Source organism: Periplaneta americana, chromosome 1, assembly GCF_040183065.1.
Source record: "Periplaneta americana isolate PAMFEO1 chromosome 1, P.americana_PAMFEO1_priV1, whole genome shotgun sequence".
NCBI classification, from domain to species: domain Eukaryota; kingdom Metazoa; phylum Arthropoda; class Insecta; order Blattodea; family Blattidae; genus Periplaneta; species Periplaneta americana.
Genome location: NC_091117.1, coordinates 204715102 through 204787190, shown reverse-complemented (window position 1 = coordinate 204787190; position 72089 = coordinate 204715102). Strand labels below are relative to the sequence as shown.

General features: G+C 32.7%; 2 protein-coding genes across 2 annotated transcripts; both read left to right on the top strand.

Moving 5' to 3' along the window:
- The first annotated feature begins 25312 nt into the window (after positions 1-25312).
- On the top strand, positions 25313-38151 carry LOC138706619 (uncharacterized). The gene is made up of 5 exons (XM_069836138.1): positions 25313-25370; positions 30073-30139; positions 30839-30872; positions 37114-37263; positions 37823-38151. The coding sequence occupies exons 2-5, from the start codon at positions 30089-30091 to the stop codon at positions 37978-37980; spliced, it is 393 nt and encodes a 130-aa protein (XP_069692239.1). The 5' UTR covers positions 25313-25370; positions 30073-30088; the 3' UTR covers positions 37981-38151.
- Positions 38152-54737: 16586 nt separating this feature from the next.
- Positions 54738-65135, top strand: LOC138709505 (uncharacterized). Its single transcript, XM_069840325.1, has 5 exons — positions 54738-54812; positions 57219-57285; positions 59986-60019; positions 64147-64296; positions 64744-65135. The coding sequence occupies exons 2-5, from the start codon at positions 57235-57237 to the stop codon at positions 64899-64901; spliced, it is 393 nt and encodes a 130-aa protein (XP_069696426.1). The 5' UTR covers positions 54738-54812; positions 57219-57234; the 3' UTR covers positions 64902-65135.
- The last annotated feature ends 6954 nt before the right edge of the window (positions 65136-72089 follow it).

The window sequence follows — 72089 nt, the reverse complement described above, 5'->3', positions numbered from 1 at the left end:
TACTTTATGCAAATTCTACACCATTTTCTCAGAAAATGTTACCCTACATCCAATAGAGGATATCCAACATATTATTTGCTCTAAAAGGTTTAGGAGATATATCGAGAGAAAGTTGCGAGATTCTTTTTGTATCAGTTATACAGTGAATTACTTACATAAAGATGATTTATTAAAATTGATCGGTTATATAATGTACATGCTATTGAGTAGTAAATAACATGATTTTCACAATATCTATAGGCCTACATTAGTTCTGAATACATTTATAGATTTACAAGATGCATATTATGATGTGTAGAGATTTCTATCACTTTAATAATATTAAATTACATGGTTTTGTCCGTAGAAATGTATTAATAGTGTATTTAAATATGACTTAATAGAAGAATAAACATGTTTACAGTTATATGGTACACGTTATTTTTGTATTATATCTTAATTAAACTTAAATACATCTTGATTATTCAACTTTTAACACTGTATCACTTCGGAATATGTATTAAATGACTTTCTTGTGTTAAATTCTATCGTACCAGGTTTACATGTTTCGATATTTCATGGGTCGTCCTCAGAACTCTGAGAGCTTCTATTATTATTTATGGATAACATTTTTATGCACATCCTCAACTGAAAATTCTTTAAAATTAAACGAATTGAGAGAAACATTTATATTACTTAAATCTAAAAAAGTACTAAAATAATTTACGCTGGGTTCAATACCATTAATAATATTACAACACTTATTGATAAAAGAAATCGTTAAAGACTGAGTAGATAAATTCTTAACACATGCAGAAGATTTGTTATTTGAACTCGTTAAATTTTTTATTACAGATCATATTGTCTTAGTTCCTTGAAAAATGAATTCTGAATTAAATTTTCTCTTAGCCAAATGTAGGCCTACTTACATTTATAATCCAAATAAGCATTCTTTGCAATAATGCTTTTACTCATTTTATAAATATCCTGTAATTTTAAGCACTGATACTTCATCATACGTAAATTATCATTATACCAGGGTTTACTTACAACAACGTTATTAATACGAAATTTGAAAGGTAAAGATTTATCTAGTGCATTAATTATGAAATCGACAAAACCAGAAAACATACCAATACTAGCTAAAGTATAAAGAGGAAGTCAAGTAATTAGAGACAGTAAAAAGGTAAAATACAACTTACCTCAGTTGTTAATGAACCTGTAAGGAGTACTAGATATGTAGTAATTACTCTTTTCATTCTTAGTATGATCAACTTTCAATGTAAGCAAAATAGCATCATGATCAGATCGAACAGTATGAACATCAGATGCAGAAATCCTATCCTCGTGAATTGACGTTGCCATATTATCAATGCAAGTATCTAACACAACTTGACTTGGTCTGGTTATTTCATCAACAACAGTTCTAAGACCAAAGCTAGTTAACATATTGCACAATTTATATTTAGGCTGACTGGCATTATTTTCTAAAAAATCAGCATTAAAATCTGCACATAAAATGATAGAATATTTATCTTTCATATTATAAATAAATGCTAATACATTATATAAAATATCTAAAAAAATTATTAAAATTGTTGTAATTGGGTGACCTATATACAACTAACATATGATTATGTCTCGTGACGAGAATATTGTACGAAATGGAAATATAAAAATTGGAAATTTATCTTTTGAAGAGGTCGAGAAGTTCAAATATATGGGAGCAACAGTAACAAATATAAATGATACTCGGGAGGAAATTAAACACAGAATAAATATGGGAAATACCTGTTATTATTCGGTTGAGAAACTTTTATCATCCAGTCTGCTGTCGAAACGTATGAAAGTTAGAATTTATAAAACAGTTATATTACCGGTTGTTCTGTATGGTTGTGAAACTTGGACCCTCACTTTGAGAGAGGAACAGAGATTAAGGGTGTTTGAGAATAAGGTGCTTAGGAAAATATTTGGGGTTAAGAGGGATAAAGTTACAGGAGAATGGAGAAAGTTACACAATGCAGAACTGCACACATTGTATTCTTCACCTGACATAATTAGGAACATTAAATCCAAACGTTTGAGATGGGCAGGGCATGTAGCACGTATTGGTGAATCCAGAAATGTATATAGAGTGTTAGTTGGGAGGCCGGAGGGAAAAAGACCTTTAGGGAGGCCGAGACTTAGATGGGAAGATAATATAAAAATGGATTTGAGGGAAGTGGGATATGATGATAGAGACTGGATTAATCTTGCTCTGGATAGGGACCGATGGCGGGCTTATGTGAGGGCGGCAATGAACCTCCGGGTTCCTTAAAAGCCAGTAAGTAAGTAAGTATACACAACTAAAACGATAGTATTACAATTTTCAATTAACACGCCAGTAATTTCACAAACAGATTCCACTGAAAACTTACTACACATTTCAAGTGGTTTAAATGTAATATCTTGTAAAAAATAGCCACACCACCCCGTTTTAGCACTGATCTGCAATATGAATTTGCTAAACAAAAATCCTAGAATACATACATTCTGAAATTCAGTCACTCCAATCCAATGCTCAGTGACACATATTAAATCCATATTGAACATATCTATTAAAGAGTCAATTTCATCTCGCTTATTTAATTAGCATTGGACGGTCCAATAAAATACTTTCAAACAATTATCACAATCATTGCTGTTCGAAACCATCAAATTTGCACCAATCACTACCCGTTTAGAATCCTTTGACGTGGTTGAAAAAACGTTTTACACAAGCAGACAAATGAAATGAAAGTAGACTCTAATAAAAAAAAGTTCTGGTTCCTCTCCAGGAGCCACTGTTCAAATTCCTGTTCCTGATGTCAACAAGGGGTGTGGTGACTCTCGCGTCTTGCTATGAAGGTGGCAAAAGACGGATTCTATCAACTTGCTACCACAGTCTAGTATATACAGTCGCGAAGCTCAATACGTAGTAAATATGCAAACATTAGACAGTTGCTCACCACTAGGATCGCTAATATCGCCTCATTACAGGCAATGCAAAATAGTACAGTCACAGTCTATTGTTTCCAGCACCCTCAAAACTCAAGCTTCGTGACTGTATATAGTAGACTGTGTTGGTACTGTGAATGGAATATTGAAAACGCTTTATGTGCGATCGCAGTTCAAGATGTGTAGAAAGAACTCGATGCAATTTGAAAGTGTCTGGAACCATGAAATTGCTCTCCGATAAACTGCTATTTTTCAGTCAATTGGAATCGGTCAAGGTTTCGTGAAGTACAATGTGCAAGAGATATGACGTGTCTGTGCTTAAAAATGAAATTCAATGTAATTGGAAGTGTCACTTTAGTCTTCTTTATTGTGGCATGTGCATTAATATACATTTTGAAAATGTATTTTTACAACCATAAATCTAAATTTGTAAGTAACTTATAAATTAATAAAAATATATTAAGATATTATTCACTCAACAGCCTTTCTTGCTGTAACAATTGAGGGGCTCGGGCGTAAAACATGGTAACTGACTTTTGGTCAAAAATGAGATATGTAGCGTATATTATGGTATCTTACACTCTGCGTCTAATGCAGTAGTTAGTTTTGCAACATCTCAACAGATGGCAGAAGTATACAGATTTTACTTTCCTGGTATCTATACAAACTGTTGCATGTGTAAATGTTTACCTACCTAATAACTTGAATACACTAAAACGTCACTTACCATGCTTTACTCCCGAACACCTCAATTAGATCAATACCATTTTTAAAATATGTTTTCTGATTTAAAATATTTATCGAACTTAAATCATAGTTTTTCAGCATTAGCTTTTTTGTTTAGAATAAATATAAGTTTTGTGAAAAGTATTTTATACTCTACCCGGGGATGTTTAAGCACTACAAATGTACAATACCTGGGTAATATATGGAGTGACTAGTTAAAGTGCGAAATAAATTAAAATAACATTTTATACATTGTCATTTTGTACAGTACCTAATTAACTTATATAATAATATCATAATAATGGCTTTCTTTAACCTGACAGAGTTAAGGCCGTAGGACTTTCTCTTACACTCAACCAGGATTAAAACTTACTTACATAGTTCAATATACACTGAATCGAATTTAAGCAATTGCATACAGATACGATTTACATAATGAGATCAGAAGAGGCAGTTAAATAAAAATTTACCTAATAAAATAAAAATAAACGCAGTGAAATAAATGCATATTAATGTTGTTACAGTGAAATACATTAAATTAGAAGCCAATAATTAAATAAAATATACACAATAGAACAATAATGAAGGCATTGTAATACATATTGGTATTAAATTACAAGCAAGTAGAATCCACATAATTAAACCAGAAACCGACAATTGCATTAAATGTATACAATAATAATAATAATAATAATAATAATAATAATAATAATAATAATAATAATAATAATAATAATAATAATAATAATAATAATAATAATAATAGGTGAAATGAACACGATTTACATAATAAAGTCATAAACAGAGATTTTTGGGTTTGCCCTGCGACACAGAATAGCCCACAATAAAATTTAAAATGAAAAATTATATAAACAGGTTTCAAACAAAAATGAATAAGACATCAGAAAAAAACTAGAACCAAGTGTAATTTAAATTGAATGTACACCATAAAGATGCTGACGAAATATCGTTACAGAAAATTTTATTATGGCGGTGACGATGGCATCTTGAAGATCTCTCCCCAGCTTGTATTTTTCCCTCCACTTTACAAAGGCTTTCGGGATGGTGCCTCTCGCACCGAAGAAGAGACCGGTAACTGTGATTTTGTCTATGTTGTATTTCGCCGATAGGTACTGAATCGTGGGCTCGTAGATTTTCTTTTTCTCTTCGTTCACTTCAGATGGTTGAGTGGCTGAGATTTCAAATCTGATTGTAGGATCAATTATTTCGGCTGTCTGTTTATTCCTATTTATAGCTATGATATCGATCCTACGATTGCTTCCACCATCAGCAATACAATGAACTTCCTCGTGAACGTCTAGATTTTTGGATCGAAGTGCATCTGCGATCATAGAACGTATGGTGTTGTGACGTTTTATTCTAAGTACTTCTCCCTGTGGGCAAATACTTTTTACATAATGACATTAAACATACGATTGAATTAAGTGTACACAATAAATATATAAGAAATAAAAAATAAACACAGTGGAATATATTGCATTAAATATTTGCAACGCATTAGGTTGGCAGCCCTTAACTTCAGGTGGCAGAGAATTCCAGTGACGAGAAGTAGCAACAGTGAAAGATGAGGAATACAGAGATGATATGTGAAATGGAATTTCTACCGTGTTATTGTGCCTGGATTTCATACATTTCACGCAACATATAGGCCTACATGATAAAGAGGAAGAAAAACACATACATAAAGCTCGTATTTGTTGACTAAGAATCGTCTTTCACTTCGTTTTGACCTTTGAGAATAGAGTAGTAACCATACACGACGTTTGCAATCTGAAAAAAATTACGAAATATTCAATTAACGAAATGGATTATTATGCACAAGAATTGCACTGCGTAACATATTTGAATTTCTTTATTTTATAAGATTCTTACCTCTGCAAACGTTTGAAGCGATACTCCATAGAATTTCCCCACGCTTAGTACAACTGGTTTCTGGGCTCTCATGATTACCATTTGAAGATGCTTCTTATACCAGAACGATCTGTTATACCACCCACATCCATAGGCTGCAGTACCAACAGCCAGACTCTAGTACAGATAAATAGAAGTGTCAGTTGAGTAGGACTATCTTAAATGGAGCATTCTTCCAAGAATTTTCTCAATTTGTAATTTAGAATCCTACTACCGCTTCAGTGAGATCATCTCCGTACCAACACATGATCAGAGGCCATATGGACACATTGAAAACGCTTACAATAATCTTGAAGATATCATCCGTCATTCCCTGTAACATATCACACAAAAATCTATTAAAATTTTATATTTATAGGTAGTACAGAGTGGACCAAGGAAACGAGAAGTTTTTTTTTGAACAGTGAAATGAAACGTTAGATATTACAGGCCTATTAAATTGAGAATACTTTTTTACAAACATGTCTAACTTGTGTATTCTAGTTTAGATTTGAGTCGATAAAACAAAGGTTTTTCTTATCATTCTAATGAATGGAACAATAGTATTGTTAAGTCACTGGTAATATCGTGACCTTGTTCATAAAAATATTTTTTTCCTTCTTATTATAGTAAAAATTATATAAATAAAAAATTTATAAATATCTTAGTTTTATAATATATGTACATACGTAACTAATGTTCTGTCAATGTTATCTATGACACGTAAATATTGTGTAGAGCATACATTTCGTGGCAGCGAAATGATATTTTGTCGAGATAAGACTGAGAATTCGCTACCACGTTAGTTTGCTTTCCCTTGCAGTGGGCATGATGTTGAGAAAATCCAACCAATAATATCAGCCCAAGTGGGATTGAATCCCACGCATTAGCAGTCTCAGAACACGAGTTAAATTTTTCACTCTAGAGCTATGATGAATATGAAGCTGAAGGAGCTTAGTATAGAGCGTTGCTTACGGGATTACACAAGCTGGCGCATAGCATGATCGAGAGTAGGTCTCTGTGAGTCATGACAATTTCTGCCGCTAGGTTCGCCTCTCTGCCCTATGAAATGATGAATAGTACCATTACAAAGCATTGTGCATCGTGAAAATAGTTCGATTAATTGTGCATTACTGATTGAGTACGAATATTATAAATATGCCAAGCATATTACAATGTTATTTGAAGTTTGTTCAGCTAAGTTATATTCGAAAATTGTCTGTGTTTTGCTATGTGAAGAACTCTGTACCAACAGGTCGTATCTTTATAGGTTAAGGTAAATGTCAAAGTTCTCTCATATAACAAGCAATGCTATGTTAAAAGTGGCGAATTGCATTTTCCGATTCTCGAATGATGTGACCCGAAATGTAAAATAATTTCATGCATTGTTTCACTTACCAAGCATTACTGATATAGGCCTAATGAAAATGTGAATGACGTGATGTAAACATTGAAGATAATGTTGTTACTGTTTTCCCTTTCTCTTTTAGAAAATACCGACAAAAGTAATGAATTATCTTCATGCTGTACTTATTAGGTAATTAATGTGTATTTGTCTGTATTTTAGACCTGTGTATTGTTACGTAATTATCAGTGAATCAGGTTAGAGAACTTAACAAGGTTAGTATGAGATTAGGTAATGCACCTCAAACTGTAACTAATTTAATGGCTGCTGCCGAAATAGGCTGAGGTGGTTATCGTGTGAAACAAATTATATTTGGAATATCTAGTTTTATTATATACGGATACGTAAAGATAATGCAGTACCTTAATTAGTTGCAATATCTTATTTAATAACAATATTAATAATATTAGGTGAAAAGGGTAGGCTATAGTGCGTATATATAAGATGTCAAGTTAATTTATTTCCGGAAATGTTTGGTGTATGAACTGAAGTACAGAGCAGACAGTCCCTCAGATTATATGTAATATGTTTTAATATGAAGAATGACAGCCTTTTATTGTAATATAATTGAGGAGTAGAAGTTTGCAAATTACGTCTATTGTCCATAAAATATTGTACGAAGCATTTAATAAGCAATGATGAGTCCTTTAAATGTCCCAAATGTCAATGTCTTTTAAGTGTTCTGCTATGAATATATAGGGCAGAACAGCGCTCCGAGCGGCGGAATTGGCATTACGAGGGAACCACTTCAGACTCGTTTTTCAAGCTCTATGCGCCAGCTTGTATAATCTCGTAAGCAACGGTATAGAGTGAAAAAGTTGTCGTTTTATATATATATATATATATATATATATATATATATATATATATATATATATATATATATATATAGTAACTTTTTATACTGAACAACAATGTAATTTTATTATCTCAACAATAACTCTTCACTTTCTACAATTTAATTTCACTCCCGTCAACAATGGGATTTGCTCTCCGCACAGCAACACAGCGTTCGTTATTGCACTCCACAAACGACAATGACAATTTACTTGGACTGTTACGAACAACAATGAACTGTTAATCTTAACTAATATTCACAAAGCACTATTTACAACACAGAACTGTCAGTTCTCAGTTCACAGCTCGTTTGTCTTGGCTAGTTCTTCTAGCTCAGTCACTCGCGTTCACAGAATCTCGAACCCCAGACCTTCAGAGACGATCCGCTGAACTTCGAATTCAGGTCCCCCAACTGCGGTCCACTGCACTCGAACTCCGGGCTTCAGGCTCCACAGTTACAGACACAACTCAAGTCGCGCTCTGGTCTCGAAGCTGGCTTCACTGCTACACAAGACTGTCTGGCTTGCTCTCCACTGACTTTAACAACACTGCCTTATTGACTGACTACTACTGCTCTAACTACGCCTCAAGTTCACTCGCGTCTCTCCTTTATAACCAAACCATAGTTTCTGGAGAGTTCGCGATCTCGCGAACAATCGACAGACGCCCAGACTTCACTGGATTTCTCCGCTAGTCACCAGCTGCTACTTCCCCTCTCTCCCGCGGCCCAGAATGCCGCCGTTTCTCCTCTCCTCTCCATGCCGCGCGCCGCCCCCTCAGTGCACCGTGGAGCCCGTGTCGACTCTTGCGGGACGCGTGTTCGAGTCTCGAGGTGGCTGTCACAATATATATATATATATATATATATATATATATATATATATATATATATATATATATATATATATAGTGTACAAAACGAAATATACTGTTTTATTGAGCAAATGAACTTTGTGATGAAAAATACTATAAAGATGACCTATAAGCAAACATAATTAATTGCTGAATCTTTGAGTTGTGTACAAATTCAAAGTCTTACTACTTTACTTTGTGTTTACTGTACTGTGTAAGGCAGACGTCTCAACAGGGCCTCCTCGGAGCAATTCCTCCTCTCTCTTTTTAATGTAAAAGTGGAACAAGATGCGGGAGCAGTTCGTGTATCTCCGGATGACGTCATTGACCGCAACGTTTGAATAGACATGTCCAACCACTACGATGTAACGGTCAGTCTTTGTGTTCATCTTCGAGGAAGGAACGCCCTTATTACCGCAGATATATGAAGAAATAAAAGATTTCATAGGGAAAGTGAAATTGTGGGAGTCGCAAGTTTCAGTGGGTAACTGTTACCACTTCATTAATCTAAAATTTTTACCTAATTTGAATCAAGACCAGTGTAACAAATAATTACGTAACATGTATGGTTCTTCATGTTTCAGATTTCTTCGTTTTACTCGTTGATATATTCGAAAATAAAATTATTATTATTATTATTATTATTATTATTATTATTATTATTATTATTATTATTATTATTATAGTGAAGTACTGGAGACCTTGAGAAAAGAATTCGAGACCAGATTTAAAATTTGAATAGTTCTAATTTAAAATAATTGTCTGTGAATTCCTAAGATGTTTTGGTTATTTTTAATTATTGAAATCTTTATGAATAATATTATTTAACTATTATTGTAATGAATATGTTAATATTGGCATATCATAATAATACGTACTTTAACAACCAACAAGTTTAATAATTTAATTGTTATTGTTATTTAACTGAATTTAATTGTATTAAATATAGTATAAACTTAAAAGAAAAGAGATACCGGTACCAAAAAAATTTACTAGAAATGAAGTATTGTTGTTTTTTGTTTAGTCAACTGTCCGAAGACAGGTCTCAACCTCTCAAATGATACCAAGAAGGAATCACTTATGAGGCAACTAGGCCAGAGATAATTGATAGGGTAGCCAGTTATAATAATAATAATAATAATAATAATAATAATAATAATAATAATAATAATAATAATAATAATGATTATTATTATTATTATTATTATTATTATTATTATTATTTAAAAAAATTAGTTCGAAGATATGCTGACTAGAGGCTAGTGAAAATAGCGTTTCTATCACTAATCTTTTCCTGGGGATGGCTGATAACCAACCCAGAGGACATTTTATTAGCTCTACTCGAAATAACATAACGAAAGAAAACCGGATAGAATCTACTGATCCGAGAAAATTACAAGTTTCTTGTATAATCACAAAAATTCAATATTTTCAACAGTGGAAGAACCGTGTTGTCGGTTTACAAGCAAAATACATAAGTAAAAAATATTACTTCTAACAGAAAGGCGTATATAACGTATATAATGTATGTGTACAAACTTATGATTCGAAAATTAAATACACACAAAGAAAAAGAACTTACTAAAAATAATATTATGGGGATTCAGTTTTGTTAAGATCTTTCAAAATGCCTTTTTCTCAGAGGTAGTATTTTTGACTTAATGTATTTTTCTTATAAGTCGACGATATACAAAGATTGGGGAAGGAGAGACTTCCAAAATTAATTTTCTCATATAGACCAATATTATGCAGAGATCAGGGAAGACCGAGATATCGGTGGAGGGATCACAGATTTCATAGTCTGAACCAGGGGTGCCGAACTGAGGCTTTTTCGGTGCTCGAGACTAAGACAATCAGATTCGAGGCTCTCCCGGAAGACGCGTACCGAAAGGTGTGATGTCTTCGGTTCTTTTAGCGAACAGAGCGCGGTCCAAGTAAATGCGAGACATTGTCGACATTTTCGGTCTTAAGAGAAGAAATTTAAATATTTTTAAATGAGAAAAAATTCGACGTACATATCTGAATTCGAAGATGACGTTTGGTGGAAAGAGCTTGGATTCCTGTTCGTATGTCTACCAAATTAAATGACCTTAACGTAAATCTTCAGGGAAACGTTTCGCTGGTACCACATTTACGCGACAAAGTCAAAGCGTCTAGTCTTAAACTGTCCTTGTGTCGTATGCAGCTGAGTGCAAATACATATTTAGAGAATTTGCCGACACTTCAATTATTTTGTTCGTCTTTGGATCCAGCTAGAAAGGAAAATTTTATTAGTCACTAGCCGTACCCGTGCGCTCCGCTGCACCCGTTAGAAATAAATATAAAGTAATTACATAATTAAAATAGGACATTTGATCAAGGGAACATTCGTGTTTGATAGAAGGATAAATCGTTTAATATGTTACTTAATTTAAATTGTATTTAAAATATTAAAATGCGATCATTTTGATCCAGAGACCACTCATTTGGTGCAATGACAATTCCTTTAACATGTTTCTTAATTGTTATTACCAATTATTTTTGGAAAAGCGAAAATTAACAGAAAAATTTTGGCTACAGATTTAGGCCTATTATTATGTTTATATTGTATTATATTATGAAAAAGTGTGTTGATAACGGATGTACTCGTATTATAAAGTTTTTAATTTGTTGTGGGAGCTCTTGAATCTCAGGAGGAACAACTTTTACAACAGCGCAACATAATCTGCTTGGCTCATTACCCGATTTTTTTGCATTGCATTTATTGCATATATATTTTATGTATTTTAACACGATTCAATTGTGCATAGTTAAAATTTGAATTATAAAATAATGGATTGTTAAGCTAACGTACTATTACTGCATACTAAATCAATACACTCTCGTTGTTCGTTAATTCTCTGAGATAAAAATGAATATGTTCATAAACATTATTTTAAGAAATACAGGAAATGAATATACAGAATAACCTATCAAGTTTTCTGTGCATAAGAAGCTATTTTAATCTTACCTGTCCTCAATTCACTCACAAGTTACTGTAATAACATTATAGCATTATGTCCATCCAGAGAAACTTCACTTTCCAATGATGAAATAATAATTAATTATACAAATCGGTTAATTTAGCTTCCGATTTTACTTCATACAAACACAGAAACATTGTCTGTAGGCTATGTTTCATAGCTTTCGATTGTTGTGTCCAAGGCCCCTTATAGACGAAGTCATTTGTTTTTTATTTCAATACACCGCCTTAGATGGCAGTTATTTTAATTTTAAAACTCATTTATCTCATTAAATATCAGTGCTATAAAATTTTTTCAGAGAATAAAACTTATCAGAAATCATTTTGAAAGAAACGTTTATTATGTAACATTTTTCCCAAAAATCAATAATAAGCGAGATATTTCGATTTATTTAATTCAGGCCCCCTTATAACGCCCCTTTTAAATAATGTATTTTAAATGCCATATAGCCTAAAATCTAAGTTACAACAAACTTAATTTATATTCCAATTTTCATCGAAATCGGTTCAGCCATTATCGCGTGAAAAGGTAACAAACATACAGACAGACAGATAGACAGACAGGCAAAAATTTCAAAAAAGCGATTTTCGGTTTCAGGGTGGTTAATTATATATGTTAGGACTAATTATTTTTGGAAAATCGAACATTACCAGAAAAATTTCGGCTACAGATTTATTATTAGTATAGATTTACACAGCGTGGAATTTAAGCAGCGTTTCTCTGATTTTGAACGAGCGCTTGCTGATACAGAGCTGACTAGTCTTCCGACTCGCGTGTTCGCAGGCTTCCCCTACCCTCGCGCTGGTGACAATCCTTCGGCTACCTTCGGTCAACGCGGCTACGTCCTTGACAGCAACTACAACACTAGCGGCTTTGCCGCGCCTCAGCTCGGCACTAAAAGACGAAGTTCATGAAGGTGTTGAGTTCGAAAATCGCAATCTTCATATCAATAGTGTAACTAAAGCATATTATGTATGCTTAGTACATATGAGTAGTACATTAGCCAACGTTCATATTATTATCATGACTCCTGTACAAAACTATTTTCAGTATTAAGAGAGACACATCTATCTATCTATCTATCTATCTATCTATCTATCTATCTATCTATCTATCTATCTATCTATCTATCTATCTATCTATCTATCTATCTATCTATCTATCTATCTATCTATCTATCTATCTATCTATCTATCTATCTACCCACCTACCTACCTACCTACCTACCTACCTACCTACCTACCTACCTATCTATCTATCTACCTACCTACCTACCTACCTACCTACCTATCTATCTATCTATCTGTTTATTTATTTACACTGAACAACAAGAATTTTGCTCCGAATTAAAACAATGTATCCCTTATGGTTTGGTGTGCGCTGAATCCGAAAATGAATCTCTTTTCCTCTATCTATCTATCTATCTATCTATCTATCTATCTATCTATCTATCTATCTATCTATCTATCTATCTATCTATCTATCTATCTATCTATCTATCTATCTATCTATCTATCTATCTATCTATCTATCTATCTATCTATCTATCTATCTATCTATCTATCTATCTATCTATCTATCTATCTATCTATCTATCTATCTATCTATCTATCTATCTATCTATCTATCTATCTATCTATCTATCTATCTATCTATCTATCTATCTATCTATCTATCTATCTATCTATCTATCTATCTATCTATCTATCTATCTATCTATCTATCTATCTATCTATCTATCTATCTATCTATCTATCTATCTATCTATCTATCTATCTATCTATCTATCTATCTATCTATCTATCTATCTATCTATCTATCTATCTATCTATCTATCTATCTATCTATCTATCTATCTATCTATCTATCTATCTATCTATCTATCTATCTATCTATCTATCTATCTATCTATCTATCTATCTATCTATCTATCTATCTATCTATCTATCTATCTATCTATCTATCTATCTATCTATCTATCTATCTATCTATCTATCTATCTATCTATCTATCTATCTATCTATCTATCTATCTATCTATCTATCTATCTATATATCTACCTATCTACCTATCTACCTACCTACCTACCTACCTACCTACCTACCTATCTATCTATATATCTATCTATCTATCTATCTATCTATCTATCTATCTATCTATCTATCTATCTATCTATCTATCTATCTATCTATCTATCTATCTATCTATCTATCTATCTATCTATCTATCTATCTATCTATCTATCTACCTACCTACCTACCTACCTACCTATCTATCTATCTATCTGTTTATTTATTTACACTGAACAACAAGAATTTTGCTCCGAATTAAAACAATGTATCCCTTATGGTTTGGTGTGCGCTGAATCCGAAAATGAATCTCTTTTCCTCGTATCACGTAAGGTTTTTAAGGTATGCTATGATTTCACTTTTCGATAAGCGTTCCCCCTGGAAACATCTGACGCGGGTTAGGGGTTGTAAACCAAAACAAAAGCTAATGCGTTTTATGAGTTTATGGCTTATTTCCACTTTCTTATGGTTGTTGGCATGTTCTTTTGTACTTATAATAAATAAGCAGATATTGGTCCCTTCTATTCAGTAAATTTCGTAACAGTTCAAAGTGAAGTCTACGCAATGAACAAACAAGGGTGTGGTTTTCAGTATTTAAAAGAAAAGTTTACCATTTTGAGTGAAGGCAGATTGAGTGATGGCTGACTTTTTGTTTGAGGAATAAGTTTCCGTTACAGAAAAAATGGAATGGCTCGATTTCAAAGATGTTTGCTCAAATTTCCTTGGAAATTCAACGGCAGACAATTACATAGAACTTGTTGTGAAACAATGTCAAGTAAGTGCAATGAGAAAATGGGGCGTAATATATCTCTCAAAATGCACTTTTTGCATTCTCATTTGGATTTCTTTTCTCCTAACCTTTGAGCGGTAAGCGACGAGCATGAGGAAGGATTTCATCAAGAAAAAATGTCTGACATGGAAAGGTGATATAAAGGAAAATCATCACCCAGCATGCTTGCAGACTATTGTTGGTTCCTTGTAAAAGACAGTCCCGAATCTAGTTATAAACAGAAGTCATCCAGAAAATTATTTTAATTCCAAGTTCAAATTCCGAGATTTCTTTCATTACACGCATGAAATATTTTTATTGTTGTGTTTTAAACTATGTAACATCATTTTTGTATCCAGTACACATTTTTCAAGTATTATCAGGCATTTTGAATCCTTAGTGTGTTGTAATTTTACCAGTAGCTGTGAAAAATTAATAAAAGGGAGTTTTTTCATAATAGTACATTATGCAACGAGCCTATAATGATAGTAATTAAGACGCAAGTATGTTTGTTTATGAAACGAGCGCAAACAAGTTTCATAATTTTCATACGAGCGTCTTAATTACCATTATAGGCAAGTTTCATACGACTTTTTATGCTCGACCATGTTTCTAACTTGAAATTATTCAGAAATATTCATTTTATTTGTATCGGACAGAAGATCGGAAGTTACCTTGTTCATAGCTCGTGAATTGTGAGATGTGCGCAGAAGCGAAAGTATTGATTTTTTCCGAGGAACAATAATGTCATTGACCTTGATGTAATGCAGAGAATGTATAACCTGGAAATTCATTTATAATTGAAAAACGAGATGACAAATTGAATTTATTTGAATATTATTTACAATTAACGCTAATTATTTAAGTAGCAGAACATAACCTTCTGCGACAGTATTGGATTTCCAGCCTGCGTGACGTTTTGCTAGTTGTCTTTCGATTGCATATCCGAGAATAATCGAAAACCTGAACTTTAATGAATAGGTGTACTTTAATGACATGCATTAAGGACTGCTACCAGGTGTATAATTACTACATTTCGGCATGGCCGAACAAAAAAAATTCAATTCATTTTCCTCAGAAAATGGTACCTGATGGAGTAATTTGGATTTTAAATTTAGATTTAGGACATATATTATTAATATTCACCTATTTTTATTTCGGAGCAAGACAAAAAGTAAAAATTTGTTATTCAGTGTTATTTTTATGTACTTGTTTGCTTATTTTTATCTACTCTATTTATTTATTTATTTATTTATTTATTTATTTATTTATTTATTTATTTATTTATTTACTTATTTATTTATTTATTTATTTATTTGCTTATTTACTTAATTATTTATTAGTTATTTACTTATTTATTTATTTATTTATTTATTTAATCTAGACCAAAGTGACCTTACCATTAAGACACATAAGAATTTTATCGAATTGAGATAACAATAGGACATAGAATAATTTACGAAGTTTGTTTTTTTTTTATTAATACAAATAAATTATGGAATACATAATAAATATCTCCTGTTAAGCTTCGCCTCGGAACCTCGATTGTCATTCATATGTTATTTTTTAAGATAACAGCTGTCCCCCTTTTTCTGAGGAAATGCACGATTTGCACCGAATTACGACATAAATATTCATAAATAAATAACTAAGAAGATATTTAATAACATATTATGCAATATCCCTTTACGAAACCACATGTAGCTAACATAACAATAAAATAATTGTGCAAGTTGGTTACTTCTACAGTGTGAATCAAAATTCTGGAACCACATAAATATCTTCCATATGCTTGATTTTCGATTACTATTGGTGTTACCAGTATTTGTAAGACCAAATGCTCTACCAGTGACACATTCGATTCTAGCCCTCAGCTATCTCAAAAGCCTCCATTTTGAATGTAACTTTGAAATTTTAAATGAAAAGGGGATCGTGTAGGTACTCAAAATCATGTGAAACGCTCTGAGAAAAACAATGGTGCAATCTGTTTTGAGATATCTCTAATAGTTTTCAAGTTATTTAAAGATAACTGTAATAATGACACAAACATTAGTTACTGCATCTACAGATATTTTGCAACATGTTACAGTACTAAGGAGGCTTTGGAAAAGGTGTTTTTATGCAATTCTGGTAATTAACTTTTCCTGCTTTACTGTTTGGTTAACCTGTTACAGTTTTAATGAATTTTTGTGATTATTTGAAGCTTTCCTATAACATTTTTTTTTTTATTTCGTGATGACATTATCGAAAAAGGAAAGAATTGATATCATTCTTCCTTGTGGTAGGTTAAGCCACAGAAATGTTGTATCAGACTGAACGAACAGTTTTCTGGACATTGGAATGGTCGGCGTGGACCAGTAGAATGGCCGGCCAGGTCTCCAGATTTAACACTCCTTTATTTTTTCTTTTGGGGTTATATAAAGAGATTGGCATATGAAGAGAAAATTGAGAATATGGATAGAGCATTTTGTAGCATTTCCAGAGTGACTTTAGCACAGGCTTCAATGATATGATTCTTTAAATGTTGTATATTCTTAATTTTCTCTTCATCCTACCAAGCTCTTTATGACTATGACCTTTTCTCGAAAATGAGAAATCCACTTCGAGATTGCCATTTTGCAATATTAGATGACCTGAATACAGCTGTGATCCAACGCATCCGAGACGTAAATTTCAAAGGTGAATTAAGCGGCATCCAAAAGCAGCCACAACGTTAAGAGGGAGTCATAACACTCCAAGGAGACTATTTTGAACGATGTTGATGTAAGTGAATTGAAAAAATAAAATGCGTGCTAATGAAGTAAGATAGATAGATAGATAGATAGATAGATATATAGATAGATAGATAGATAGATAGATAGATAGATAGATAGATAGATAGATAGGTAGGTAGGTAGGTAGGTAGGTAGGTAGGTAGGTAGGTAGGTAGGTAGGTAGGTAGGTAGGTAGGTAGGTAGGTAGGTAGGTAGATAGATAGATAGATAGATAGATAGATAGATAGATAGATAGATAGATAGATAGATAGATAGATAGATAGATAGATAGATAGATAGATAGATAGATAGATAGATAGATAGATAGACAGACAGACAGACAGACAGACAGACAGACAGACAGACAGACAGACAGACAGATCGGTGGGTGGGTGGGTGGGTGGGTGGGTGGATGGATGGATGGATGGATGGATGGATAGATTTATTGAGTAATATTATCATAATTTTATCTAAAATCCAATGCACGGGTCTTCTGACCGTACATGCTTTGTACCCGAAACAAGTTCTCCTTTGTAGGTCCCCCCCACCTATGATTACATCCAACTACTCTCTACAAGAACACACATATTAAAATGGAAATGGCACAATAAAACACATTATATAATATATCCTAAGCTAAAAGACCTAAAAGTGTACAGTTGGGTGGATACTATTATCCCTTCCTCAGTTCTCGTCGCAGACTTCAACAGCTGCAGTTCTAAACTTTCTCGCCTTGAAGAGGAACAATCCAGTCTTTTGTTCCCATTCTCTATTCCCCATGAGGCCAAGACATGCAAGCGAACTCCTACTCTGACTTAGCATCGAGGGTGGTAAATATTTTCTCCGTACAAGTTCCAATTCAACACACAGTAATAAAATATGCTTATAGGTATCATTTTCTTTGCAAAGTGGACAAAGACGCTCCCCTTCTTCGTTGACAATTTTATTACCCTTCCATGCACCCAATCTCAGCCACGCTAAACCTGCTCTGCTGTCCTTGTTACAAGAGTTTATGTAGTCACACCTCCCCCAGTTAAGCATGAGCTCTGATTGTAGATGTAGTGAGGACTTTTCCGAACATTGGAGCTCAATCTCTTGCCTCTCGATATCAATTAAACGCCTCTTCACATTACGCCATACATTCCTTCTGTTATTCTCACATTTCTCCCAAACCCATCCCATTCCTACATGATGCAGCCCCCTCTGTAGTTTATAAACCCACCCATTTTCCCAGCCCTCTCTTTGTTGAACTTTGTTGTGTATTACTTCTGGGATCACCCTAGTAGGATAGGATAGAACAGAATGTTTTATTTTCGCTGGCAGAGTTAAGGCCATAAGACCTTCTCTTCCACTCAACCAGCCTTAATCAATACAATACATATTTAAATTACGAATATTTACACTACACTTAAACGATTCTGCAGGAATATTCTTCAGTTAAGTTTTAACGACTAATACACATTTATTTAAATTCAGATAAACCTGTAAGATTAAGAAATAACTTAATTTATGAGCTAATTTAATTCAATCAATTATAATGAAGTTGAGATAACTAGTAAAATGATGAAAATTAATTTAATATAAGTTTACTAGAACTATGTTATAGGGAGAAAAATTTTAAATCTAAAATATATTTATACTAGTGGCTTGTGCAGCAAATGCTGCAAACTAAGTTCATTAGACGTTTAAATAAACATTTTTCAGATTTATTTTCAATGAAGAATACCAGACATTCTGAAAGTTATTTGCTTCCATAATAATGAAAGATACTCTCTCTCGAGCCAATACTGAAGAGAACCACGCATATAAATATCTACACCACACCGCCATTAAATATATGAAAAAGATCCAACCCCAGTTGATTAATAACTATAAAAATATTTGATTTTTAATAATATTATTATCTTACGTAAGTTTTATAACTTTCAGTAACATATACTATATAGCCGCCACCCAGTAAAATATAGAAATCAAAATCTAATTTAATTTATTCTCTACATCTACATATATAACCCCAAATCTTTTCACTTTCATATCATCAATATAGCAGTAATATGTATAATTAATGAAAAATAGTCACATCATGGCATTAACTACAATAATATTTCATTTCTAATGGTAATAATGTCATCAAACCACCTCAAGTTTTATAGTTTTTAATATCCAATACACAGCTGTATCCAGAAAATTACACACCACAGAATCGAACCTGTAAATTATTTTTAGTAATTTAAGTTTTTAATAACCAATTTAATTTGAGCTCTAAATATGTCAGCATTCTTGCAGATCTTGGCCTTCGTGTAATATTGTTTACTGTAGTATGTGTTTTGTTTTATTCTGAAATGCTACACGGCTGACTTGATGCTCGGTTCGTTTCTGCTTTACAAAAATGCGAAGGGAATATCAAGTCGGCCGTGAATGCTATTAGCTAGTTATCAAAACTGACGACAGATGGATTTTGTAAAATAGGAAAATTATGTTTAAAAATTGACATTTCCCTGAAAACTACTATTTTTCCGAAAAACTTTGAGTTCCAAGCTTCAAAATGAGAGGTCATTTATTAAAATCCGTGCAGCCGTTTTCCAGTAATTTCCATTACCAGTTCAAATTATATATATAGATAATGAGAATATTAATGTAATGGAATTTTGCCATTAGAGGTTGCATATACTTTTTAGGAAAATTAATGATAATAAGAATGGACAGATGTTAGTTTCATTATAAGTAACAAATATTAATCAGTAATTATTCTGTTAAGTAAGAATTTATGTAATTTTGACCTAAATGAAGTTATTGTCCAACAACCTCTTACATCACTCGGAAGCGAGTTCCAATTTCTAGCAACTGAAACTGTATAATACGAAGAATATAAAGATGTCTTGTGGTAGGGTATAATGAGTAAATTGTTATGATGAGACCTGGTACTTAGCTGATGATATGCGGATAAATTTTGAAACCGAGAAGCCAAATGGTAGATGGGCAGAAACATGGACATGGCGATGAAGTGAAGAGAAACATTGGAAGCATTTGAAATTTGGATATGGAGATAAATGGGGCGCGTAAAATGTACAAAAGTAAATAAAAATGAAGCTGTGTTGGGAAAAGTGGGTGAAGAAGAATGATGCTGAAACTGATCAGGAAGAGAAAAAATAAATTGGCTGGGTCACTGGCTAAGAAGAAACTGCCTAAGAAGGATGCACTGGAAGGAATGGTGAATGGGAGAAGAATTCGGAGTAAAATAATTTTACATCAAATAGTAGGTAATACTAAGACAGGGATCTCATATGGTGACGAAAAGGAAGTCAGAAAAGAAGAAATACTGGGAAATGCTGGGTTTGTATTGAAGATCCTGGCTTTGGGAAGAGAATTATGAATGAATTCAACATTTTCAGCTAAAACCTTCGCCAGTTTCAAATGTTATATATTGTAATTGATTCATTTTCAAATTCAAATATGTTACACCAGAAGTAACAGGATAACATAGTCATTCGTAATATGAAAACACTAATACCGACCCCACCAATTCAACTATTCAATCCGTCGGCCAGCAAGTGAACGAAACAATATTAAATTATATGTATTTTATAATTCATTTTCAGATAAATCTATTAAGATAATAAGTTCATTTAAAATGCTCAATCATATGATTTATCAATGTGCAAATAAGATATTTCAAGATGTATTAGCAAATAATAAATTTGCACATTGTTAAATCATATGATTGAGCATTTTAAATGAATTTATTATTTGCTAATACATCTTGAACAGATATTTCAAGACTTATTAGAAAATAATGAATTTGCACATTGATAAATCATATGATTGAGCATTTTAAATGAATTTATTATTTGCTAATACATCTTGAACAGATATTTCAAGACTTATTAGAAAATAATGAATTTGCACATTGATAAATCATATGATTGAGCATTTTAAATGAATTTATTATTTGCTAATATATCTTGAACAGATATTTCAAGACTTATTAGAAAATAATAAATTTTCACATTGATAAATCATATGACTGAGCATTTTAAATAAATCTATTATTTGCTAATACATCTTGAAAAGATATTTCAAGGCGTATTAGAAAATAATAAATTTGTACATCGATAAATCACATTATTGAGCATTTTAAATAAATTTATTATTTGCACATTGATAAATCATATTAATGAGCATTTTTAATAAATTTATTATATGCTAATACATCTTGAACAGATATTTCGAGACGTATTAGAAAATAATAAATTTGCACATTGATAAATCATATGATTGAGAATTTTAAATACATTTATTATTTGCTAATACATCTTGAACAGATATTTCAATGTATGTGAAAATAATAAATTTGCACATTGATAAATCATATGATTGAGCATTTTAAATGAATTTATTATTTGCTAATATATCTTGAACAGATATTTCAAGACTTATTAGAAAATAATAAATTTGCACATTGATAATTCATATGATTGAGCATTTTAAATGAATTTATTATTTGCTAATATATCTTGAACAGATATTTCAAGACGTATTAAAAAATAATAAATTTGCACATTGATAAACCATATGATTGAGCATTTTAAATGAATTTATTATTTGCTAATATATCTTGAACAGATATTTCAAGACTTATTAGAAAATAATAAATTTGCACATTGATAAATCATATGATTGAGCATTTTAAATAAATCTATTATTTGCTAATACATCTTGAAAAGATATTTCAAGGCGTATTAGAAAATAATAAATTTGCACATTGATAAACCATATGATTGAGCATTTTAAATGAATTTATTATTTGCTAATATATCTTGAACAGATATTTCAAGACGTATTAAAAAATAATAAATTTGCACATTGATAAACCATATGATTGAGCATTTTAAATGAATTTATTATTTGCTAATATATCTTGAACAGATATTTCAAGACTTATTATAAAATAATAAATTTGCACATTGATAAATCATATGATTGAGCATTTTAAATAAATCTATTATTTGCTAATACATCTTGAAAAGATATTTCAAGGCGTATTAGAAAATAATAAATTTGCACATTGATAAACCATATGATTGAGCATTTTAAATGAATTTATTATTTGCTAATACATCTTGAACAGATATTTCAAGACTTATTAGAAAATAATAAATTTGCACAGTGATAAATCATATGATTGAGCATTTTAAATAAATTTTTTATTTGCTAATACATCTTGAACAGATATTTCAAGACGTATTAGAAAATAATAAATTTGCACATTGATAAACCATATTTTTGAGCATTTTAAATAAATTTATTATTTGCTAATGCATCTTACACAGATATTTCAAGGTTTATTAGCAAATAATAAATTTGCACATTGATAAATCATATGATTGAGCATTTTAAATAAATTTATTATTTGCTAATACATCTTACACAGATATTTCAAGGTTTATTAGAAAATAATAAATTTGCACATTGATAAATCATATGATTGAGCATTTTAAATGAATTTATTATTTGCTAATACATCTTGAAAAGATATTTCAAGGCGTATTAGAAAATAATAAATTTGCACATTGATAAACCATATGATTGAGCATTTTAAATGAATTTATTATTTGCTAATACATCTTGAACAGATATTTCAAGACGTATTAGAAAATAATAAATTTGCACATTGATAAATCATATGATTGATCATTTTAAATAAATTTATTATCCATTATATGTCTTAGAAGTCTAATTTTAGTCTTATTTTGTGCATTTTTTCTGGAAAAAAATTACCTGGGCAAGAGCAAACGCTGAAAAACACATAGTCAGCTGACTACAAAAGAAGAATACCAAGAGCGCTGGGTTGAGGAGATCATCCACACTATCACATAGGCTAAGGAAAGACAGAATATTTTTATATCAATAACAAAAATAAAATAATATATAATAATATGACAAGTCATGTAACTCAAATGCAACACTCAGCAGAATTCCTAAACAAGTACTTTTTTTTTCGTTCACTGTCCTGAAATAATAGTAATTGAAAGAGAAATAGCTGAAATTATGACAAGGGCTAGGATTCTTAGGTAAATAAATGTTTTATTTTCACTGTAATAGAATCTCGTAATTGTGTTTTAAGTTTCAGACAAGGTTACCTGAGCACATGTTTACATTTTATTTCATATAAAAACATATATTTTCAATTCTTTAAATGTAAAAAGAGTAAAGGTTGGTAATATTGAGATCCGAGTAATATTGTGATTGTTCTTTTTGAGAATTTATTACAATTTTACTGAGCGAGAGAAGGACCGGTTTTGTGCAGGAACTTGTCCACGAACATCCCCTTAATACGTTTACGCCAAAAACTGATCTTCGTCTCGCTCAGTAAAATTGTAATGAATTCTAAAAAAACAACTATCAAATATTACCAACCTTTACCCTACATTTTTTTCAAACATTCACTTTAAGGGGAGAGGATGGTATTTTTTGGTGAAAAATGGGTAAATTAAAAAAAAAAATCTTTAAAATACCCTGTGATATGTGTGGAATGCATAGCATAACATTTTGTGAATATTTGTGCCCTTATCGGATGTTGAGTCGCCATTTTTAAACTTCCTGCGTTATGGATTTTTAAATCACTCGCCCCCTTTTATTGTTGTTTCCGGTAAATTATATTTTCAAAATTTTTTTTTCTTTAAAATACCCTTTGATATGTGTGGAATATATTGCATAACATTTTGTGGGTATTTGTGCCCTTATCGGATGTTGAGACGTCATTTTTAAACTTCCTGCCCTATGGATTTTTAAATCACACGCCCGCTTTTATCGGTTTCCAGTAACTTCATTTTTTTGCTACCATTGCCAGACAAAAATGGATATAATTTCTGAATTATTAAAGATACATGCATGGAATTTAGAACACACATTCTTTAGACTATTATGAAACTTTTCTCTGTAACAGAATTTTGTTAATTGATTTCATTTTAAAAATACGTCCGTTTGTTTGCAAGAAAGGAAATCAGAAAATTGTTATTAAATTTGAATTGTTTATTTTACATACGTAGGCACTATTATCAAAATTCTGTTACAGACAGTTTGTAGAACATGCTTTTGCAAATACATTGCAAAAACCTATTTGAATCTAACTTTAAAAACGGTTTAGATATATCGGTTTTAGTGCAATCCTGCATTGGGTATATTTTTTTCAAATTTGGGCCCCCAAAATTTTTTTTTCAAAATATTTTCATTTGGTTAAGTTGCCACAGTTATGAGCTCTCTACATACAAACAATTAATATTTTACACCAAATAGGAAAAAAGTTAAAAAAAATACCATCCTCTCCCCTTAAATTAAAAAAAATTTTAAGGGGAGAGATTTACTTTGAAGAAACCATTACTTTATTATTTTGAAGCTTAATGTGTATACACACATTACTAAAAATGGAAGAGCTCTGATATTTAGTATTACATTTACGACTACTTGAAGATAGGCTGTTTTTACCATTATTCTGCATGCGATAGGAAGGAACTTCCCTTAAACTCTCTTATGAAAATCATCTACTATAATATCATTTCAAAGATACGACATTTCTATTAATTGTTCAGCTTCAGTCACGTAATATAAATTTTATATCCTCCAATTAGGTTATATTACCAATTGGTTGGAATTCAAATTTCAAATACACTTCACTAGGCGAAAATAGAATGGCGTCATAAAAACGAAATAGTCAAATTAAAATTAGTGGCCTAAGTGGCACGACATATCAATGAATGACATTAGTCACAAGCATGTTTAAAGTAGACATTTATAATTCTTCATTGAGAAACCTCTTACAAGGACACAAGATAGATAATATTAAATTTACTATGTTTTTCTCGATACTCGCTGTTATGCTGTATCGTGGTTTGCACATTATTAATTTTGTGACAAGTTCGTAAACAATTCGCTCTTTTGATAAGTACTTGAAGTATATGAAAAAATAGCATATATATATATATATATATATATATATATATATAATTGCGAGTCATATTCAGTACCTCTGGAGAACGAAGTTAACAGACTGACTGTGAAGAATCACAAAACTTTCTGGCATATTACAGTTCTGTAAGTATAAACAGAACCTTTCCAGTTGTAATATATTTTAAATAGTAGATATTGCGTTACTTCGTAACGTATTAAGATATTTTGAACAGTGAAACAATATGTTGCCTATTTTTTTGTACGAAAATAAGCACTTAGGAATGACAGTAAGAGAATTTTCACGTTTACATCTTCTTTGAAATCCAGGAGCGATTTTTATATAGGCCTGCTCCATAAGTGATTAATGCATCCACTTTCACAAATTTGTCTTTACCATTCCAGACCGCATTTTTATAAGTTCATAATGATCCAGTAGTATGCAATTTTCACAAAATTCAATGAAACTATATTCGTACGTGTCCATGTATAAATTATCTGAGAGAAAACGTTGAGAATTTTTGAGTATGTTAAAAATTTGAGGTTGGGAATATGTAAATTATAAATACGAACAAATAGATGTCTGATTTTCAAAAATGTATTGTGCCTAAACTAACCGAGATATCATTAATTTCTCAACATTAATATATTGCCAGTGAAAGAGGATCCGCATGGAAAAATATGAACTTACAATATTGAAAGGTAATGCATCTGAAACATTTCGACTATATCTCTAATTTGTATAATAGAAATAAAATTAACTACGAAATTAGTAGTCCAATTCTGCTGAAAATTTGCACACAACTTATTCTTAATGCATCTAGCAAACAGTTTAAAAATATAAGAAATCGTATTAAAGTTGTAAACGTTTCAAAACTCAGTCCTGATGCCGTTTTAGGGAATTTTATTTGAACTCCGTAGAAATGTTCATTAGATCAAATTAAAAAGTTCACGTTCAGCGTGGCTTCCTGATAGTTGGTAGCTAGGTAAATTGGGTCCGAATGTGCCCCTTCACTAATGTGCAAAATGGGTCCCATTAAAATGAAATAGAAACGTAAAATGGGTCCCAATATTTTGAAATGGATCTGTAAAATCGTTCTGTGTGTTATACCTGGTTGCACTTTGAAAAGTGTTGTAATTGCTTAATATAAGTATTACTACCATTTTTTTGGATTTCATTTTTGAATCCACAGAAGTCATTTGATGGAAGATTTCATATCTGTTCTACCCACGGATGAGAATGTTTAATTCAAGAATGTGATCTCAAAACACGCTTAGTTCATTTGGTAAATTTTATGATTTATACATATACAGTACATGATTATATTTGAGACTTTTATCATATTTTAAGCCTGTTTTCTTCCAAAACAACGCCAATCCTTCTCTAGAAGTTTGTGTTGTGCATGTCACTTGGAAACTCACTCAGCCCATGGTCCAGAGGATGAAAAAGAAAACTAGTCCAGTCCTTTCACAAAAATTGACTTTATGCGTATTGGGATCACAATCTTCGATGCCTACATTTTGACACATGCAATATTTTCTCCACACTATTTGGGCTGAATTTGCAGCTGCAAAAATCGCACTAGCAACAGTTTCGATTCATTTCATTCACGACTTAATGGCTCACTTTATAACAAACATCTTTGTGTTTAAATCTTGAAAAAATAATGAAGAATTAAAGAGAATAAAATGAAGCTTACTATGGAAAAGAAGCAATTTATGAGACAAAAAGAGGCTGAGATCACGACTGGAGAAATCATTGTTCATTGTCCAGGTCACCTATTCGTAAAATATTTTGTTGTATAATATGGAATGTAATATAACTTTTTTTCGTACTGGTGATGGACTGAATTTTTATTTTTTGTTATTTTATTTATTTCAATTTAAATATACAGAAGAATATAATTACAAACAAACAAGAGAAATAGAAATAAAATAATACAAACAATATAAAACAGGAGATACAGTAGTATTAACAAAATCTGAGACCGAATGAGCAGCGCTCGTGTTCGGTCGCAGTTCAGATATAATATTAATAGGCCTATAAGAGAATATAAAATAAAATAAAATAGGAAATAGAATTAAAATTACAGTTACAGAAATTATATAATACAATATTAATATGAGAAATATAGAAAATAAAAAAATAATAATAAAAATAAATAAGTAAAATGAAATAAGAACTAAAATTTAAATTACAGCAGCAATGGAATTATCTATCTATATATATAATTTGAACTGGTAATGGAAATTACGGGAAAACGGCTGAACGGATTTTAATGAGTGACCCCTCATTTTCATGCCTGGCTTCCAAAGTTTTTCGGAAAAGTAGTAGTTTTCAGTGAAATGTCAATTTTCCTACATAATTTTTCTATTTTCCAAAATCCACCTGTTGTCAGTTTTGAGAACTAATTTTATTCAATCACGGCCGACTTGATTGAATTTCAGAACAAAACACACACTACAATAAACAATAGGCTATTACACGAAGGCCATGACCTGCAGGATTGCCGACATATTTAGAGCTCAATTCAATTTGTTATTAAAAACTGATTCTGCAGTGTATAATTTTCTGAGTACAGCTGTGTATTGGATATTCAAATCTACGAAACTTGAGGTGGTTTGATGACATTATTACCATTAGAAATTAAATATTATTGTAGTTAATATCGTGATGCATCTATTTTTCATTAATCGTACATAATATTGATGCTATATTGATGACATGAAAATGAAACGTTTTGTGGTTATGTAAGTGAATGTAGATAATATTTTAATTTAGACCTTCATTCCTATAATTTACTGAGTGGCTGCTATATATAACTACAAAACTTAAGTAAGATAATAATATTGTTATTAAAAATCAAATATTTTTATACTTATTAACCCAGAGGGGTTGGGTTTTTTCTATATATTTAATGGCGGTGTAGTGTAGATATTGATATGTGTCATTGTCTTCAGTATTGGCTCGAGAGAGCCGCAAAAATCACAGTTCCTAAGGAAAGATCAAAAAGTATTACTTACTGATAAAATAAGAGGCCTAGAAAATTTTGTAGTCTCCAGATCATTTCAGCACGATCTCTTAGTAGGATAAAATGATTTTACGCTCTACATTTCAAGTTCTACATGCAGCAGCTATACGAAAATGCTATTGTTCGAAAGCTTAGCAAACCTGATATTTTTTTAACTTTTGCCTACAATCCACAATGACCTGAAATAGCTACTGCTATCGTCATGACATTGATACTTGCGTTTTCGCGTTGAAACTAAAAAACTGACGTTGGATAGGTTCAAGAAAAAGCATTTGGCCTAAAAAATCCATTCAGAGGGAGTATGTTTCATTATTATGGAAGCAAATAACTATCAAAAAGACAAGTATTCTTCATTGAAAATAAATCTGAAAAATTTTTATTTGAACGTCTAACGAACTTAGTTTGCAGCAGTATTTGCTGCACAAGCCACTAGTATAACATAATATTAACACTAGAGATGAATAATATCACACGTGAAAAGTAGGACTACATATTTCAAAATTATAGAATACAAATAAAATATAGGTTGATTAATTCATACACATAGGCTATAAATTTATTTAATCAAGTTGAAGATATTGACACGTTTCTAATTTTCTTGTTATATGTTAGTGGGTTTCATGTTAGAAGTTCTGGGTGTAATTTAGTTAAAGCATTGTACAACCGAGGGCCAAAATTAATGCTATACTTTAGACTAGCAGATGCGAGACATTTAGGTTCTACTAATGTTGAATTAATATTTCGTCTTGTGTCATAATTATGTGTCTGCAATACAAACTTATTACGATTTTTATGATAAAATTTTAACAGCGTATACTTATAAATTTGTTCAATATTAAATACATTAAATTCAGAATAAATTAATTTAGTTGGATAATCGAAACGTTTCTTCAAACAAATTTTAATCATTCGTTTTTGTAGTATATTTAACGGACTAAGATTAATTTTTGTACTTCCACCCCAAACATTTATACCATATTGAATGATAGACTGAATAATGGCCAAATAAACATTTCGCAGAACTCTAATGGGTAAGTAGCATCGAAGATTAACGAATTTATAAATTGTTTTACGAAGCCTCTTACAAAGATAAGTAATGTGATGAGCCCATTTTAAATTCTGATCAATAATGATACCCAGATATTTGACATACGTGGCTTCTTTCAATGGCGGACATTTACAACTTTTGGGATCTAAACAATTTTCACTGTGTATTATTAGTGTATATTCATCGCTAAATTTTAAATTTTGAACATTGGCAGCTGTTAACGAAAAAGGAACTAAAGTTGATTTAGATATATTTAAAGAAAGGAAGTTGGAATTAAGCCATTTTTTAACAATATTAGCACCTATATTAGGATTTCTATATGCTTCTTGCCTAAAAAACCACTGAAAATAACTACTGTATCATCCGCATATGAATATATAGATCCATTAAACACATCAATCACATTTCTCCCATTATTAATTATTTTAGCATTTTACAAGTTTCATGTTTCTTGCCTTTCAGAATTGAATTTCCTATAGTGTGAATAATGGTTTTTCATTTTACTTTTCCCCACCAATATGTAATAAATCACTTAAAATACTGAGTTTTTCTTTCTAAATTAATTTTTACTTCGCATTGCTATATCATATTCCTTTGGTGACTGGCTGCACAAGTAATTTGCATCTTCATCCTCTTGTGCTATAACTACCTAACCATCCGTAAAACGTAGGGGATGCAATAGTATCCTTCCACAATAATAATAAAAATAATAATAGCAATATTAATATTAACAATAATTTTACTGTAATTTGTACTGTTTCACTTCTAGGCAAAAAGAATCCAAGATGATTTACAGAATTTTGTTCTTGAGTCTACTTACGTTTGCTTGTTTAAAGGTAAGTATCAAATTACACTTACAATATAAATAACATTTGTTGTTAGGAGCAAAATATTTTAGCGAATCCCTAGAAAGTATTCATTGCAGAAGACTGCGCGTCATTATGCAAGTAGTTGCAAAATTGCGGAAAGGATTTATAATGTACGTCAGGGATGTATTTCTACATTTAAAAACAATTTTATTTCAAATCCATAGATACTGTCATCACGCGCATTCAATACCAGTATTAAAACATGAAATAACTTACTTACTTACAAATGGCATTTAAGAAACCCGCAGGTTCATTGCAGCCCACATATAAGCCCGCCAACAGTCCCTATCCTGCGCAAGATTAATCCACTCTCTATCATCATATCCCACCTCCCTCAAATCCATTTTAAAAACATGTAATAACACTAGATTTTGATTTTGAATTAGATTTCTATATTCCTTACACAGGGTATCTCAAGACGAATGTAAAATACTGCAGAATAATGTAGTTTTGGTTAACCTATATCCTATATACTTTAGTTTGGAAATTTTAACCTCAAAGCAACACACATTAAAACACAGAAAAAACTCAATACATTAGAAAATTAAAAAAAAAATTAAATTTTATTAGTACGGAAAAGTCGTAGATAACAACATTAATGTTGTGTTAAGTTACAAACACAATCTTACATTCCTTATTTCATTTTTCAATATATTTCCTTTTCAGGATAATATCTTGGCGCAGAAGAATGCGACTGAAAGTAAGTTACGTGAAATTTCTTTTTCTTGTCGATGAGCGATAGAATAAGTGTAACGAAACTAAAGAATCTAGTTTGTTGATTTCCCAAACTCATTTCAAAATATCTCAGTCATTAAATACACTATTTCATGAATTACATCAACTACTGCATACCGGTACGTTAATAGATAAATAATCACAAATACAAGATGGAAGAGAAATAACGTTTCAGAGCGAATAGTTCATGTTGTGTGTAACAAAAAAATATAATATCATATTGGTGGAATAAATGTTTAATAACCTCTTATTCGGTAACTATTGCGAGTAGGTTCGTGATTTTTGTCCATATCGGTAGAAAACCTAAGGAAGAATAATTTATCCCTCTGCAGTATTTCAGTAGCGCGGACGGTTTTCGAGTATAAATTAATTTTAAAAGAGCCTCTAATTGCAAGCCACTGCACGATGTGAGCAAGTTACAACGTCGAGACAGAGAGCAGTTCACTTACCGGGATACCAAGTTCGTTAACTTCGTACATCTGTATCACGAGTAGTGTGTGTTAGCGGCGATGTTGCCGACCGGTGAAACTTCAAATTTAATTTTCTAATTAACCGTGTATTTAATCACAGAACGTAATGTATGTTTTTTATGTAAGTGTACCCTAGCGTCCAATTCAATTTGCAAAGTTATTTCACTTCCACCCGATATAAGTAATGTGTACTATATTCTATTATACTAAAAATCAATAATTAGTATAGGGCTATACTGTCAATGGAAATCTTATAACCGATAAATATTTCAAAGACAAGAAAGTCACTGAGACTTTTTCCCAAAGCAACTGGAAGTAGGCCCACAGCTTGTAAAATATATTTGGGAATACTGAAATCCTTCATTATAATTATATGATAACATTTTTTTGTTTCTAAATAACCTGGATATTAAGAGTAGCTAACAGAAGAAATATAGGTAGCGCCAGGGATTTTGGCAGATGGATTTTCTTAATGTGAACTGGAGAGCGAATCCTCACCACTGCAAGATCGGCTGTTATCTCTGTCGCAGTGGAATGGGTAGGACATAAGAGTAAACATGCACGCCCGAGTATTCTATTGAACTTTGCACAGTCACCTCCAAAAACTAAACAAATATTACAGTAGTCTATATGTGTCTTTGGTATTCTCAAGAAACTTGTTCGATTAATTAAAATGTGTTTCAATGAAACTTACAGCAGAGTCCGTATAGGCCAGTTTCTATCTGATGCTTTTCGAATTCACTGCGGGCTAAAGCAAGGAGATGCACTATCACCTTTACTTTTAACTTCGCTCTAGAATATGCCATTAGGAAAATTCAGGATAACAGAGAGGGTTTGGAATTGAACGGGTTACATCAGCTTTTTGTCTATGCGGATGACGTGAATATGTTAGGAAACACTCCACAAACGATTAGGGAAAACACGGAAATTTTACTTGAAGCAAATAAAGCGATAGGCTTGGTACTAAATCCCGAAAAGACAAAGTATATGATTAGGGATGGAAAATGGGAGGCAGTAATGATCAAAATAATTATACCGATTTATTTTTTTTAACCAGCAGACATGCAGCCTTTAAATTTAAAACAAAGATTCACTCATAAAATTGGGTTAGACTATTCATCTCATTTCTCAGAATTGTTTCTAAAATGTATAAGGAAAGTAGAAAAATTCAATTTCATGTAGGCTACTCCCTTGAAATAACTTCAGTTTTTTTTTTACTTCCGAGTAGAGAGGAGAGAGAAAGAAGTCGACGATTTTAAAAATTCACTAAACTATATTTAAATAGAGACGTAACATTTAAAATAAAGGTTACTCTCTACAATATTGGTTAAACATTCTTAGATTTTTTAAATACCATATCCTAAGGTACTGATGAAAAGGCAGAAGGGAGTGAGAAATCTCATGTCATCTGATCTCGATGAAAGTCGATATCTGGGGATCTTTGCGATCACAGAATACGAATAAGGTATTATTTAGTCCGGCTTTGTCCCTAAAGTGGTGGAGTGGGACAAAAATGGGTGAAAAATTAAATTAGATATCTTAGGGGTTTTCGAGACGAAAATTACGAATAATACAATTTTTGCGAATTCAATATGGCAGTTTCAGTACTATGAATTATATTTTAAAAAATTAAACATCGGATATCGCACAGGTAACACATGTACAGTATTTAAGGGGGTATTTAACACCTTTTGATAGTAGGCCTATACATTTAGTAAAATCCAAAGTGTAATTTCTACATATTCTGAATGACTGTTGTGCTGGAATTTAATATATTCATCAGCCAATACCTCTAGATTAATAAACAACTTTTTAGAATCCATATAATACAATATTTATTGTGAATGGTAATTATATTTTTCAATCGGTGCAATTTGTGCAGGGAAAATTGGTTTCTCCGATATTTTGTACGATTTCGAATATTTTAAAATACTTTCTTCTCTGTTCTATTCCCAATGTGCGTGTGAAGAAATTATTGCCCTTGTATTATCCATTACAACCCTATTTATTATACTCTTATATAAATCTAACTTCCGCAGCATGCAATTTTACCCAATTAACCAAATTATATTTTGATTCTTAAGAAGAATCGTAATTTTATTAACTTGAATTGTCGCACCACCAGTAGATGATCCTTAGATTATTACTGGATAGATCTTGTATATTGATCTGGTAAGGGTAGGATTATATATATATATATATATGCGCAATGCAATGCTTTTTCCTTTTAATTAAGAATTAATTTAATTTAGAAAATGTAGGAGACGTATTGTAAAATCATTGCGAACGAAAGTCATTTACATTTATTAAAGGTATTCTTTGAGTAGGACTGTACCGTGGTGTGTTTCATAATAAGGATAATTGATATGAGCTGCTGTTATGAAAATATGAACGATTCAGAATGTTATCGCATCTCATTCTCGCAGCTTACACAAACAATATTGGCTCGCCTACTGGAAATGTCATGGAGGTCATCTGCCAAAATCGGTGCCTCCGACTATACCAGAGTCATTAGTTAAATTAGTACCTAATTACGAGGCGCATCCAGAAAGTAAGTTTCTCGATTTTTCCCCCTTGAAAGTAAACGTAATTAGAAGTGTCAATTGCGCATGCGTAGCAGATCTATGACGTATCAATCATATGCCAGTCGGACAGGTCCCGCCTGGTGCCAGTAGCGTGGCAGCAGTGGTCCGAAATGGAAGCTCTTATTCCTTCTACCGCCCGCCGCCTGCGAGGTTCGGTCGGTGATAAAGTTCTTTAATGCACAAAGCATTGCGCCAATTGAAATTCATCGGCAGCTCCGTCAGGTCTATGGGCCGAACATCATGAGTAAGCAGATGGTGCGTCGCTGGTGTAGGCAGTTTTCCGAAGGTCGTCAAAGTGTCCATGATGAAGAGCGCAGTGATCGTGTTGAGCTGGTGCAGCAGTGCATCATGGAGAACCGTCGCTTCACGATTACGGAGCTGAGCAGCCATTTTCCGCAGATATCGCGATCCTTCTTGCATGAGATTGTCACTAAGCACCTGCTGTTCAAAAAAGTTTGTGCCAGGTGGGTGCCGAAAAACCTGACACCCAAAATGCAACGTTTAGGAGCAGCACTGACATTTCTGCAACGGTATCACGATGACGCCGACGAGTTCCTCGACAGGATCGTCACGGGCGATGAGACTTGGATTTCGCACTTCATCCCGGAAACCAAGCAGCAGTCAATGCATTGGCGGCATAGTGGATCTCCGGTCAGGACGAAATTCAAACAGACGCTGTCGGTACGGAAAGTGATGTGCACGGTGTTCTGGGACAGGAAGGGCATTCTGCTCATTGACTTCCTTCCAAGAGGTGAAACAGTGAACGCTGACCGTTACTGTGAAACACTGCGAAAATTGCGACGTGCCATTCAAAACAAGAGGCGTGGAATGCTTACTGCAGGTGTTGTGCTCCTCCATGACAATGCTCGTCCACATACGGCTCGGCGCACAGCAGCTGTTTTGACGGAATTTGCTGGGAGTTGTTTGATCATCCAACCTACAGTTCTGATCTTGCTCCCAGCGATTTTCACGTTTTCTTGCACCTCAAGAAATTCCTGTCCTCCGGTGAGCGTTTTGGCAACGACGAAGAGCTGAAGACGTTTGTCACACGCTGGATCCATTCACAGGCGGCAGAGTTCTACGACAGAGGGATACAAAAGTTGATCCCACGACACGACAAGTGTCTCAATTCTGATGATGGCTATGTTGAAAAATAGCTGAAACATTGCTGTACCTGTTGTCAATAAATGTTTTCCTGAAAGTGTGTGTTTTTTTTAATAGAGAAACTTACTTTCTGGATGCGCCTCGTATTAACCCTTTCCGCACGAATGATGCATCGTTTACAATGACGCGACACGACATTATATAAATTATGGTTTAATAGAAATCAGAATTTCATGACGTCACAACGGAGATCGCGACGCGACGAAAGTTGAAATTGAGTCCATTTGGAATCACTAACATTTCTGTAATATCTGACTCATATGATTTGCCTTATGATTCCATTTGGTATCCTCAGAAGTAGTTTCGTTCTTTACCGATAGAATGGAACACCCGCCAGTTCCTTGACCAGATTTTATTATGGTTGTTTTTTTTCCCCCATGGTATCTTCCATAAATTCAGATCAGAAAGAGTTAAACAGAAATGCATTTAGATATATTTAATGAATTACTTAGATGTTGTGCCGAACCATTTCAAATACAATTCTGTTCATTTTTTGCTTATGGACTATTAGACGAAATTATTTATTAGTTACCACCAAATAATATATTTCATAATAAAATTAGCCTACACAATAGACGTAAGAAAAAGTTAACTTGTGCTATGATCGTATTATATGTTGGGCTTCTTTTTTATTTATATTAAAAGGTTATTTTAGGACGCTTTATCAACAGCTTAGGTTATTTAGCGTCTGAATGGGATGAAGGTGATACTGACGGTGAAAGGAGTCCGGGGTCCAGCACCGAAAGTTACCCAGCATTTACCTTTAAATATAAATACGCAATAGGCCTATTATCAACATTCAATACTATTTTTGGCTCTTTCTAGTGAAAATGGTTCATTTCTTCACTTCCAAATTTGCTGTGAGTAAATACGTTTGTCGAACTTTGAGGAATATTTTGTCAGCATGCCATTTAATTACTTCCTAGCATTTGTTCTTTAAAGAAAGTGTGATATGAATATAGTAGAGAGAGTATCACTGAACGTAGATGTGATGTACAGGAAATCGGCCCACTAGCGGTAAGACCCACATGTTACTGCCGCTGTTTGCCTTCCCGAACGCTCGACGAAACTCCGTCATGGATGTCTTATTGTCAGCAGTATGAGCTGTGGAGTAATCCTGCTGAAAATACTCCGTGAATCGTTCATGCTATGTTGACCTATCACACAAAGCTTTTAAAATATGACATATGCCGTGCAATATTGATTGTCTCTTTAAAATGGAGAACCTTGTTGCTTTAACAGACATCAAGTTACCGCTTGGATTCGATGTCAAAGATCTTTTAGAGGGTAATGGATTTTTATGCACTATGAAAATTTTAGCATTGCTTCCTATGAAGAACAGTAAATCTAAGGGACTCGATTCGTGAATATAAGGAAAGTAAATGAACTTGTTCCACATAGAAGGCTCCTGGAAATTTTTTCAGTAGATTTTTTCTCACCTGTGAAATTGAGAGACAATACAAGGAGCTCGATTTGTGACCTAAGCGAGTGCGGATTTGTTCTGTACTCTAAATCAGTTGTTCTGTTCAGTACAACTAAAAAAAATCTTCATCGCTGACGGCCGGAAAGGTAAGAGGAAGTAGCTTTAAACTTATTGTGAAAACTTTTTGTTCTGAGGAAATATTAGATATTGAAATGACGAATGGTTATATTCATTATTGTAAATAAAATCTGCCTTGCTGTAGGTATAATGGGAGTAAATGTACGAAATCTACAAATGCATTCTTATTTTAAAATATTATTGCTTTATTGTCTATAATAACAAATCATTTTAGTAGACGACATAGATTTTATTGAAATTAGTAACATGTGTTTTTAAGCATCAGTCATTTGATTACCTACACTATAGCAGAACTATAAATATGTATGTATGTGTAACATAAGTAAAATTTGTGCTTCCTTTAAGATACATTCTAATATATTTTATGCCGAATTTGTACTATCGCGAACTGCATATAATGAATAAGGTACAAATTTATATTTTCAGAAACCAATGAAGAAAAACTACAGGAAATTCATGCTATTAGTAAGAAATTTCCAGATTGGGGTGAAAAAATTGGAAATGACCTAATTAAGACAGCAACCAAAGGGCGTGAAATTCTAAAACATATGCTGGAGTCTGTTGAAGGTGTCAAAGGTAAATATTTGAAAAAAAAATTATTATCAAACCATGGGGAATAGAAACTGGTTACCCCACCCCATTATTTCCTGGCCTAGTTGTGTTATGGTTAGGGTCCAGACATGTCCTCGGACAGTTGACTAAACAAACAAAGATAAAAAAAAAATTATAAATTTACGGATAAAACTATCACGAGCATGTGTGAATGATTAATTTTGGTGTAAAAGTTGAAAGATAAATAATATAAGATTATACGGGGTCCTAAATGTATGATAATTTTTCACCATATCACGTCATTTAAATAATGTGTACAAAACTTGAGACATTCTTGTAATACATAAAGTATGTATTGCTAATATAGTAGAAATACCAAAAACACAAGTTAACCTCATACTTGATTGAGAAGACCACATGTACAGTAAAATCAATTAAGGAATAAAATTCATTAAATTCAGATAATTTTCTCTACATCAGAGCAATGCAATAAATATAACGTATCAGATTACACACTACTGCAAAATTAATTATTTTACTCTATAATTACTACCATTTTTACAATAAACTTTAATTCTTTCAGGTAATAATGCCACAGCTTCGAAAGGGATGTCTGATCACCTGTTTGTATTTCATAATCTGACTGTACCTCTTATGGATGAAATGAAGAAATTCAGTGCTGAAGGAAGGGAAGTTTTGGAAATATACAAGGAATTTGCACATATATTGAACAGGGATTGAGATGCCTGCATTAGAACAAGGGCTAATCGAATATTTAATCATTTTTCTCAGAGCGGGAACTTCCTTCTTGTTTTTGTTATCGTCATTTCACAGTTTATATTCGATACTAAACCTCTAGTAATTTGATAATTTAATTCACTTACGGTTGTAGATTTTGCATCGGTTTTATTAGAAGGCTTTTTTTACTTGAATATGTTGTAAACTACTAATAAATGAAGTCTTAAAAGTGGTATGTGTTTTATTGTCCATCATTGCATGAAATAACTGGAAAAACTCTTATAAAATTATGTATAAATAACCGGATAAGCAGTGGTGGCCGGTGAGCATTCTGGTATTGATGCCAAGAATGAAGAAGGGTTGTACGCAAATCACCCTAGTGAAAGTGATAATCACAGTTCACGTTTACATTATGTTAAATAAAACACATTAATTAAAGCAGCTATTTTACCAGGTGTGCAGTTAATAATGCATCCAGTAACAGTTAAAAAAAACATTTCCGAAACTAATAACGAAATTTACAGATACAGATAATGCAAAACTTTCACAGTATTGTTAGTCATATACAAACAAAGCTTTACCAAGTGAGCTACCCGGGAACTCTACCAGACAGCGATCCAATTTTTCCCTCTATATCCACAGACCTCAAAGTGGGCTGACAACAGTCAAGCAACAAACATTGAGTGAACACTAACTCTGTGTGACTCAAATTGTGGTCTTCTGTTAACGAACAGTTACGTGTATTATTCAAATCAAGCTTTTAGGTATAAATTTGATTTGAATAATTTCGAGGGAAAAATTGTTCCGGGGCCGGGTATCGAACCCGGAATCTTTGGTTAAACGTACCAACGTTCTACCAACTGAACTACCCGGGAACTCTACCAGACACCGATCCAATTTTTCACGCTATATCCACAGACCTCGAAGTGGACTGACAACATTCAAGCAACCAACATTGAGTGCACACAAACTCTGTGTGACTTAAATTGTGGTTTTCTGTTAACGAACAAGATGTCTGCATTGTTGAGGTAACGTCTGCCACATTAGAAACTTTTCATATTCATGTTCATTCACTTTGTTTCATTCGTACTTAGTGCAATATAGCTCACTGCGGTATATTTCGTATTCTTGCAGCACGAAGATGTTTCATGCTGTTCAATTTTGATCATATTTTCCAAGATTTAGAATGAGTAAAATTTAAAAATAACATGATAAATATGTAAAATTCGGATTACTTTAATAAACTTTTGACAGGCACATTGTGTGAATAAATATGTGTTTCCTAGAAAAAGCTCTTTTTTCTCCAAAAATTATTTTCGTTACTTAGTCCATTATATATTTAAACTGTTTCCTGACAGTTTCCCCAAAACTATTCTTCCCAATCTCACAGTTCCAGTTATGCATTATTCCAATGACCACTTTTTCCAGAACATTTGTGCCAAGGGCAAATTTCCCAATCTATTATCCCCACTATTAAATTATCCCAATGACAATTTCTCCCAAAACATTTGTACCAAGGACAATTTTTCAAATCTAATATTCCCACTATTAAATAATCCCAATGACCACTTCTCCCAAAACATTTGTACCAAGAACAATTTTTCCAATCTAATATTCCCACTAATAAATTATCCCAGTGACCACTTCTCCCAAAACATTTGTACCAAGGACAATTTTTCAAATCTAATATTCCCACTATTAAATTATCCCAATGACCACTTCTCCCAAAACATTTGTACCAAGGACAATTTTTCAACTCTAATATTCCCACTATTAAATTATCCAAATGACCACTTCTCCCAAAACATTTGTAGCAAGGCCATTTTTTTTTCAAATCTATTATTCCCACTATTAAATTATCCCAATGACCACTTCTCCCAAAACATTTGTACGAAGGACAATTTTTCAAATCTAATATTCCCACTATTGAATTATCCCAATGACCATTCTCCCAAAAGATTTGTACCAAGGACAATTTTTCAAATCTAATATTCCCACTATTAAATTATCCCAATGACCACTTCTCCCAAAACATTTGTACCAAGGACAATTTTTCAAATCGAATATTCCCACTAATAAATTATCCCAATGACAACTTCTCCCAAAACATTTGTACCAAGGAAAAATTTTCAAATCTAATATTCCCACTATTAAATTATCCCAATGAACACTTCTCCCAAAACATTTTTACCAAGGACAATTTTTCAAATCTAATGTTCCCACTATTACATTATCCCAAAGACCACTTCTCCCAAAACATTTTTAAGCCTACCAAGGAAAATTTTTGAAATCTATTATTCCCAATATTAAATTATCCCAGTGACCACTTCTCCCAAAACATTTGTACCAAGGACAATTTTTCAAATCAAATATTCCCACTATTAAATTATCCCAATGACCACTTCTCCCAAAACATTTGTACCAAGGACAATTTTTCAAATCTATTATTCCCAATATTAAATTATCCCAGTGACCACTTCTCCCAAAACATTTGTACCAAGGACAATTTTTCAAATCAAATATTCCCACTATTAAATTATCCCAATGACCACTTCTCCCAAAACATTTGTACCAAGGACAATTTTTCAAATCTAATATTCCCATTATTACATTATTCCAATGACCACTTCTCCCAAAACATTTGTACCAAGGACAATTTTTCAAATCTAATATTCCCACTCTTACATTATCGCAATGACCACTTCTCCCAAAACATTTGTACCAAGCCCATTTTTTCAAATCTAATATTCCCACTACTAAATTATCCCAATGACTACTTCTCCCAAAACATTTGTACCAAGGACAATTTTTCAAATCTAATATTTCCACTGTTAAATTATCCCAATGACCACTTCTCCCAAAATATTTTTACCAAGGACAATTTTTCAAATCCTATATTTCCACTATTAAATTATCCCAATGACCACTTCTCCCAAAACATATGTACCAAGTTTTCAAATCTAATATTCCCACTATTAAATTATCCCAATCACCACTTCTCCCAAAACATTTGCACCAAGGATAATTTTTCAAATGTAATATTCCCAGTGTTAAATTATCCCAATGACCACTTCTCCCAAAACATTTGTACCAAGGTTTCAAATCTAATATTCCCACTATGAAATTATCCCAATGACCTCTTCTCCCAAAACATATGTACCAAGTTTTCAAATCTAATATTCCCACTATTAAATTATCCCAATCACCACTTCTCCCAAAACATTTGCACCAAGGATAATTTTTCAAATGTAATATTCCCACAATTAAATTTTCCCAATGGCCATTTCTACAAATCCATTTTTGCCAAGTAGCCTAGATATTGAGTGCCCATGGTAATGCTATTTAGGTGTAGTGTAACACAAAATTCCAGTATAATATAATTATGGCACAAATTATAATTTCACCTGCAGGAGGAAAAAAAATACTACTTAATGGACACATATACTATACAGTAGGAGAGACATAAAAATGACAAAGATTACGGGTATTGCTCTCGAAGAAAGAATGCAGAGTTACTGCAATTACACAAGGGGTTGAAGAAAAATTACTAAACTGAAAGAAAGTATTCATTCTCATGCTCCAGACCAAGAAAAGGTCAATGCAGAATTAGTGGCTCAACGAATGAAAAGTATTGCAACTGAACATCTAGAAATGCCTCCTGAACAAAATCTTCGTACAGAAGATCCAAAAGTTGAATCGGACATGTAAACCAACTCCCAGATCGAGAGAATCTCAAGAAATATTTACGCTGTGTTAGGAGAAGGGAACTGCCTACAGAATCAATTAATTTAGAAGATTTAGGGGAAATCCCAAACTATTATAAGATGACACTAGCTGGTGAGTTTCAAAAGGAACAGGTAGCCTAGACACCGAAACATCCGTCGCTCAACTGTCACTGGGTCTGTCTGTTAAAGTGAAGCCTAAGCAAAAGTGAGTTTGTACGAACGAAATAATAAGAAATATTGTGCTTGATTACAATCAATGCGAAGAAGATAACAGAACTCTGGATTATTTAAGATCCATTGGCTACAACTTCTCTTTGTAACTGATCATGTTTCATTTCTACACAAATTCCACAATTTTGGACATCTGGCCGAAATCTACGGCTGACCACTAGGATCCAGAATACAAGCAGAGGTTAAATGAAAATACAATATGATTGCGGAGAGAAAACGGACCAATGATAAATTTAAAAATAAAGTACAATTTGATTTCGGACAAACATGAGATGAAAATACATTGAAGAGTGATAAAATGAAGTGGAAAAAAAAATTACATAGCATTATACAAGTGAGTGTGTAAAATGAATAATGAATCTCTCAATACCATTAGACAAATTTTGTTAATGTCCTCATTAGAAAATTTAAGATAAAGAAGAATGGTTTTGGTTAACTTAAATGAAGTTCCCCTAGCGCCAAAAAGAAGTCCTTTCACTTCCCATGTATTAATATTCATTTCGTATCTCTCTGAAGTGAGGAATACATGGATTGCAAATAGACTTTTTTTCATCGTTAACGTTATTGGCTTGTTGATCATCCTTCTCAAAACGGACAGTGGGGTCAAGAATGAGGCTTCTTTGATTCCAGCGATCGATGGCTATAAGTCTGCTCTTCTCGTTGACCCATTCTCAGCCAAGCAGTGCACTTCTTCGTAAATCTCCCACTTTGCCTTCTGAAGAGTGGTTGCAATGGAGTTCTCACTTTATGGTGGCGATTGTTCCTCAGTAGTTCTCCTTTAGGGCAATAACCCAAAACATGTCCAAGGGTTTCTACTTCGCTGCATCCTGGATGACGACACTTTTGATCTTGAAAGGAACGACCTGGCAGCGATCGTACTGCTGCGATGTTTGTGGACATCTTTATGACATTGGTCCACTCTGAGGATGATATCCCTCTTCTATTACTAATCCAAGAGTTGTTTTTTGGATCTTCACTGTAAGTTACCACTCCTTTGCCTTTTTGTGGAAGACGACACCAATTATTAAACGACCTCCGCCGTAACTCAGACTTAAACTTCGGCCTGTCATCGAATGTGCTCCTGCGTTGTTGGGAATGAATTCCGGAAAATTATATATTGTTTGAATTTTTTTGGGAATGGAAATGCAAATGACTCTCGGGAAAAGTAACAAATTTAAGAATTGGGAAGTTAAGTCTTCGGAAGTTGCAGTTTGGGAAAAAGATACTGGGAAAAATAGTCAGTGGGAATTACAGATTGGGAAAAATGCACGGGAACCATTTTAAACTCTTCAATTATATAACAGTTAAAAGAGAGTTTACTGATAACACAGAATATTTCATAACCATTAATAATAATAATAATAATAATAATAATAATAATAATAATAATAATAATAATAATAATGATTTATTTTAGCTGGCAGAGTTAAGGCCGTAAGGCCTTCTCTTCCACTCAACCAGCAAAAAGTGGATATACATATGCATGAACTTACAAAGAATTCAACAGTTTGATTTAGGTGAGAGTTACATGTATACAAGAGTTATTTATGAATTAATCAACAAAATACTATGAACTATTAGTTAAACACTGAAATAAACTGTGTAGCAGAATTAAGCTAAAATACATAGAATGTTAATATAATTCAAACGATATTAGATAATAGAAAGAGATTATTATGAGACAATTTTGAGAATGCAGCACAATCAGGATGATGTCTAAAGAAAAAAGCAACAGTATAGTCAGTAATATTTTAAATCAGTATGATTGGAGTGAAATGCTAATAAGGTTATCTTTTAAGCTGTTCTTAAAGGTGTTTGTTGTCTTGCAGCCCCTAATACTAATTCCATTGCCGCGAGGTGGATATTGTAAAAGATGAGGAATAACAAGATGTTCTATGAATAATATCATTTCTAACTTATGAATCCGAAAATTGGGTCCTACCAAAGATAGATCATCATCATCATCCATGCAGGTGTTAGGCGTAGTGGCCTGTTACGGTCTCCGTCCATCTTTTCAGGGTGCGTCCCAAAGATCGTCTTCAATGTGGTATGTACGGAGAATTTGTCTTGGGAGTCTGGAACGGTCCATTCTATTGACATGGTTAAGCCGTTTTTGTCTATAGTGGTTGAGATGTTCACAAATAGGTGTAATTTTCAATTCGTTTGTAATTAGTTCATTCCTTTTGTGGTGAAGCAAGCTGTAGTCCGCAGTCCTCCTTAGAAATCTCATTTCCGCAGTTGTTAGGCGTTGAACATCCCAAAGATAGATAACATTAATATTATTTGATTTGGAAGAAAAATGTTGTTTGCTACATCTGGCATCTGAACCAATTACCTAGTATGTACAGTGGTGACGTACATAGACGTAACCAGGAAATCTACGAACTAAATAGAGGGGATGATGTAACTCGAAAGTATAGTAACCGGAGCTAAAGATCAGCATGAGGTGAAGATCCTAGCCTAAATATTTTGTTTCCCTCAATCTCCAGGTTACTGCATTGTTGAGGTAACGTCTGCCATATTAGAAGCTGTGTTTATACAAAATTTGGTGTTTCTCCGTCTAATGTACTGGAAATAATAAGTTATTTTCAGTTTTTCACTATTCTGATTATAGTATTGGACTTATATATTTCTGTCTTCCTCCGACAGTTTAGCGCTGGGACCCGAGATATTCTTGTCATCGGTACGGGGGATTGAAGGTAGATTCTTTTGTTGCTGCAGCCAAGCCGAGCCGAGCGGAGTGGGAAGTATTAATCGTCCAAAAATATGCAGTCTTCAGTTTGTAGTAGTGTGTGAATATTTCATATACATATTGTTTACCTAGGCCTATATGGTTTTGTTATTAATATCTATAATAATAATAATAATAATAATAATAATAATAATAATAATAATAATAATGATAATAATGATAATGATAATAATATAATAATAATAATATAATAATAATAATAATAATAATAATAATAATAATAATAATAAATCTGTACCCGAATTTTTTCTGGTAATTTTCGATTTTCCAAAAATAATTGGTTCTAACATATAATTAACCACCCTGAAACCGAAAATCGCTTTTTTTTTATTTTTGTTTGTATGTATGTCTGTCTGTCTGTGTGTCTGTCTCTATGTTTTTTACCTTTTCACGCGATAATGGATGAACGGATTTCGAAGAAAATTGCAATATAAATTATGTTCGTTGTAACTTAGATTTTAGACTATATGGCATTCAAAATACATTATTTAATAGGGGGGTTATAAGGGGGCCTGAATTAAAAAATCGAAATATCTCGCTTATTATTGATTTTTGTGAAAAATGTTACATAACAAAAGTTTCTTTACAAATAATTTGTCATAAGTTTTATTCCTTGAAAATGTTTGATAGGACTGATATTTAATGAGATAAATGAGTTTTAAAATTAAAATAACTGCCATCTAAGGCCGTATAATGAAATAAAAAACAAATGACTTCGTCTATAAGGGGCCTTGGACAGCAACAATCGAAAGCTATGAAAGATAGCCTACAGAGAATGTTTCTGTGTTTGTATGAAGTAATATCGGAAGCTAAATTAACCTATTTGTATTATTAAATATTATTTCACCATTGGAAAGTGTAGTTTCTCTAGATGGACATAATGCTATAATGTTATTACAGTAACTTATGATATAATATAATATAATATAATATAATATAATATAATATAATATAATATAATATAATATAATATAATATAATATAATATAATATAATATAATATAATATAATATAATATGTAATATTATAACTTAAGTTATTTGAAGGGTTCACAACCATAGTGGGCCAAGCGCCATTTACTGAATACGTAGAAAAAAAGGGTTAAAATTATATTATTACCATAATTCAATGGAAACCTATAACAAGTAAAATAAAGTATACACATTAAATCTAAATTATGTCAATCTTCATTAAACTATGGTTGCATGTAATAAAAATTATAAACAAGTTAAAGAAATTGTCATTGCACCAAATGAGTGTCTCTGGACCAAAATGATCGCATTTTAATTATTTGGATGCAATTTAAATTAAGTGGCATATTAAACGATTTATCCTTCTATCAAACACGAATGTTCCCTCTAATAAATATCCTATTTTAATTATGTAATTACTTTATATTTATTTCTAACAGGTGCAGCGGAGCGCACGGGTACGGCTAGTATTAAATATATTGTTGCAATTTTTGCTCAAACATCTCCCTGATGTTAGCTATGTTAATATTATATGAATTACTCATGTTAATTATTTCACTGTTACAAGTCATTTTTAAGGAAACATGCTGTGGAAAAGTTTTTGGTTTTATTCTATTGGAATTTTAGAATATGTGTGATTGGTATCGTGAAAAACATATTCCTACAATGGCATGCGAAAATCATTTGTTGGTGATATCTTAAAATACAAATCAAGTAGTTTTACTTCTCAAGTGAATTCAGCAGTACAGTATGTTTAAATTGATTACTTTACACATTTAATTCAATTCTACTAATCACTCAATTTTATAGTATGATTCTTCTTTTCATTTACATTGTTGTAGTTGTATTATGATTTTTCTTTCTGTTTATTTTATTGTATTTGTATATCTGGTAGTGTGATGGCCTTAAATAAATAAATAAATAAATAAATAGGCCTAAATAAATGAATAAAATTTTCTACAATAATTTCCTTCTCTGAACGCGTAAGTACGAATGGTTGTATCTCTATCTCGCCAGAAATACGTTAGAAAACTAATAGGCATACTGCTCTCGTAAATTGGGCGAATGTTTTCAGTATGATTGTACTTCCTTCCAGACTGCTGCTGTCACTGTTCCCTCCCACTCCAGTACCGCGCTAGACTAGTCGGAACCGCATTCCACTCAGCACTAAACTCCTCAGAGGATGCATTAGTAGTAATAGACGTTAAAATATTAATATGAACTACATTTCTTTTACAGTGATATATTTCATTGTATGTGACGATCATAATGCGGAGTTCGAAGTGTCACAACTCCTTACCTGAATGACCGCACTTGCTCGAGTTCTGTAGCCTGCCGTGTGGGGCAGAGCTCCGCATGATATAACAACAAACATCCGGATGCGGAACTTTGCCCTATATGTCATATTACAATATTTAATGTGTTGCTGTAATACAGGGACATCACTTTATTTTTACCAGCATTTTTAACATTAACCTGGCTATACTCGGCAACACTGTTGCCCCCTTCCATTACAGGAGTTTGATGTTACTAGTGCAATATGTAAACAAATCATTTTACTAGGTATAGGAGGAGAGAAAAGTAGTATATCCATTTATGTTGTAGGGAAATACGATATTACGATTTTCAGTTTGATCATCACTTTTACGGAATTTATCAAAATACAGTAGAGTAGTAACATTTTCTTTTTTCAAAAACTCAACTTTTCAGGCGGCTATGTTCGTCATGTAATGTCTACTTTATCTAGCATATTAATTATTGATGTCAACATACAATATAGAGAGTGCATTTAAATTGAGGGGCTCATAAGTAAAGGGCTGTAAGTGCACTTGTTACTTTTGAGAAAATGGGGTTTAAATATTTAAGCTTTCGTAAAATCGGTGAAATTTTTATTTAAATTTTAATGTGTGATGCGATTAAAATATCCCTTTGCCACTAAAATTTTAGATACTTTTGCTTACACTGGATGCACTTAACTCATGTTATTACAAATGTCACTAGCATTCCTTTGCTTCTAGCCACCTCAATTCAAAATAAGCTAATCTGAATTTTTAAACAAGTTACTGAAAATGGTTGCTGTTCATTACAATGCAGGCTTCAATTCTTTACGCATATTATTAAAAACATTTTGAAGCATATTCTCTGAAATTAAATTTAACGTTTCTTGAATATAATTTTTTAGTACGATATTATTAATATAGGTTCTTTCTTCTATAGAAAACGCAATCATATTTATGAAACACACTATACACTGCAGTGTTTACTTCACTGCTTGAAGACTTCGAATGCAACAGCGGCCGCAAGTTTGTGTGTCTGACGGGAGCAAGGACATTAGTGAAGGGGTGAGAGTGAAGTACATTCAGAAATGCTGGTACAATAAAAATGCAAGTAAAAATAAAATGAAGTCCCTGTACAATAGTACTATAACTTCAATAGTAGACCTGTATTTTTTAACAAATACTGTAAACGCTAAAATATTTTGCAGAAATTAATGGAGAAAAACGGATTCTAGGCTATTAATATACAAGTGGGTGACAGAACAAGTAACATAGCTTTTCGATGAAATCTGCCAAAATGTCAAAAGTAGAAAAATTCACTTTCAGGAATGATCTTTAAAAGGATTGAGTGTTTCTTCACTTGGTTCCTTCATGTGTACATGTAATAACATACGAAAATGAATTGGTAAAGTACTGCAGAAATTTAAATTTGTGATTTTATTGTCTGAAATTGAAACATTTCTTATGTTTGCATAATACGTGGTACAGTCATTAAGTTCTAATACTGAGCGCATAGTGGCGTTGTGGTGCACTATACCGCATAGGTGGCGCCATGGTATGATACCTTGTCAGTTAGTCTCTCGACCCAACAAGAGACAGTTGAGTGCATGCACTGTAAGCAGAACTACGGTCTTTGTTGTGACGGTGATTTGAATGCGCGCGTCGGAACTCGAGTATGTTGCAGTTTGAGCAACGGGCAAACGTCACGTTCTGTCAGAAATTAGGCGAAACTGCTATAACCGATCATAACTGGAGACGAAACATGGTGTTTCCTTTACGATCCGCAACTGAAGCGACAATCCGCCACCTGGAAAACGCCATTATTTCCACGACAGAAAAATCCGCAACAAGACAGGTCAAAAGGCAAGGTGATGCTTTAACAGTTTTTTTATTCAAATGGAATTGTTCACATAGAATTCATCCCACAAGGTGCAACTGTAGAAAGATCCTCTACAAAGAGATTCTTGGCCGTTTAAGCAATTCAATTCGTCGTAAGCGTCCTGAGCTTTGGCATAGGAAGAATTGGCTGTTGCTACACGACAACGCCCCTGCACATCGCTCCATCCTTGTCCAAGAGGAACTTGCAAGGCAACAGGTCGCTGTTTTGCCACACCCTCCGTACTCATCTAATCTCGCACCATGCGATTTCTTTTCTCTTTCCCCTCATGAAATCAATCCTAGGAGGGCGTAATTTTTATGCGGCCGAAAAGGTCATGACTGCCACAAGAGAGGCCGTACGGCATCTTCCTGCCAACATCTTTCAGCGGTGCTTCCAGCAGCTACACCAACGTTGGCAGACGTGTATAGCGGCCAACGGCGACTATATTGAGGGAGGATGTCGATCTGTTTAAGTGTACGCCGTATCACGCGGCATCTTCTGAGACATCCAGATTCTTGTGGGTGCCTACCCTTCAGGCGTCAGTGTCAGAACTTAATGACTGTACCACGTAGTACATGTTCGAAACAATATTTCTCATCGATTTAACGACAAGACATAGACAGCTGTCGTCGACTCCGGTGCATCGTTTTTGTCTTGGCACAAGGTCGAATAATGGAATTCAATCATGTTCACAGTAACATTCGTATTTTGTTGTTAAATATTTATGTTTCATACTTAAGCAGTTTTGAAAGTTTATGTAGTAAGTATAGTGTTTATTTGTTTTGGGAACTTTGTCTCTTGCCTTGCAAATCTTTACCCTAATTTTCCATCTCAGAAATTGTTTTTAGACTTTAAGGTTCTTAAAATAAGACAAATTTATTGTATTGTATTAATAAAATTCATACATGAAATTCTAAATAACTTTGAATTGTATTGTCATATTTATGAAACAATAGGCAAGAAATCTTTAAAATTATTTGAGCCAAAATGCAACACTACTACAGTATTTAGTCATACTAGTAATTTAGGCCCAAAAATATATAACAAATTTATTTTTAAATATTCTAATCTTGTCAATTCTGATACTTCTGGTATTAAATTTAAAAAGTTATGTATGGATTTTATAAATAATGAAAAACTGTAAATTTTAAATTTATATGCTCTTATTGTGCAGTAGACATAAAACAAAATGTATTGTACAGGGTTTTTAATAAGTAACGAGTCTATAGAAAAATGAACTATTTTGCATAATTTTCATTCTCACGAGAAAGAACCCTTCCCTGTACCGTATACTCGATTTAGAAACAAACACCCCCTCCTTTCGGTTGCTGTCGTCTGCGATACAACGAACTTTTCTGTTGATTTTCGAGTTTGGCATTTTTTCCGGTTATTATATGCTTATTTAAGTTGTGTTAACTCTCGCTAGCGGTTTTATATTTTATTTTATCCGTCTTAGTATTTATTTTATTATTGTAAATATTTTTGTTTTATCACTATTATTATTATTATTATTATTATTATTATTGTTGTTACTATTATTTATATCATCAGCATTATTATTTGAAACCTGTAAAATTTATGTAGACTACTGAACTATACTCGAGCACGAGCATATGCTCATTTCGAGTATCTATTCATATGTATTCAATTCAAATGTAAATTGTAAATAAATTTGAAAATTTGTATTTGAAATTTCGCCGCCAGAACTATTAGACGAAAGAATGGTTTAAACCATGACTGGGCACATTACGTGATTCTGAGACATGAACGCCGTGTGCTTTAAAGAGCGCGTTTTGCAAGCGCTGTGACGTAGGCATATGTACGTCATTCAGTGTCGGTGCAGTGCTGACTCTGCAGTATGATGGCGAACTTTGAAGACGGAGCTTCCGCTCATACACTACAGCGTCCCGCTATTCCCAATGCTTTTAATGTATCATGGGAGGAGGAGTTCTTTTTGGTAGAGAGCAGTGGATTAGCAAAGTGTTTAATTTGGCATAAAACACTCCAAATGATTAAGAGGTTCAATATCCAACGACATTATTCTTTACAACATGCTACTGAATATGACAAATATGTTAGTTATGAACGCCATAAATTAATACAACTTAAAGAAAATGTTTCTCAGGTACATTATATTAGAGTATGTACTTGACATTTACATTGTATTATAAGTTATTACACATATAGTAATATATAATTTTAAATTATACAAGTATTATGATATATCATAGTATAGTACATTACAGTTCATGATATATAATATGATATATGATATATCATGAACTGTAATATACTACACTATAATATAACATAATATTTGTATAATTTAAAATTATATATTACTAAATGTACTATAATAACTTATAATGCCATATAAATATCGAATAGATACTCTAATATAACGTACCTGAGAAGTTGTATTAATTTATGGTCATATCATATATCATATATCATATCATATCGTATCATATCATATCATATCATATCATATCATATCATATCATATCATATCATATCATATCATATCATATCATACCATACCATATCATATATCATGTCATATATCATATCATATCATATAATACCATACCATATCATATCATATCATATATTATATTATATTATATTATATTATATTATATTATATTATATTATATTATATTATATTATATTATATTATATTATATTATATTATATTATATTATATTATATATTATGTATTAACAGGATGACAATAATGCACTTAGTGTATCGGCTATGAGAATTAGCTACAAAATTTGCCACGAAATTGCAAAGTAATTCAAAACATTCAACGAAGGTGAATTCATCAAGCGATGTTTAATTATATTGGCAGATGAACTCTGTCCACAGCAAGTAGGGGAAGTGGAAGCCATGCGCCTTCTCGTAGAACCGTGGTGAGGAGATTGCAGTGTGTGCGTATGGGTTATGTAAATAAGCCTAATGATTTGTGTGTGTGTGCATAGAGCGAAGTTTATTTCATTAAATTAATAAGAGTGTTATAAATTCTGTACTGTACAATGGATTGATGTAAATCCTTATAAACTATTATGTACTGACAGACTGAATGACTAGAACAACCGTGGCTCTTGTTATATTAATGCAGGAAGGTAGCTGTAATGCGAGTCCGCCACTGCGTGAGCGTTCTGCTCCGGCTTGGAATTGAAGTGTCTTGCGGAGCGAGAGCAGCTCTGGCCGGCTAGACTGAGCCGCTCTCTTGCCTGGCCCTGGTTTAAACCTTTATTAAAACACATAAATGTTTCAATTTTTGACTAAGTATAGCGGACAGTTTTCGAAATGTCTTCCTTTCTGCTGAATGCACAAATATAAGCGACGAATCAGTTCTTCATCAACCCTAAAATTCGCTCACAAAATGTTAGTAATAGTATATTTATAATATTTACCTATTCAGAAATTGTGAAGTTGAAATAGAATATGAATATCGATTACTGCAATAAAGAAATTAGATGTTATTCAGTAATGCCAATTTAGAAAGCAAAATACAGGTTTAACAATGTTAATTAAATGTAGGTACTGCGCTTTTCTCTTGTTATTACAACAGAAATACATTTTAATTATCTGCTGAAATCGCAATTTAATTTAAGTATTTTATAATATAATTACAAATAACACTATTAAATACATTAATTAAATGATCGATCTTTGATGAAAACGCAGTTACCAAATTTGAATGAAGGAGTGTCATTCTCTTTAGATACAATGAACATGGAATTGCAAGATGAAAATGTAGATGTGAAAGTAGAATTTCGTACTTTATTTAGTACTTCATCGTTATATTAAGGCCCCGTAACACACAACACAGAGAACTATGATCCTTGTCTTTGCATTATAGCGAGAAATATGTTACACAGTAGAGCCATCTCTATATAGATAATTAAAACACGAATTTTATTACGCCATACGGAAGGCAGTTTGATCAATGACATTGTACAGTATGTACAGTATTATACAAGGACTGATATAAATAAAGTTACATAAAATTGAACATCCGACTTTCTATTAATTGTTCAGTTTCATTCACGTAATATAAATTTTGTAGACTACAATTAGGTTATGTTACCTGTGGGAACGGCTTATACAGGTAGTGGAGTAGGGGAGAAGTGGGTACAGTAAGACAGGGAGAACAGTGAGACATTTTTTATTATATGGTAAATTTTGATGTTGAGATGTTGGTATCAGTGGAGTTGTATGTTGCATGAGTAAGGTAACAGTATTTTCATACTCGATTTGATTCTAGTTAAAAAGGTGAGTGATGAAAAAATAATTCGTAATTTTTCACTCTAGAAGTAAAATTTTGGCTTGTGTTTAATGAAGGTTTTATTGGATATACAAATGAGATATAAATATGAATGTTTTGTTACCTAATACTATGGTATTTGAGATTATTTTTGGCAAAGATTCGTCTTTCTTGTTTTAATTTTGAAGTGATGGCGTCCTTTTCAAATGAACTATGCGTAAAGGGAACAGTGAGACATGCTATTGAAGGACACACTGAGACGTCTCAGTGTTCCCATGTATCAATGATTTGCAAAAAGAAACTGTAATTATATTACATTTACCAGTAACTAACATTAAAAATGAACATACTAGTAACCAATTTAGGAACTGTAGCTTAAAATAATGGATACATTACATTTTAATGGTTTCATAAATAAAAAATTATTCACAAAATTTATGAAAATGTTAAAAAATAATAAAGAATTACATTAAATTCTTATAAGTATAAGCTTTGTTGTCACCAAAATTTCATTTCATTTTTTCGCAAAAGTTTGAAATGTCATGGAAAATTCACTTTTCCAAATGTTCCAGATGTTTCAATGGTTTCAAAGTCAGATATCAAAATGATTCTAAATAAGCCTACAGAACATGTCAAGATAAAGAGACAGCAAGGTTTTGTTTTCTTTTGAAATAAATGTAAATCATTTCAATGTCCGTTATTAGACACTGTGGTGTCTCACTGTACCCTCCTGAATGGGAACAGTGAGACATTTGCATTTTTTTGACAAACACGTATTGAATATTGTGTCCTTTATCTATTAACATTTTAGTTTGTGTATTATCATACTCCATGTTTTAATGTCTATTTCTATTGCACTTGATTTTAAAAATACTTGAATTATCACTTGCATACATATGTCTTAATATTTTGTGTCCCACTGTACCCACTACTCCCCTACCTATGTTTTCAGAAAATCGCTAATCCAACAATGTCAAATGTCAGCTATGCCTTATTTCGAGCGTTAGTCCGTGCTAAAGGCCAGCATTTTCCATAGCTCGACAAACACTTTACATGTTATTTTCTCGTTGTAGTATGTTACGGACCTAATGGATTCATGCTCATCGATTTACGGAAAAACAGTTGGCGACACTGACTAAACAAAAGAACGACCATGCGATAATTTGATTCTGATAAATCAAGTCACAAACATTATCGCGAAGTGTGACTATAATTGGTTGTAATTAACAATTTAATTACACTTCATTAAACGAAAATGGAATGACGTCATAAAAAATAAATAGTCAAATTTAAATTAGTGGCCTAAGTGACACGACATACCAATGAATTACATTAGTCACAACCATGCTTAAAGTAGACATATATATTTCTTCAGTGAGAAACATCTTACGAGGACACACGATAGATAATATTAAATTTACTATGTCTTTCTCAAAACTTGTTGTTATGCTGTATCATGGTTTGTACATTATTAATTTTGTGGTGACATTAATTATCGTAATGCCAAGTTCGTAAACAAATTGCTCTTTTGATAAGTACTTGAAGTTTATGAAAAAATCAGAAGCATATATATATATATATATATATATATATATATATATATATATATATATATATATATATATATATATATATAATTGCGAGTAATATTCAGTACCACTGGAGAAGGAAGTTAACAGACTGACTCCGAAGAATCACAAACCTTTCTGGCATATTACAGTTTTGTAAGTATAGACACCACCTTTTCAGTTGTAATATATTTAAAATAGTAATTATTTCCTTACTTCATAAGTTATTAAGTTATTTTGGGCAGTGAAGCAATATGTAGCCTATAAGAGGGATGAATTTAAGGGATACTAGGTCGAGTTAAAAAAGTTCATAAAATCATTTTTTGTACGAAAATAGGCACTTAGAAATGACAGTAAGAGAATTTTCGCGTTTACATCTTCTTTGAGGTCCAGGAGCGATTTTTATATAGGCCTGCTCCATAAGTGAGTAATGCATCCCCTTTTACAAATTTGTGTTTTCCATTCCAGACCGCATCTTTATAAGTTCATAATGCTCCAGTAGTATGCAATTTTCACAAAATTCAATGCAACTATATTCGTATGTGTCCATGTATAAATTATCTGAGAGAAAACGTTGAGAATTTTTAAGTATGTTAAAAATTTGAGGTGGGGAATATGTAAATTATAAATACGAACAAATAGATGTCGGATTTTCAAAAATATATTGTGCCTAAACTAACCAAGATTTCAATAATTTCTCAACATTAAAATATTGCCAGTGAATCAGGATCCATATGGAAAAATATGAACTTACAATATTGAAAGCTAATGCATCTGAAACATTTCGATTATATCACTAATTTGAATAATAGAAAGAAAAATAACCACGAAATTAGTAGTATTTTTGTGTTGAAAATTTGCATATATCTTATACTTAATGCATCTAGCAAACAGTTATAAATATAAAAAATGGTATTAAAGTTGAAAAAGTTTTAAAACTCTGTCCTGGTGCCGTTTTAGGGAATTTTATTTGAATTCCGTAGAAATGTTCATTACTTCAAATTAAAAAGTACACGTCCAGCGTGGCCTCCTAATCGTTGCTGGTTAGGTAAATTGGGTCCGAATGTGCCCTTTCAGTAATGTGCAAAATCGGTCCCATTAAATTGAAATGAAAACGTAAAATGGGTCCCAATGTTTTAAAATGGATCTGTAAAATGGTTCCGCGTGTTTTACCTGGTTCCACTTTGAAAAGTATTGTAATTGCTGAATCTAAACATTACTGCCCTTTTTTTTATCTTTGGTTTTCCTTTTTGAATCATTTCATGGAAGACTCCATGTCTGTTCTTGCCACGGATAAGAATGTTCAATTCAAGAGTGTGATCTCAACACACGCTTAGTTAATTTGGTAAATTTTATGATTTATACATATACGTGATTATATTTGAGACTTCTATCATATTTTAAGCCTAGTTTCTTTCAAAACAACGCCAATCCTTGTCTAGAAGTTTGTGTTGTTGTGCATGTCACTTGGAAACTCATTCAGTCCATAGTCCAGGGGATGAAAAAGAAAACTAGCCCAGTACTTTCACAAAAATGGACTTAATGCGTTGTGGGATCACAATCTTCAATTATTTACAGACTACGTACTCGATGCCTACATTTTGACAGATGCAATATTTTCTGCCCACTATTTGGGCTGAATTTCCAGCAGCAAAAATCGCACTACCAACAGCTGTGATTCATTTCATTCAAGACTTAATGGCTCATTTTATAACAAACATCTTCGTGTTTAAATCTTGAAAACATATTATTCAATCCAACGAGTATATTTTATGAAGAACTACAGTGACTAAAATGAAACGTACTCGATGCCTACATTTTGACAGATGCAATATTTTCTGCCCACTATTTGGGCTGAAATTCCAGCAGCAAAAATCGCACTACCAACAGCTGCGATTCATTTCATTCAAGACTTAATGGCTCATTTTATAACAAACATCTTCGTGTTTAAATCTTGAAAACATATCTTTCAATCCAACGAGTATATTTTATGAAGAACTACAGTGACTAAAATGAAACGTACTAATGAAAAGAAGAAATTTCTGAGACAAAAAAGAGCCTGAGATCACGACTGGAGTAATCAATGTTCATTATCCAAGTCACCTCTCCGTAAAATATTTTATTGTATAATAATGAATGTAATATAAGTTTTTTCATACTGGTGATGGACTGAATTAAAGACACCAATCACATTTCTCCTATTATTAATTATTTTAGCAAATTCCAAATTTCATGTTTCTTCCCTTTCAGAAATGGATTATGAATAGTGTGAATAATTGTTTATTTTTTATTTTTTCCCACCAATAAATAATTAATCATAATTACTTAAAATACTGAGTTTTTCTTTCTAAGTTAATTTTTACTCCGTATTGCTATATCATATTCCTTTGATGATAGGCTGCACATGTAATTTGCATTTCATCCTCTTCTGCTATAACTACCCAACCATCCGCAAAACGTAGGGAATGTAAATAGTGTCCTTCCGTAATAAAAATAAAAATAATAATAGAAATATTAATATTAACAATAATTTTACTGTAATTTGTACTGTTTCACTTCTAGGCAAAAAGAATCCAAGATGATTTACAGAATTTTGTTCTTGAGTCTTCTTACTTTTGCTTGTTTAAAGGTAAGTATGAAATTACATTTACAATATAAGTAGCACTTGTTGTTAGGAGCAAAATAGTTAGCGAATCCCTAGATAGTATTCATTGCAGAAGACTGCGCTTCATTATGCAAGTAGTTGCAAAATTGCGGAAAGGATGTATAATTTATGTCAGGGATATATTTCCACATTTAAAACAATTTTATTTCAAATCCGTAGATACTCACATCACCCGGATTTAATACTAGAATTAAAACATGTAATAACTTACTTACAAATGGCTTTTAAGAAATCCGCAGGTTCATTGCCGCCCTCACATAAGCCCGTCAACGGTCCCTATCCTGTGCAAGATTAATCCACTCTCTATCATCATATCCCACCTCCCTCAAATCCATTTTAAAAATATGTAATAACACTAGATTTTGATTTTGAATGAGATTTCTATATTCCTTACACAGGGTATCTGAAGACGAATGTAAAATACTGCAGAATAATGTAGTTTTGGTTAACCTATATACTTTAGTTTGGAAATTTTAACCTCAAAGCAACACACATTAAAAACAGACAGAACTCAATACATTAGAAAATTAAAATGAAATGTTATTAGTAGAGGAAAGTGCCCAAAACCGGGCCCCCATTTTGTCTTTGTTTTATAAAATATAAAACTGTAAAAAATCGTGTTTTAAAAGCATGTAATATATACTTTATAATGTTATGCACCATTTACATTTTACTTTTAAAAAACATAATTAAAAATTAGTATGAAAAAAAATTATTTTCAATAACCTTGCACTTTGGCGATTTGAAAAATAGTTGCCGAAATCGGACCCCTTGTAAAAATAATCAAAATAACATTAAGAGAATTTGGAAAAGGGATTAAATAAGAGAAAACATAATCTAGTTTCAAAGTATAAGTATAATGTTACAATTACAGTTTTTAGATTTAAAAAAAATATATAGGATGTATTAAAAAAAGATACACAAAACATACAATAGAATTAAATCGTTGAGCGACAAAAGTTGCAGATGTTCTTGTCCTTTTCAGTCCCAGCACATAACGCACATGACTCAAAGTTCATCTTTTGAATCCTCCGAAAATTTTCTGTCACAAAACACACACACCAAGCATCGTCAGATCCAATTCAGATATTCCAGAGGTCGCGTTGTTTTCATCTTCATTGCTTGATTCTTTCACATTTTCCACAAAATTTAGACGCTTTTTCACGAGCCCTTTCCCTTTTCTTGGAGGCTGTACTTCTGAACCACGTTCCTGGCCGCGATTGCTTTTGCGCCCTTGAGCACGATTCCGTGCTTGTTGTTCAACTTCCAGGGCTTCTTTGGCTTTTTAGCCTCTACCAATTGGGCTTTGTAAGACGTAGATGTGATGATCGTAGAACTGCAGATCTTTCGCCCCCTATTCGAGTACCTCTTTTTTTAATTTTGGAATGGTAGTGATGTCAAACGGGCTTCTCTTAGAAGATGTGGAACCCTGAGGATCTTCAAGTGTAGCTGATGACAGAGGAACACCCTGACCTGCCGAAGATGTTGATCGTTGATTTGGGTCAAACTCTACAATAACTTGTGGTTCGTTCACATCACATTCTTCTCCGGTCTCTGGAGAGCTCTGATTTCCTGCTGTTTGTTTCTTTAACACAGATTCATAGAAAGAGAAATCTCGTTTCTTATTTGCCTCTTCAATGTATTCGGATCTGAAAACAGCTTCTTGTTCAAGGGTTGCTTTAAATCCATTGATTGCTATTTGAGCTGTTTGGCATCTAATGTAGGCTTTGCAAAACAGGTCCATTGCATCAAAAGCACTGACAGCACGTTCATTGTGCCTTAAACTCTGCCTGATTTCCTTGCTGTAGTGAACTTTGAGGAGACCCATGAAAGTTTTGTCCAAATGTTGTAGTTTGTGTGAAGAGTGAGGTGGCAGCGACACAATGGTAACATGATTGGTTTTTGCCAAGTTGATCAGAACAATATTCTGTGTGTGGCTAAAGTGGTCACCCGAGAACAACAGCACAGGTTTTTCCTTTGTAGGATTGGCAAACTCGATGAAGTGTCGAAACCACTGAGCGAAGAAGTTCATTTGGATCCACCCTGAATGGTACGCTGTAAAGATTGTTTCTTCCTTCCCCATTATCTTCTTGAAATTTGGAACAGAATTCCAAGAGAATAAGAGTGTGTACAAACACAGGTAGACTTTAAACATGAAAAAATAAGGGGTCCGGTTTATGCAACTGAAGGGGGTCCAGTTTACGCGACTATAGCCAACATTTTGTTAACTCAATAGATTTTTAACCAAACATCTAAATTAAACGGTTTAATAACAAGCAATAACCTTAAACCTTTTTAAGAATATATATAGGTCGAATGGCTTACCTGCCAATATCTAGGAGAAATAACGAAAAATATAGCACTATTTAAAAACTTTTTCCCCTGTCAAAACACGTAATTGTGGACTGATAAGCAACAAGTGAAGCGGGCGACGTGTGTGCTCAACTACAGAGTGGCAGAAGCCTACACTACTATTTGCACTTAGTTCTGCTAGAGTTAAGGAGAATGCAGAACCAGGAGACCGGGGGTCCGCTTTAGGGGAGGAGTCCGGTTTAGGGCACTTTCCTCTACAGAAAAGTCGTAGATAATAACATTAATACTCTGTTAAGTTACAAACACAATCTTACATTCCTTATTTCATTTTTCAATATATTTCCTTTTCAGGATAATATCTTGGCGCAGAAGAATGCGACTGAAAGTAAGTTACGTGAAATTTCTTTTTCTTGTCGATGAGCGATAGAATAAATGTAACGAAACTAAAGAATCTAGTTTGTTCATTTCCCAACCTCATTCATTAAGTACGCCATTTCATGAATTACGTCAACTACTGCATACCGGTACGTTAATAGATAAATAATCACATATACAAGATGGAAGAGAAATAACCTTCCATAGCGAATAGCCCATGTTATATGTAACAAAATAGTAATATACGTTACAAGAGCGGTATGTTGACGTTTTCATGGTCGAGGAAAAGATTGAAAAAGCGAAACGTAGTTGAGCTTTTTTAATTTCCGAGAACGTGAAAACAAACATACCGCTCGTGTACCATACATTATTTTGTGCGAAGATCGTTTATTACATACCTGAAAGACGAATTTCTAATTAGTTGCAATGAATTCTCCATGTTGGTTTCTGTTTAATGACGCCAACTTCGGAACACCAAAATATCTTTCTTCAACATTTTTGCTGTAAAAAGTTTTCTGTGTTTACTATACTCCAGCAGGCCGTGATATACGTCTGTCTTTTTTTTCCCCCCAGTCTATAAATGCGAACTTAAAACAAACGGTAAGGTTATGTAATGATTCATTTTTCATTTTAATATTTTAACAATATTATTTATATAACATATTGCAGTAATAACATCGGCATCTGGAATCTTGTTGATTTTTTCACGGCTTCCTTAATGTTACTTGTATCAGGAATGCAATGAGTTTCGTGGAGTAGTAGAGTTTACTTCATTTTTGCAAATGTTTAAAAACAATAATTAAAATTGCAATTTAGGTGAAATTGCTGTGGTAAGTTTCCAATTTATAATTATTACAATGTTAAGCGTCTCTAAAAATAATATGTTAAAAGCCTAAAGCAGTCAAATGAATGTCGCGCTTAAGCGGTAAGAAGAGGGAAATTGTTATGTGTGTTACGTTGGGAATACTGAATGTGGTATTTCACAGTTACCGCGTATTGGTTCTGTGCGGAAAACAAGCAAATACGCACGATCTCGCACAAAAATATAATATCATATTGGTGGAAGGTTAATAGTTTTTCAAAAAAAAAATGCTTTGTTTTTCAAATGTTTAACAGCCTCTTATTCGGTAACTATTGCGAGTAGGATCGTGATTTTTGTCCATATCGGTAGAAAACCTAAGGTAGAATAATATCCTTCTGCCTTATTTCAATAATGTGGACGGTTTTCGTGAATAACATTAATTTTAAAAGTACCTCTAATTTCTACCCATTGCACGAAGCGAGGGTGTTGCAACGCCAAGACAGAGAGCAGCTCACTTACCGAGACACCAACTTCGTTAACTTCGTACACCCGTATCACGAGTAGTGTGTGTTAGCGGCGATGTTGCCGACTGTTGACTGAACTTATTGGGAATTAAATCAATGCTTTTTCCAAAACACGGTAAGAAATGTTTCAAATAAAACAGTTTTATCTCGAAAAAGAAAGCAAAAAAGAAAACAATAATTGTATTAATTTTCTTGTTTAAAATATCTCAATGAATAGTCCTCTGAAACTAATGACATTACATACGATTCAGCCTTTATATCACGGCTTGTTTACCTGAAATACACAATGCTTTCCATCCATGGCCCCCATGAAGTTGAGAAAATTTAATTTTTTCCAATATCCTTCTTCCATCTGCGTGAAATATATTGTCTTGAGAAAGTTTCCAATTAAGGAGGTGTTTTTAAATTTATCCCAGATTACAGGACTTGTTTCTAAAACTATAATGGACATAGTGGAAGATGCAATATGAAAATCGTGAGAGAGAGAACGTGGGTAATACCCTGTAACCAAATTCTTGAAAGGGAGATAACAGCTATTAGGAAAACCTAACCTCAAAGTTACGATTAGACGCTCTGCCCGTTGTCTCACGCATTGGACGTTTCTGTATATAAGGGCTAATGATATGCAGAAAATCATGAAATTGCAAAGGTGTCATTGGCATATAGTTATAGGAATGTGTATCCGTTAAGTTAATATTCGAAATCGGACTATGGTAGGGCCTAATCTCCAAATTGTTGACGCTCCTTGAAGATAGGACGAACCGACCAACGGCTAATACGTCTATTGTTCAATTTTCTATGTTGATTTCTTCTACTCCAAAAATAGAGAAGGCAAACATCGTTCCATTTTAAGTGTGCTAATCAACATGAACCAGCTATTCAAGCGGCGGAATTGTGAACACCAGTCCGTGACGCGATACTACGATGTCGCGTCATTGTAAATTCAGCATGAGTCCATTCGGAATCACTAACATTTCTGTAATCTCTGACTCATATGATTCTATTTCGTATCCTCAGAAATTGTTTCGCTCTTTACCCATAGAGTACAGCAACCGCCAATTCCTTGATCAGGTTTTATTAAGAAGGTTGCTTTTTTTTTTAATTTGCTAGGTTATTTTACGACGCTTTATCAACAGCTTCGGTTATTTAGCGTCTGAATGAGATGAAGGTGATAATGTCGGTGAAATGAGTCCGGGGTCCAGCACCGAAAGTTACCCAGCATTTGCTCATATTGGGTTCAGGGAAAACCCCGGAAAAAACCTCAACCAGGTAACTTGCCCCGACCGGGAATCGAACCCGGGCCACCTGGTTTCGCGGCTAGACGTGCTAGCCGTTACTCCACAGGTGTGGACTTTTTGTTTGTCCATGGTGTCTCCCATAAATTCAGATCAGAAAGAGTTAAACAGAAATGCATTTAGATATAGTTAATGAATTACTTAGATGTTGTGCTGAGTCATTTCAAATAAAATTGTGTTCATTTTTTGCTTATGAACTATTAGACAAAATTGTTTATCAGGTTAGTTACCACCAAATAATACATTTCATAATATAATTAGACATAAGAAGGAGTTAACATGCGCTTTGAATCGCATAATATGTTGAGCTTCTTTGTTGCCTTTAAATATAAATATGCAATAGGTCTATTATCAACATTCAATATGTTATGGCTCTTTCCAGTCAAAATGGTTCCTTTCTTCAGTTGCAAATTTGTTGTGAGGAATATTTTGTCAACATGCCATTTAATTATTTCCTAGCATTTGTTATTTAAAGAAAGTGTAATATGAATATAGAAGAGAGACAGTATCACTGACCGTAGAAGTAATGTACAGTAAATCGGCCGACTAGCGCTAAGATCCACATGTTACTGCTGCTGTTTATCTTCCCGAACGCTCGACGAAACTCCGACATGGATATCTTATTGTCAGTAGTATGAGCTGTGGAGTTATCCTGCTGAAAACACTCCGTGAATCGTTCCTGCTATGTTGACCTATCACACAAAGCTTTTAAAATATGACATATGCCGTGCAATATTGATTGTGTCTTTAAAATGGAGATCCTTGATGCTTTAACAAACTTCAAGTTACCGCTTGGATTCGATGTCAAAGATATTTTAGAGGGTAATGGATTTTTATGCATTATGAAAATTTTAGCATTGCTTCCTATGAAGAACAGTAAATCTAAGGGACTCGCTTCGTGAATGCAAGGAAAGTAAATGAACTTGTTCCACATAGAAAGCTCCTGGAAATTTTTCTAGTAGATTTTTTCTCATATGTGAAATTTAGAGACAATACAAGGAGCTCGATTTGTGACCTAAGCGAGTGCGGATTTGCCCTGCACTCCAAATCAGTTAAGTTCCGTTCAGTACAACTAAAAAAAATTCTTCATCGTTGACGGCCGGAAAGGTAAGAGAAGTAGCTTTAAACATATTGTGAAAAGCTTTTGTTTTGAGTGAATATTAGATATTGAAATGACGAATGGTTATATTCATTTTTGTAAACAAAATCTGCCTTGCTGTAGGCATAATGGGAGTGAATGTACGAAATCTACAAATGCATTCTTATTTTACAATATTATTGCTTTATTGTCTAGAATAACAAATCATTTTTTAGAAGACATAGATTTTATTGAAATTACTAAAATGTGTTTTTAACTATCAGTCATTTGACACTACAGCAGAAATATAAACATGTGTGTATGTTTAACTTAAGTAAAATTTATGCTTGCTTTAAGATACAGTACAATATATTTTATGCCGAATTTGTACGATCGCGAACTGCATATGATGAATTAGGTATGAATTTATATTTTCAGAAACCAATGAAGAAAAACTACAGGAAATTCATGCTATTAGTAAGAAATTTCCAGATTGGGGTGAAAAAATTGGAAATGACCTAATTAAGACAGCAACCAAAGGGCGTGAACTTCTAAAACATATGCAAGAGTCTGTTGAAGGTGTCAAAGGTAATAATTTGAAAAAAAAATTATATATATATATATATATATATAAAAACATGGGGGATAGAACCTGGTCACCCCACCCCATTATCTCTTGGCCTAGTTGTGTCATGAGTGATGCTTTATTAGTGTCATTTTTGGGGTCCAGATATGTTTTCGGACAGTTGACTAAACAAACAAAGACAAAAAAGTTGTAAATTTATGGATAAAACTATCACAAGAATGTGTGAATGATTAATTTTGGTTTAAAAGTTGATAGATAAATAATATAAAGTTGTACTTGAGTCATTCTTGTAATACATAAATGAAGGAATAAAATTAATTAAGTTCAGATAATTTCCTCTACATCAGAGGAAAGTTATAGATATAACGTATCAGATTACACACTACTGCAAAATTAATTATTTTACTTTTAATTACTACCATTTTTACAATAAATTTTAATTCTTTCAGGAAAGAATGCCACAGCTTCGAAAGGGATGTCTGATCACCTGCTTGTATTTCATAATCTGACTGTACCTCTTGTGGATGAAATGAAGAAATTCAGTGCTGAAGGAAGAGAAGTTTTGGAAATATACAAGGAATTTGCACATATATTGAACAGGGATTGAGAAGTCTGCACTAGTACAAGGGTTAATCGAATATAATATTATTTTTCGCAGTACGGGAACTTCCTTCTTGGCTTTGTTATCGCCATTTCATAGTTTATATTCGATACTAAACCTCTAGTAATTTGATAGTAGCAATTTAATTCACTTATGGTTGTAGGTTTTGCATCGGCTTTATAAGAAGGCTTTGTTACTTGAATATGTTGTAAACTACTAATAAATGAAGTCTTAAAAGTGGTATGTGTTTTATTGCCCATCATTGCATGAAATAACTGGAAAAACTCTTATAAAATTATGTATAAAGAAGTTAAATTTTTTCTACGATAGTGCGTGAAGTACAACTTCATTGTTAGCAATGTGTGAAGAGAGCCTTTTGAGTGCGTGAAGTGAACAGTATGCGTGAAGTAATAACAGCAGTGCGTGAAGTAATAACAGCAGTGCGTGAAGTAATAATTTGAGGCTATCCAAGAAAAAAAACATTGTATGGTACACATTCGTGAAGTTGTATTTTGACAATCGTGTATTTGAGAAATTCGGTAAGTCTCGTTTCACAAACCTACACTACTGTCAAAATAGAACCCACTTCACGAACTTTTATCATAAATTACTATTTTGAATTGAGGTTTATTAACCTTTTTGCTTTCCTCATTCCCGCAACATCCCGCTTTTGATATTCCAGCAGAAAATGCCTGAAGTTAATAGTCTACAAATCATAGACTACTTGTTTTTTGCTGGACCCGATGGTTTATACTGGTTTCGAAGTAGTAGTCTTCATTAGAAGTTTTAAGTAACAAGTAACATCTGTAAGTTCATAAATAAAAAATTGCGGATCTTTACCCCCCGTTACTATAGAAGAATTAAAATGAGTCGAAAATTAACAAGGTCAAATAATCGTGCACCATCGGAAGAAATCTAATTGCAACTCTTAAGAGTGTGGGAGAAAGCAGATGACTTAAGTTGTTATGAGGAAATTGAATACTAAAGATACATCATTAATCTTACTACCTTCTTTAGGTGTATCATATTCCATGATACCTTATTCAATCGAATCATAAGAACTTTTTCGGTTTCACAAGTAAATCGTCTCTCAGCAGCCTCTATAGTTTAAAAGAAGCGTTAATTCATTTTTATTTATGGGCTCACTGAAGTACCTCTTATATTCACGCTATTCTCTAAAATTAAATTTGAACTACAATGACATCATTTTATTTTTACTTCAATTGTTATTGTACCTGAATTTTTTAATGTACTTCACTCCCATCCCTCTACTAGTAAACTTCCAACCGTTCTCCACACAGAACCAAGGCCGCGTATGCGGTCATAGTATGCAGTACTGAGTGAGTATAGTACGTTCCAGAAATATGTTCGTGTTTTTCATTGACGAAACAGTTTTCAATATTGAATCATATTTTCGCACAGGTACTGTCGTCCGTTTGTCTATGTCGCATGCTGGCTTCCCTCACCTCCTTCTGCTCGCTCCTTTGTAAAGGCTAGTGGCTGGGCTGCCTTAGCTCTTTTCTGAAAACACTAATTTCTGTTAGGAATTGGACATCTACGTAATATTGTACAACTGTTTAAAATAACTTAAATAAAATAACGTTGTTAAGTAATTAACTGTCACGTGATTTCCCCCCTTTCTACGATCCTGGGACATAACCACTTGGACGGACAGTAGATAGCATGTGAGTAATTTTATCCTTTCGGATCGGGCAGAAGTGAAGATTGAATTTACAGTATGTAAGGTACTCTTTTATAGAGTAGGTACAGAATTATTTCAACATGAGTTACTAGTACGAAGGACGAAACTGGTAATTGGATAATGCGATAATATGCACAAACAAACTGAAGCCTGTATCAAAATGAACGTCCAAACATTTAAAAAAAATGTGTTTAAATATCCATATTAAGATTATTTTTTCAATTTTACTTCATTCTCTGTATTGTACGCTAATGTGCTGTAGACAGTATAATATACACTGCATAATGAATACGTCCGAATGGATAGCTCAGTTCGTGAGTAAAAACATTTATTGGTAATACAGTACTTATTTTGAGTAAAAAAAAACCTAATGAAAATTATCAAACTGAAAATCGTGGTATTTCCTAGTTTACGTAAATGAATGAACTAATTTTCTTCCCTCCTATACCTAGTAAAGTGATTTGTTTGTATTTTACGCCAGTATCATCGAACTACAGTCGTGGAAGTGGGCAGTAAACGTGCTTCCGGTTCTTAATCGTTGATCCAAAGGTATAGCCAGGTTAATATTAGAAATGCTAGTAAAAATAAAATAATGTCCCTGTACATCAATAATAGGTACTGCACTTACCTTAAAAGTTCCTGGTGAAAGTTTGTGCACTCAACCAAATAATGATAGATCTCTCTGTGTTTCGTCACATTCTCAGTAGAGTTCATTGATGACGTAAATTTTGGGTTACGATCACTTCTATGTTCACTTTGTCCTTCAGTATTACTTGTGTAACTTTCTCTTAATTCCTCGTCGTTAATAAGCCCATTAGCTCTACGTTGCTGTTCCTGATGTACATCACTTACAGGACTCTCATCGACTAAAATGTTACTCGAGTGGAAAGTCGTACGATTTGTGTCTGAGCTTGTCGACATCTCATCCAGATCAAATTCTTCACCATCTAAATTGTCCTTGGAGAAAGCGTCTTCCAATGTTTCAATACACTGAGCCAGTATCTTGAAGTAGCAAGTGGTGTAAGATGTGACTATCAGAATTATAACAATTGTCGTAGCAAATATCCAGACCCCGAAGTAGATGGAAAAGCTTTTGAATGCAAGAATTAATTCCAATTTAGGGGCATCGGTAAAATTACTGGGTACCCACATAAGAAATATCACACTCTTCAGCGATTCATCGTTTCTATCTATTTCACCAGTTTCAACAGCTATTAAACTAGAAATTAAAGGTATTAAAATCCAAGACACGTATATGAACCCACAACTCCCTGACACAATGAATATAATTCTGTCTGCACTTTTTGCTGTTTTCGCAAGAATAGCTTTTTGTTCTGGTAGAGTAGCTACTTTCTGTACGTGAGCTACGAAGGTTGTTTCTAGTAAATGCAATACATTTCTCAAATTATCTCTGTTGAGTATGAAGTATATGCCTGTGAATGTCTGATTCACGTAACATGATGTAAGAAATAACGTATCGGAAATCAATTCGAATTCTCCCCAATGTTCGTACACTGTCAAAGAGAGTAAGACAACTGCTGGAAGTTGTAATAGCAATGTGACGGTGGAATAGATATTATACAATATAAATTTCCAAGTGCTTCTCTCTACAGTTTCATTTGGTAAAATGCCCACAAAGTGGAGAAATCGAAATTGATGTTTTAACAAACCATTCTTTTCAGCTTTAATCCGGGTGTTAGCACCCGAATTTGAAGTATTGTTAACTGCCGAAATTGTTTGACTCATGTTTTGTGATTCTTAGTCTCAATGTTGAAACAAGCTGTCGTCTTTGAAAAGGTATGCAAACACTTGCGTAGAAACTCGGGTGTTTATATTCTCACTTGAAGTACGTTAATTCGTAATGCACTGCCAAATTGGCGTGAGAAATTTCGCCCTTACTTTAAATTATTCATCAGGCCTATTACTTCCATTAAGACTCTTGGAATTATTAAAACTCTAAATGGGTATTCTGAAATTAAGGTCATTTCATTAGAACTACATTTTTCCAGATCATTATCTCTTGTATATTCACTAACAAGAAAGGATAATCAACGTCTGTCCTGTTAAACATATCTGCAGTGCTTGGGAAAAATGGCATAAGTCAGTTTCCACAAACATTTTTTATTAATTTATTGACAACTTACGGAATATCTGCTCGCTTGGGTAAAGAGACCTAAGTATTTCTCCCATTATAATAATTCATACAGAAGAAAATTAAATCGACATAAACCAGTGTGAAGACTGTTTTTTTTCCTTCTCCTGTAAAATTAACATTTTTGACTTGTGCCAATTTTCCCGAGCACTACAGAATTATAATACCGTGAATTATAGATGTGGACTAAATAACCTATGGACAAATGTTTCTTGGTTTATTTGAACGTGATAATACTCGGATTTCTTAGTAATAAAGTTTATATAACCACTTTCATATCTTAAAATAAATTAGTCAACTAGATCATTACAACTTAGTTTATTTTAACACACGAAAGTGGTTATATTAATTACATTACTAAGTAACGTAAAGTGTTAAAAGTTTGTAATCAAGATGAATAACCAATACTCACATTTGTTATGTGAACTTCAATGGGCCTATATTCTTAATACTTTTTTATACAAAGTAGTAAAGAAATATCATTTTCTAGAAACTATTCTCCTACTTCCTTTGCTAAAATTTAGAGGTAAACAAAACTATGTTGCTAAAAATTACAGGTAAACAAAAGTAACAGGTACAAAGCACTCCCAAAAGGTAAGGAGATGTAATAGGACTTCCAGAAGCGTAATGTACTTTTCACATAATAATTTTTTTTATTTTTTTATCAATTTAATGCTGAAGGATTTATGGTCTAAATCGGAGGTTGGAGGTTAAAATGTCCATTTCAATACGTCCGCAAACAGAAATGTCCACTAGCAAAATGTCCAGTTACATAAATGTCCATAAAAATTAAAAGTCCACAAATGCAATGTCCACTTATATAAATGTCCATAAACATTAAATGTCCACAAATGCAATGTCCTCTTATATAAATGTCCATAAATATTAAATGTCCACAAAGGCAATGTCCAGTTACATAAATATCCATAAAAAATAAATGTCCACAAATGCAATGTCCACTTACATAAATGTCCATAAAAATTAAATGTCCACAAATGCAATGTCCACTTACGTAAATGTCCATAAAAATTAAATGTCCACAAATGCAATGTCCACTTACATAAATGTCCAAAAAAATTAAATGTCCACAAATGCAATGTCCAGTTACATAAATGTCCAAAACAATTAAATGTCCACAAATGCAATGTCCACTTACATAAATGTCCATAAAAATTAAATGTCCACAAATGCAATGTCCACTTACATAAATGTCCAAAAAAATTAAATGTCCACAAATGCAATGTCCACTTACATAAATGTCCATAAAAATTAAATGTCCACAAATGCAATGTCCACTTACATAAATGTCCAAAATAATTAAATGTCCACAAATGAAATGTCCACTTATATAAATGTCCATAAAAATTAAATGTCCACAAATGCAATGTCCACTTACATAAATGTCCATAAAAATTAAATGTCCACAAATGCAATGTCCACTGACATAAATGCCCATAAAAATTAAATATCCATAAAAATTAAATGTCCACAAATGCAATGTCCACTTGCATAAATGTCCATAAAAATTAAATGTCCAAAAATGCAATGTCCACTTACATAAATGTCCATAAAAATTAAATGTCCACAAATGCAATGTCCACTTACATAAATGTCCACTTACATAAATGTCCATAAAAATTAAATGTCCACAAATGCAATGTCCGCTTACATAAATGTCCAAAAAAATTAAATGCTCACAAATACAATATCCACTTATATAAATGTCCATAAAATATTAAATGTCCACAAATGCAATGTCCACTTACATAAATGTCCATAATGATTAAATGCCCACAAATGCAATTTCCACTTACATAAATGTAAATAAAAATTAAATATCCACAAATGCAATTTCCACTTACATAAATGTACATAAAAATTAAATGTCCACAAATGCAATGTCCACTTACATAAATGTCCATAAAAATTAAATGTCCACAAATGCAATGTCCACTTACATAAATGCCCATAAAAATTAAATGTCCATAAAAATTAAATGTCCACAAATGCAATGTCCACTTAAATAAATGTCCATAAAAATTAAATGTCATTAAAAATTAAATGTCAATAAAAATTAAAGGTCCACAAATGCAATGTCCACTTACATAAGTGTCCATAAAAATTAAATGTCCACAAATGCAATGTCCGCTTATATAAATGTCCATAAAAATTAAATGTCCACAAATGCAATGTCCACTTATATAAATGTCCATAAAAATTAAATGTTCAGAAATGCAATGTCCACTTATATACATATCTAAAAAAAATTAAATGTCCACAAACGCAATGTCCACTTACATAAATGTCTAAAAAAATCAAATGTTCACAAATGCAATGTCCACTTACATAAATGTCCATAAAAATTAAATGTCCATAAAAATTAAATGTCCACAAATGCAATGCCCAATTACATAAATGTCCAAAAAAATTAAATGTCCACAAATGCAATGTCCACTTACATGAATGTCCATAAAAATTAAATGTCCACGAATTCAATGTCCACTTATATAAATGTCCATAAAAATTAAATTTTCACAAATGCAATGTCCACTTACATAAATGTCTAAAAAAATTTAATGTCCACAAATGCAATGTCTATTTATATAAATGTCCATGAAAATTAAATGTCCACAAATGCAATGTCCACTTTTATAAATGTCCAAAAAATTAAATGTCCACAAATTCTATGTCCACTTATATAAATGTCCATAAAAATTAAATGTCCACAAATGCAATGTGCACTTATATAAATGTCCAAAAATTTAAATGTCCACAAATGCAATGTCCACTTATATAAATGTCCATAAAAATTAAATGTCCACAAATGCAATGTCCACTTACATACATGTCCATAAAAATTAAATGTCCACAAATGCAATGTCCACTTATGTAAATGTCCACAAATGCAATGTCCACTTATATAAATGTCCATAAAAATTAAATGTCCACAAATGCAATGTCCACTTACATAAATGTCCATAAAAATTAAATGTCCACAGATGCAATGTCCACTTATATAAATGTCCCAAAAATTAAATCACCACAAATGCAATGTCCACTTATATAAATATCCATAAAAATTAATTGTCCACAAATGCAATGTCCACTTATGTAAATGTCCATAAAAATTAGATGTCCACAAATGCAATGTCCACTTATATAAAAATGTCCATAAAAATTAAATGTGCCAAATGCAATGTCGACTGATATAAATGTCCATAAAAATTAACTGTGCACAAATGCAATGTCCACTTACATAAGTGTCCGTAAAAATTAAATTTCCACAAATGCAATGTCCACTTACATAAATGTCCATAAAAATTAAATGTCCACAAATGCA

Excerpts from the sequence above, each read along its gene's own strand:
- LOC138709505 (XM_069840325.1), top strand. The coding sequence starts at position 57,235 with ATGATTTACAGAATTTTGTTCTTGAGTCTTCTTACTTTTGCTTGTTTA. Across the intron at positions 57,286-59,985 it reads TTACTTTTGCTTGTTTAAAG|GATAATATCTTGGCGCAGAA; the intron begins GTAAGTATGAAA and ends TTTCCTTTTCAG. Across the intron at positions 60,020-64,146 it reads GCAGAAGAATGCGACTGAAA|AAACCAATGAAGAAAAACTA; the intron begins GTAAGTTACGTG and ends TTATATTTTCAG.
- LOC138706619 (XM_069836138.1), top strand. The coding sequence starts at position 30,089 with ATGATTTACAGAATTTTGTTCTTGAGTCTACTTACGTTTGCTTGTTTA. Across the intron at positions 30,873-37,113 it reads GCAGAAGAATGCGACTGAAA|AAACCAATGAAGAAAAACTA; the intron begins GTAAGTTACGTG and ends TTATATTTTCAG. Across the intron at positions 37,264-37,822 it reads GTCTGTTGAAGGTGTCAAAG|GTAATAATGCCACAGCTTCG; the intron begins GTAAATATTTGA and ends TAATTCTTTCAG.